Source organism: Danaus plexippus, chromosome 20 (genome assembly GCF_018135715.1).
Source record: "Danaus plexippus chromosome 20, MEX_DaPlex, whole genome shotgun sequence".
In the NCBI taxonomy this organism is placed as follows: Eukaryota; Metazoa; Arthropoda; class Insecta; order Lepidoptera; family Nymphalidae; genus Danaus; species Danaus plexippus.
Genome location: NC_083550.1, coordinates 5,686,965 through 5,747,912, shown reverse-complemented (window position 1 = coordinate 5,747,912; position 60,948 = coordinate 5,686,965). Strand labels below are relative to the sequence as shown.

Genomic DNA, 60,948 nt, shown 5'->3' with positions numbered 1-60,948 from the left:
ACAATTATCTAGGCGTATAGAGATCAAATGTCGTAGCAATGTTATTTTGCGTGAGAAACCAGAGTCGTCAAACATGGTCTTTAATGTAGTCCATAATTCTGCTGCGCTCTTGGTATTCTTAATATGCACGTATAACGATGGGTCCACAGTCAATATAAGCTTTGCCTTCGTTTTTGCATCTTCTGCTGGCTTAACCTCAAAACCTGCCGTTGGCTTGATGTAATTGTCCATTCCTTCAAGAACCAATAAATTTTCAGCCGCGAAGCTCCACTCATCATAATTTTCCCTGCCTTTTAGTTTAGGGACACTGGCAATATAGTTCGCAGTCATGTTTCCGCGATATAATTTTCACAAATTATCTATTTTCACAAAATAACTGATAATTTAGCACCGAGTTCGCCCATAACCTATAGTGAAACACGTTATTCGCAACAGACTAACCTCTTTTTTTTTTTTTTTTTTTGTCATAGACCAACACACAGTTTCTACAAAATGATAAGAGATGGCGCTACCATTCGCTAATTACATATTTTGATACACATTATTACAAAAACAATAGCCGGAATAAGACTTTCTATCTACTGAGTCTGAACCCCAATCTGCATCTACAAAGCCTTCAATATAAAAATTATCTTTTCTAAAAACAAGACCATAATTTTTTGTATTTTTTAAATACCTCAATACTCTTTTGGCATGTTTCCAGTGAGTCTCGTTGTATGAATTGTTAAATTGACTAAGATAACTTACACTATATGCTATATCCGGTCTAGTTAAAACCGCTAGATACATTAGTCCTCCAATAAGTTGCTGATAAGGATACATATTACAAACATTTTCTGATTTCTCTAATCTTAAGTTTATCTCCATTGGAGTTTCTGCAGTCTTACAGTGTGACATATTGAATCTTTTTAACAAATTCTCTACATACTGTTCCTGATCAAGAGTTATTTCATTTTCAGTTACTCTAACCCTTACACCTAAACACTGTTTTACCTGACCTAGGTTTTTAATTTTAAATTTATTACTCAATTCCTGAACTAACTGTTCTGTAGCTTTGGTACAATTTGAGAATGCAAAAAAATCGTCTACAAACAATGCTATTATTATTTTAACATTCTCTTTAAATTTTGTAAATAAACAGGGCTCATAATCTGACTTTTTATAGCCTAAATGAATTAAATAATCATTGACTCTTTGATACCAGGCTCTGGAAGACTGCTTGAGACCATATAAATAATAAATAAATAAAATAAAAAGCCTTTTTATTTCTTGTAAAAAGTAACAGAGTATTTGATTTATGCTTCCATTGTTAACTAATGAGTATCTTCTTTTTATTCTCTTCCATTTGCATTTGCCTACTATTTGATTAACAATATAATATTTTGACGAATTTAGACAAAATTCTAATTACCCTATGATTTAAATACTTAATCTAATCTACAAGAACCCCTCCACGGGTGTAGGCCTCCTCCAAAGAAGCCCAAATGTCTCTGTTTTGGGCTGTTTGTATTCAACTCTGACCAGCAATTTTGCGGATATCGTCATCCCATCTCGTGAGCGGTCTTCCCCTTTGACGTTTCCCCCACGGACCTCGCCATAAAGTTACCGTTTTTGTCCATCTTTCGTCAGTCATTCTCGCTACATGCCCTGCCCACTTCCATTTCAGTTTCTGTGAATAGTTCAGCGCATCTGTGGCATTAGTTATGCTCTTTATTTTGGTGTGACGTATTTTTTGGATTCTTTTGATTTTTAGCATGCTTCGTTCTAAACCTCTTTGACAAGCGACAATTTTCTTCTTTACTTTGGTCGTGTGCTTCCAGGTCTGGCAAGCGTAAGTTAGGCAAGGTAACAAGCAGCTAGACATTACTTTTGTCTTTATACTTACTGGCATACTGCTTTTAAAAATTTCACGCAAACTCCAATATTTGTTCCAGGTAAGTTGGATTCTCCTCTCGATTTCTAGATGGTTGCTACTACTATCAAAGCTGACTTGTTTGCCTAGATATATATATTTATTTGTATATTTCAATGTTTCCTTGTCGACTGATATTGTCTTTTCTGAACCGTTTGTCATCAACATTGTTTTTGTGAGGTTCATCTCTAAGCCCACCTTTTTGCTTGCCACATTTAAGGAATGAATCATAGCCTGTAATTGTACGCTAGATTCTGATAAGAGTACCAAATCGTCAGCGAATCGTAGGTGGTTCAGATAGTTTCCGTCTATGTTGATGCCTTTAGTTTTCCAGTCTAGCTTTCTTATTATGGACTCTAGAATGGCAATAAACAGAGTCGGGGAGGCTGGGTCGCCTTGTCTCACCCCTCTCTCTATGGGGAAGCATGGGCCTGCACTTTCCAATTTGACTCTACCTCTATTGTTTTTGTAAATATTTCTTAATATTTGAATGTACCCGTCTTGTACGCCTTGTTCGGCTAGCGCCTTCCATATACTTGAATGTGAAACTGAGTCGAAAGCTTTTTTATAGTCGATGAAGACGATGTACAGTGCTCTTTGCTTTTCTTTGTATTTTTCCATAACTAGTTCAAGGGTGTGGATATGATCAATAGTCGAATAATTCTTCCTAAATCCAGCTTGTTCTTTGGGTTGTTCGGCGTCTATTATGGTGCCTATTCTTTGGTTTATGAGAGAGGAGAATAGTTTGTAGGTACTGGGCAACAGGCTTATTGGCTTATAGTTCCCAACCTCGCATGGGTCTCCTTTTTTATAGATGAGTATAATATCTGACTCGGACCATTGTGTTGGTGTTGTTGAGGATTTCAATATTCGGTTAAAAAGGACAGTCAGCGGTTGAGCCAGTAGTAATACTGCCGATTTTAATGCTTCATTTGTAATGTTGTCGGAGCCGGGACTTTTATTTGCTTTTAGTCTATTTATTGCTTGGGTTACTTCTGTTGTAGTGAATGGTATGCATTCATTTGAATTTGCAGCTCTGAATGTGTTACTTAGATCGGGATTTTCCTGAGACCATATATGGCTCTCTTAAGTTTTAACACTTTTTTATCATTACCATTATTATTATTACACTCAAACATAATAGGTTTTTTCATGTACACAGTTTCAGTTAAAAAACCATTCAGAAAAGCAGTGGTTACATCTAAATGACTTATATCTAAGTTTGACTTAGCTGCCAAAGCAAATAACAGTCTTAATGTTGAATACCGAAGCACAGGGGAGAATGTCTCATGAAAGTCAACACCCGGTGTCTGGGAGAAACCTTTCGCCACTAATCTTGCTCGATAACGAACATTATTTACGCTGTCATATTTCTTTTTAAATACCCACTTGCACTGAATCACTGAACTGTCCTTAGGATGATCTACAAGCTCCCAAGCCTCATTTTCTTCAAGAGTCCAATTCCTCCTTCATCGCTGCCCTCCAGAATTCATTTTCTGGTCCATTGAGAGCTTCTGCGAGTGTTATTTCTTTGTCATTGCAGTCTTCACATTCGACAATACACAAATTATTAAATCCATAACGGTCTGGTGGACGTATTACTCTCTTTGGCTTGGATTGTTGTTGATTTAAGTCTACAATTGTAATCTCTGAATCTGGAGTTGTATCGAAGAAACTTTCACTAGAATCACTTACCGAAGAAGCTTCTATATCTGGCACATAAGTCTCATCTTTTCTATCTTCTTCTCCATCTTCCTCTGAGATGTAACTTTCTTCCCCATACTCATTTTCCTCCGCTGTAGCCTTGCATTCTATAGGTATTTGAATCATTTCTGGATCATTGGTAGCCTCCATGATGATAATGTCTCTGCTAGTTGTTATAGAATTAGTACTAGGATCGTACACCCTGTATCCCTTCACATTTTCTGCATATCCCACTAGAATCAGCTGTTTAGACTTTCTGTCCCATTTTAAACGTCTCTGTTTCGGGATGTGCACCATTACTTTGCTACCAAATATACGTAGATGGCTAATATCGGGTTTCTGGCCTGTCCATACTTGATATGGAGTTTCGTTATTTAGTCCCTTGACAACAGATCGATTCCTTATATAAACTGAAGTATTAACGGCTTCTGCCCAAAACTTTTTATCTAAATTGGTATCAAAGATTAAACACCTGGCCTTTTCTACTACTGACCTATTCAATCTTTCACACATGCCATTCTGTTCGGGCGTGTACGGATTTGTTTTCTGATGAACAATTCCTCTCTCCTTCAAATACTTCTCAAATTCTAGACTACAGAATTCTCCTCCGTTATCTGTCCTTAGAGTTTTGATCTTTTTACCTTTCTGTTTTTCTGTCATAGTCTGGAACTCCTTAAAATATTTGAGTACTTCACTTTTCTCTTTCATAAAATACACAAATGACATTTTGCTGTAATCATCCACAAACAAAACATAATATCTGGATTGTCCGATGGATGGCTTCTCCATAGGACCTCCAACATCTGCGTGAATTACCTCTAGTACACCCTCAGTCTTTGACGTACTATGCTGAAACGGTAGTCTGGCTTGCTTGCCTTCACAACAAATAATACATGAAGATTTACTTATGTTTGCTTTTTCTGGGAATGATATACCTTCTACAGCCCCATTTTTCATTTTGTTTAGACTGTCACTATTTATATGTCCTAAGCGTCGATGCCATATATCGCTTGATGCTACTGCTGTGGCTGCCAATGTTTGTTCTGTCCGTGACTGTGATGTTATTAACTTATACACCCCATCAACTAATTCTGCTTGGCCAACGAGTTCCTTCTGTTGATTGTATATGTAGCAAACATTTTCCTTGAAAATTACACTGTTGCCATGTGTAGGAGGTTTTGGAAATAAGGCACTGATATTAGTACTTAAGTTACTGTATTGAAAAATAATAATTGTACAAGAAGTTAATTACGAAACATATCAGTCATTTTTCCATTGCACACGATAGAGAGAAGTGGCGCCGTGAAGCGGCAATAATTGGAACTACTCCGATTGCGTTCCAATTCTACCTATATTTCTTACATCCTCCCCGGAACGCAATCCCATATTAGTGACACAATACATATGCTTTTCTACAGTAGTTCCCTTGGTTAAGATATCTGATACATTTTCACAACCCTTAACATAACAAAACTTTAAGTTATTATTTATTACATGATCTTTAATAAAGTGGTATCGAATATCTATATGCTTTGAGCGAGGTAAGTAACAATCATTCGCCGATAACTTGATGGCGCTCTGGTTGTCGCAGTATATGAGCAGGGTGTCGGAGCCGCGACCAACTTCAGCCTGCAGCTGCCGTAGCCAGAGAGCTTCCTGCGCCGCGCTCCCCATGGCCATGTATTCCGCTTCTGCTGTGGACAAGGCAATAGTCTGCTGTTTGCGGGAACACCACGATATAGCGCTTCCCTGAAACAGAAAAATATAACCGGTGCACGATTTCTGTCTCAAGCATCACTTGCCCAGTCTGCGTCACAGTAGCCCGTGATTTTTCTGTTACCACTCTTGGTATATGTAAGTTTGTAGTCTTTAGTCCCTTGCAGGTACCTCATGACTCTTTTTATTGCACTCCAGTGCTCAGACCTCGGTTCTTTATTGAATCTGCTTAGAGCATTGACAACATATGATATGTCAGGTCTGGTTCCTTGAGCAACGTAAAGAAGACTTCCAATAGCCTGTTGGTACGGGCAGTCCATTTCAACTTCAGTATTTTCATTAAATTTTTGTCCAACTTCTACAGGTGTCTTGATAGATTTGCATTCAGACATATTAAATTTTATTAATATTTCTTTGATATATTTTTCTTGATCCAGCATTATGGAATCCTTTGATCGGGTAATATTGAGACCCAAACATTGGCTCACCTCTCCTAGATCCTTCATATTTAATTTCTGCTGTAGTTTTTCCTTTATATTATTAATCGTACTTCTTTGTGAACAGAATAATAAAATATCATCAACCCAGATGGCAATGTAAACTCCAATGTTGATGTTAAAGTAAATACAAGGGTCAGTTTTAGATTGTTGAATGCCCATTTCCTTTAAGACTGTGCTTAACTTTGTATTCCACAATCTACTCGCCTGTTTCAAACCATATATTGATTTATTTAAATGACATACCTCATCACCCTTTTTATACATTTCGGGCTGTACCATGTAAATATCTGTGTCTATAGATCCTTGTAGGAATGCAGAAACTGCGTCCATCTGGTATATATACAGGTCTTGCTGTGCAGCTAGAGCAAACAAATATCTAATGGATGTCCATCTTACCACAGGAGAGTATACCTCTTGGAAGTCCACACCCTTCTTTTGTGCATAACCCTTTATGACTAATCTAGCTTTATACTGCATAACTTCACCTTGTTGGTTGGTTTTCCTTTTGAACACCCACTTGTTGGGTAAAGCAATTTTCCCAGGGGGCAGTTTCACCAGATTCCAGGTCTCATTCTCCATTAAAGAATTCATCTCAGCATCCATGGCTTGTTTCCATTCTTTAACTTCTGTGGAAGACAATGCCTCTTCTACTGTCTGAGGATCAGATAAACCAGTATATAAACAGATCATGCCTTTCTTATCTTTGTTACGTGGTCTCAATGTGATGTTACGAGTTCCTTGTTCCTGAACTGTAATATGCTTCGGTGGGTAATATGTCTCATCAGCATCAGGATCATCAGCTGTGTCAGTCTCATATTCACTACTACTGTCGTTCTCAGCTTCTTTTAAGCTATGCTTACAGTCCACAGGTTGAGAGGAAGAAGCAGCTTCTAACTCCTTTGACTGGTCATCAGGCTTTGACTCCTCTGACAATCCCAACCTGTCTTCTTCAGTTGAACGAGCTGAAATCAGAAATTCATCACACAGACCAGGTTTTTCAAAAAATATAACATCTCTACTCTTCATTATCTGATGTGTTTTAGGATGCATGACACGGTATCCCTTTGTTCTCTCACAATAACCTACAAATATCATTTTTTCCGATTTCTTGTCCCACTTTTGTCTTCTCTCCTTAGGAACATGCACCATTGTTTCTGAACCAAATATTCTCATATGAGATAATTCTGGTTTGCGACCTGTCCACATTTGGTACGGAGTGGTATTGTCAAGTGCTTTGGTGGGGGACCGATTTATATATGCAGCTGTGGCAACGGCTTCAGCCCAAACAGGTTTCTCTAAATTTGCGTTAGATATCATACATCTAGCCTTTTCCACAAGTGTCCTGTTCATTCTTTCTGACAATCCGTTCTGCTGCGGGGTATATGGTGCTGATGTCTGATGTATAATTCCACAATTAGCTAAGTATCTCTCGAAATTGCCGTTGCAGTATTCTTTTCCATTGTCTGTCCTTAACATTTTAATTTTTGAGTCAAGCTGGTTCTCTACATATCTTTTATAATCTTTAAATATTTCTAAAATACTTAGCTTATCCTTTGTGAAATATACATGCACCATCCTGGTATAATCATCTATGAAATTAATAAAGTATCGCATACCTCCATACGATGCATTCTCCATTGGTCCACACAGGTCCGAGTGTATTAATTCCAATGGTTTTGTTGATCTGCTGCCAACTTGCTTAAAAGGCAACCTTGCCTGCTTTCCCTCACAGCAGCTTGAACATTGCAACCTTACTTGTTTATTTTGATCTAGCACCACCCCGTCAGCATAATTTGGTAACTTTTGTAGATCTGAAACATTTAAATGTGCCATCCGAAGATGCCACAGTCTTATATTATTAGAACTTACAAGACTGGAAGCCAAATGAACAGTTTCCTCCTTTGACTGCATATCCAAAACATAAAGTTTATTATTCAGTGTAGCTGAGCATATGAACTTTCCATTTGCATCATTGACATTGCAACCCTTTTCATTGAAGATCACTCTGTACCCACTCTTTGTAATAGTGCTCACTGACATCAAATTGGCTGCAAGTCCAGGTACATATAACACATTTTTCAGCTGTATTCTACCTTCTTGTAAAATGTTCAGATTTATTTCACCGGTACCTTCTACGGACAGCGGCTCACTGTTAGCAACTGTTATACTCTTGACAGATGGCGCTCTTAGATTGTACATCCATTCTTTATTGCCACACATATGCATGGATGCTCCGGAATCTACATACCATTGTTTCTTAATTTCGCCGGCAGTTGCTGAAAATGCCGCAGCAAAACTGGAATTCTCTTGCTTATGTGACTCTCTTTTTCCTTTTCCTGTGCAGTATTTTGCTAAATGCCCATAGCCATTGCAGTTGTAACACCGGGGACCCTTGGTTGGCTTCGACTTATGTGCATTAAACTTTCCCTTCTTAGTATATGAGTAAAGTACATTATTTGTATCTGAAGAAACTATCTCTTGTAAAAGCTTGGTCTTAATAAGGTCTGCGCTGATTGTGACTCCTGAATTTTCGAGTCCCATGATCATAGGTTTGTACCGATCAGGTAGACCGGCCAACATTAAAGTACCCAGCCACTCGTCATTAACGTCAAAGTCAATGTTACGTAATTTATGTGCTGCGTTCATAATTTTACTCACATATTCCTCGATGCCACTGCTAGACTCTAGCGATGTGTTGATTAGTTCTTTGAGTAAACCCACTTTTCTGGTGAGTCCGTTATCATCGAATGCTTTGTGTAGATTGGTCCATACCTCTGTCGCGGTCTTACAATCCTGTATGTGTACGTAATTTTGAGAATTTACTAATAGGATCAGTTTGGACTTGGCCAAGATATCCTTTGCCGGCTCAACTACTTGTCCTTCCTTGGGTTCTACACAATTCCATAAGCCCTCGTGTTCGAGATACGTTCTTGCGGTGAACTTCCAGGTGGCAAAATTGTCGCGGCCGTTCAATTTTTCCAGATTGAACATGTGCGAATGTGAATTCATCATGACCACGTTTTTTCTGTTCAACTTAACCTCACAATATTTAACACGTTTTCTTCCGGAGAAACTTCGTACTTTCTGATATTACTTTATTTCCGAACCACGCTCTGCTACCATGTAGGAGGTTTTGGAAATAAGGCACTGATATTAGTACTTAAGTTACTGTATTGAAAAATAATAATTGTACAAGAAGTTAATTACGAAACATATCAGTCATTTTTCCATTGCACACGATAGAGAGAAGTGGCGCCGTGAAGCGGCAATAATTGGAACTACTCCGATTGCGTTCCAATTCTACCTATATTTCTTACACCATGTTCAATCAACTGACTCACAGATAGCAAGTTGGTGGTCAACTCTGGTATATACAAAATATCTCTCACGACGACGTCATATTCCACTTCGTTCACAACTGTAACGATGTTTACGTCGCCAGAACACTGCACGGGAACTTTCGTCTGGTTTGCGATAATAATTTCTTTGGTTTTGGGTAATTCCGACACATTTACGAGGTTATGTTTACATGCTGTCATGTGTTTACTTGCTCCGCTATCAATGTACCAGCTATCTCTATTGAATTTTCCGGTAAGAAAAATTGCATTAAACGCATTTGTCTGTTTTCTTTTTACTGTTTCGGCCTGCGGGCACTGATTTTTATAATGTCCGCTTTGTTTACACCGAAAACATTTTATCGCCTTCTTTGACACTGATGACATCTCTGAGCGAGTTTGTGAATGATTTTGACTATGGCCGCTTCTAGGGTTGCCATTTCTCACTCGATGCCTTCCTTTCGCAATAAATGCACTCTCGGAGCCGGAAGTAGTACCAACCTCCAAACACATGTCCATCAATTTCGTTTTTATGACGTCTGCACTAACCTCAATACCGGAGTGTTCTATGGCCATGATCATCGGCGCATATTTCTCAGGTAATCCTGCTAACATCAGAGCACCAATCCACTCATCGGTTATTTTGAAACCTGTGCCTTGAAGCCGCTGACCCGTTTCGACGATCTGAGTTACATACTGTGTCACTGTCTCGCAGTTTTCCAGCCTTATATTAATGAGATTTCGTAGTAAACTTATCTTCCTTGTGTAGCCGGAATCATCAAACATTGTTCTCAAAGTATTCCATAATTCGTACGCTGATACTGCCTGCTTGATGTGCACGTAAAGTGTTGGATCAATGGTCAATACAAGCTTCGCTTTAGCCTTCGCATCGTTAGCTAAATCTGCTGCTGAAGCCTCTGCCGATAGCTCTTGTTGTATGCACGCTGCCATGCCTTCTAATACCAACACATTTTGCGCCGCAAAACACCAATCGTCATAGTTCTCGCGTCCTTTTAACTTTGGCACATTAGCTAAATAGTTCGACGACATTATTACCACAAAAAACGATAGTGAAACTGTACTTTTTACTAAACAAAACTTAATTGGTTTGGACTGGGCCCATAACCTGTAATTAAAACAACGATTGACGTGACAAGACAATTTATTAATTTTTTTTTTTATAAGATAATTGTTGCCAGCAGGTGGCGCTACAAACTAATGATTATGTTACCATTATAAAATAATAACAAACACGACATGGGCCTGGTGAGGGTTCCGCGCCTTCCTACGGTAAACCTCTTTGACCCTAAAGTGATCCGGATCCAGGTCCCGCCACAACTTCTGATTTTGACATTTTAGTGACTCTATTATGTCAGCCTCAGAGTTGTAGCCGAACACATTCCGGATTATCACCCTCGGGTCTCGGTTCGCTGCAGGCTCGAGTTTGAGACCAGCCTGGGACTTGAGTCGACTTTCGGTCTTCTCCAATCCCGGCCGGTCCCCGCAGCTGATCACAATCTTTCCATCCCTAATTTTCCTCACTCTGTCAATTTGGATCCCCGACCTACGCGCGTCGAGGGCCTCTCTTACTTTCCCTATCACACTGTCACTCGTATCCTTGGGGTTGGTGGAGGACACGATCAGCGCATGATTCGGACGGCAAGGAGGGAGCCGGGCCTTTGGTTTCGGAGCCCTCGCTGCCTCGGCGTACGTTGACGACGAGGCTTTGAGGGTCTCGATGGCCTTTCCGGTTTCCCTAGCGGTTACTCCGTACTCCTCCAGCTTCCCCCCGACCTCCCCAACCCGCGCCCCAACCGCGTCCACCTTCACCCCCGTTTCCACAATCACCTTCCTGACATCCTGCACTTCTTCCATCAGGCCCTCTAATTTCTTCACGTTCCCGCACAGCGCTCTACCCGGGGGATACTCGTCAAATCTTCCGAGAACATCAAAGTTTATCATTTTCTTAATATCGTTTGTGTTATTGACTATTTCCCCAATTTTTTCCCCCCTGTTAAATTTTTCTAATATTTTATTAATAAATTTTTCTTTTTCTTCTAACTTACTTTTTAGGCTTTCTTCCCCTTCCAGCCGCGATCTCACCAATTGGAGTTCCAGGGAACGCAGTCGCTCATCCACCTGGAGGACCGTCCCGTACAGCTCCGAGAGGCTATCCAGGACAGCCTCCTTGATGGACGACTTAAGGTTCCCGGACTGCTCCAATTGGGACTTCGCGGTCTGGTAGAGCCTATTCGCCTTTCCCGTGGCGTTCTCCACCGGGCGAGCACTGGGCGGTGCATTAGACGGGGCAATTCGCGGCCTCTCGTCTGTGTGTGCGACTGTTATTGTTTTTACATTTTTAGCCTGCGGCGGTGCCATGTTTAAAATTTTCCAGTAAATACTAATTTAAAATGACGTCACCAAAAGGGGTGAGGGTCAAAAGACTATAATAAATAGGATTAAAACTTTAACGTCCCCAATAGGGGGTCAACACACACAAACACAAACACAGAATTAAAACTAATTTTACGCCCCAATAGGGGACTATCACAGATAATTTCAAAATTAAAATTTTAAATATTCAGATAAAATTAAAATTTAAATTTAAATTGGAATTTATGTATTTGTATAAATATAATTATTAAAATAAATAAAATATTTTAAAAGTATTAAATTAAATTAGATTTTAATGTTTTAAAATTTTAAAATAGAATAAAATGAATTAAAATAAAAATAAAATAAATACCAATTCCAATTTAAAAGAGTTTAACCCTTTCAGACCTCGCGTGCACAATTGAGGACATAAAAGTTTTGAGTCTTTTTACTACTAAATTTAAATTTTACGTAAATAAAAACTGTTGTCATCACTTGCGAACATTCTAAATTATTAAAAATGAAACAACTAGCGGCATCTATTGATACGTGTGTGCACTTCTAAGCCATTTTCGGTCAGTTACCAGCGAAACTTTGAACTGAGTAGGTAAGTCATTTTTATTTTATTGAAATTTCAAGTTTTTCTGCTAGATATGTTTTGAAATAAATATAAATGGATAAGTTATACTATATAGGCAAAGAACAAAGTATTTTACATCAAAATTTTTAGTTATTTGTACAATAAATCGCGAATATTCGTTATGTCCACAAACGTGGACAGTAGGTATTGGTTAAACATTTTTTTCAAAATAGGTACTTTGCTGCTGTTAGTAAATAAAGTTATTTTCTGGTAATAAATGTTATAATTTATTATAAAATTTGCGTGGTAAAGTCTTAAATTGTGTTTATTACAGGTAAATTTATGATCAAATTATTATCATGTTTTCGAGGGATGCTTTGAGAGCTTTGGAAAAGGATAACCAGTCGGAATTTGAGCTATCTTCGGATGATGAGGATGTGGGAAATAATAATAATGTCCCATTTGCGAGACACGTTAGGTTGGGAGCCGATGTAGTAACTCAGAATCAAAGAGAGTACACCCCACTTGACCCCCCTGACGAACAAGAAGACGAAGAAAGGTCAGCTTTCAATTACGAGTCCGAGCCTGAGGCGCCAAGAGAGCCGGATATTGTGGAGGGCGAAGAGGAGCAAGTTACGCCGAATGCTGAACTTTTCGATTACCTTACGCCAAAACCGAACATAAAGTGGAGGCATAGACAAATAAATAACACAATACCAACGGATTTCTTGCTACCAATAGCTTTAGAACCCATCGTGCAAGATCCCATTTGTTATTATAATAGATATGTTCCTGTAGAGCTTTTTGAACAAATGGCCGAAATGACAAACTTATATGCAGTACAGTCAGGAAAAACCAGGTTTAAGCCTACGTCCAGCTATGAAATTGAAATTTTATTTGGTTTGCACATGGCAACGGGAGTTTTCAACTATCCAGTTTTGAAAATGTACTGGGAAAATCATATTAGCATTCCACTTTTCACTAACAATATGGCAAGAGATAGGTTCTTTGAACTTCGTAACAATCTCCATTTAGTAGATAATATGAAAAAGCCTACTAATTGCACTGACGTGTTTTATAAAGTAAGACCAATCTATAATGCGATCCGAAGCCGATGCTTAGAAATACCGCTAGAAAAAGAATTGTGTGTCGATGAACAAATAGTTCCTTTTACAGGGAAACATTCTGCTAAGCAGTACATCAAAGGAAACCTTGTCCATGGGGAATGAAGCTTTTCTTTTTGTGTGGGAAAAATGGCCGTGCCTATGACTTTATTATTTATCAAAATTCTATTCCAGAATTTGACAGGTCACTGATAAAGAAAGTAGGCTTTGGAGCTGCGGTAGTATTACATCTAATGAAAAGAGTCGGTGACAGTAGAGGTCATGAGTTATATTGCGATAATTACTTCTCGTCTTATTACATGCTCCAAATTTTGAAACACAAAGGCATAATGGCTACCTGCACTGCGCGTGTCAATAGATTTACAAGGCCACCGTTGCTTAGTGACAAAGATATAAAAAAGAAACCAAGGGGTTTTGCCGAAGAGATTTGTAGTACGGATGGAGATGTCACCATGGTGAAATGGCTTGATAACAAACCAGCCAACTTAGCTTCCAATTTCGTTGGTATAGGAGAAAAAGATATGGTGAAAAGATGGTCCAAAACAGAGAATAGATTTATAGAAGTCGAGAGGCCTGAAATTGTAAAAAAGTACAATCACGCCATGGGAGGGGTAGATCTCCTTGATCAACTTATGAGTTATTATAGAACGTTTATAAAGTCAAAGAAGTGGCCTTTGCGTATGATATTCCACGCATCAGATTTGGCAGTTGTTCAAGCCTACCGCGAGTATGATATGGATTGTGACTTGCTTGGGATACCAAAAGCAAAACGGCTCGCACTTCTTCACTTTCGTCGACGCTTAGCTGAAAGTTTAGTTCTTCGAAACAAAATATCAGGTGCTAAAAGGGGTCGTCCAAGTAGTTTGAGCAGTCCTTTACCAGTAGTTGTTCCTAGAAGACCAGGAGAAGTACGTCCGTCAACTGAAATTGCTCGAGATGGTATTAGTCACTTTCCAGCTCATGACGATGGTTGTGGAACGCGCTGTAAGTTAACGGGGTGTAAAGGGAAATCCCGCATCAAATGCATAAAGTGCAAAGTGCACTTATGTCTGACTAAAGACAAAAATTGCTTCCTAAGTTTTCATACCTAAGTAACTAAAGTTCCTATTATTTTGTTGTCTTTTTAGAAGATTTTTTATGTTGTTTTATTTTGTAAGAAGATTTATTTTTGTTTTGAAGATGTTTAATTATTTTTAGTTTGAATTTCATACTTTTGTAATAATAAAAATGGCCAAAATCAAGCTATTTGTTATTTGTTCAATTATACCCATACATCAGTTATTATAATCACTTAGGCCGAATGTCCACATTTGATCACATAAAGAAAACATCAATTTTCTCGGAAAATAATCTAATAATCAATTTTTTTTTGTTTTTCCATGCTCAATAGGCGAATATCTAACTGAAATAAAATCGGCTCAAACAAATTCTAAAAAATAAAAAATCAGGTCTGAAAGGGTTAACGTCCCCAATAGGGGGGACGGTCGACAATACAAACACAAACTTAACTAAGGATAGGCCAACTACTTCGGGAGAATCGAGGATTTCGAATTCGGGAATTATTATCCACAATAAATGTGAATAACTCCTCGATCCCGGGTCCAAAAATTTTGTGGGGGGTATCAGGGTAATCAGGAGATCCTCCCGGATCCTTCTATAGTCCTTTCCCGGAAATCGGAAAAACTTTTTTCAAAAAAAATTTTGAATTTTGAATGACCCGCTGAGTAGTCTTCCGCAGGATCAACCTCGAAACCAAGTTTCAGAGGGATCGGACTGCGGGAACAATTTTTAATTGAGGCGTCAAGTTTTTTGTCGTAATTTGAAACCGAAAATTGGTGTCCTAAATCTTTGATAATTTGGAAAAATTTTTGTTCCAACCGAAAGGGGGGCTCGAAAAAATAATACCTATGGTGTTTCGAACAGGCTAGGACCCCAGGAACCTGCCGAAATTAGGCGACAAAGTTATTTTGTAGTTGACCTATATTTGACATAAAATTAAAAATTTAATAAAAATGGTTGCGTTGCTCGCGCGGAAACGGGCATGCTGGAGGGTGGCTTGTAAGACCACAAAGCTTTCCTTACACTCCAATACAGCTGCGATGCCCTTAGCAGTAGCTCACCAAAGAACGCGCGATACCATCCCACTTCCGCCGGATAGGACAGTCTCCGCTGAATGCATTGTGGCCCGTCTCCTGGGACCCAGCCGGGTCGCAGTCTCCAAAGCAGCGTGTCGGGAACGCCAAACACGCCGCTCGCTACCCGGGCCTATGTTGCCCGGACGCCGGTTCCCCACCGACGCCCGGAGGCTCCGCTCACTGGGGAGGCATTTCGCGGGCGTAGGCCCGCTGCCTTCGACCCAGCCTTCGTCGGCGCATGGGCGCCGAGGAGGGATTGTCCTCCCTCACTCGTTCGGCGGCCTCCTTCTGCGAGATGACCACCTCACAGAAACAGACCACCGCCGCCCAGGCCCTCTCGCTACCGACCATAGCCTGAACTACTGCCGGCAACGAGAGATCCGCGCCAACCACGGTGGTGAGTTGACGACGGTCCGTCGCCCACGCTGGACACTCCACCAAAGTATGGTCGGGCGTATCATCCATGCAACTGCAATGATGACACGCCGCCGTCGGCTCTCTCCCGGCTATGTGGCACAGATACCGCCCGAAGCTGCCATGCCCCGAGAGGATCTGCACCAACCGGAAGGTCAAGGAACCGTGTCGGCGGTCCACCCACTCCTTGAGGAGCGGACGAATCGCCTCCACGGTGCGCAACCCGGCCACTGGCTCAGAGAGCCGCCGCCTCCATCGACGGAAAACCAACGCGAGCGCGGAGCGCCGCCAACCCTCCACCACCACCGCCCGATCCCGGTCCGGACTCGTACCTCGGGATCGAGCTCGAGCGCGCTGCTGGTAAACCTCCGCCAGGGGCGGTTTGTTTGGCCTTCAGCGGCGACAGAGACCTCTCAAGCTCCTCCAGAGAGACGGCCGGAATGACCTCCGACCGGGCCGGCTCGCGTGAAGTGTCCGCTGGCATCGTATGTGCGGCCTCCATGGGGAACAAGGCGCACCCGACGCTTCGCAGAAACTCCGGCTCTAGACTCTCCGTGACCGGGGCCGTCTGGGCTCGGATCTTGTTCCGAGCACCGAGATACGGACGCCCCCACGGATCTCCATCTAGACGCGCGAGTAACTCCTCGCGGGCCGACTCTTTGGACCTGCAAATAGCGTGCCGAAGCTCGCTCTTCGCTTCCTTGTAGGCGTCGCGAAGCGGACTTTCATCGGCCTCGTTGCGAGGATGCTGCCTCCGTTGTCGGGTGTACCGGCGTCTCGCCACCACGCAGACTGAGCGTAGCTGCGCGATTTCCGGCGTCCACCAATACACCTGGCGTCTGGGAGGGCGTTGCGTGACGCGGGGCATCGACGCATCGCAGATCCGCCATAGGGACCGGCGGAACTTGCGCGCCTCCTCATCCACCTCAACGGGCTGATCGACTCGCATGCTCCAGGCCTGGACGATCGACGCCTCCACCGCCATGTCTCTGTCCAGCTTGGTCAGAGACCACCGCGGGAACGCAGACGTGCTCCCGGCGGCGCGACGGCGAAACGAAGAGCCCCCTTGTGGAGCCAACTCGAACCTGATAAAGGAGTGGTCCGACAGCGTCTCCTCCTCAACTAGGACTCGCCAGTTACGAACTCGCGTTGCGACCGCGGGAGAAGCGAACGATAAGTCCACTACGGACTCACCCTGCGGTCGTACGCACGTAAACGCTGTGGCCCACTCCTCTACCACCTCTCCGCGAGAGTCCGTGACGCGCGACTGCCACGCCGTACTGTGGGCATTGAAGTCGCCGAGAACAATGACTTGCCTCGGCGACGCACGTCTCACTTCCGCCCCGACCTCGTCGAGAAGTTTTTCCCCCCTACCGACAACAGCAAGAGGAGAGGAGCGCACACCCGATGAGACGACCACCGCCACAGACCGATCCGTATCCGTCACCCAATTCGGACGATCGGGGACGAAGTACGGCTCGCAAAGCACTGCCGCCTCGATGGACCACTCCGCCATGGCCTGCAGGCAAAGATCTTGCGGACCAGGGGAGTGATTCAGGTTCGCCTGGAGGAAATGGATGGGCGTGTAGGCCATTACACGTCCATTATAACTACCTCAGGCACGGCAGATTTCTTGGGCGGGGCCGAGGATTTGGAGGGCCCCATGCCCTTGCGACTCTTGGGTGGGTGGCATTGCTTGCCCCCCACCATATGGTTGGCGGCTACTCCCGCCTCCGCACACACCGGACACCGCGGGTCCGAAGTGCACGCCTCGGCCATATGCCCCTCACCGCCGCAGCGGAAGCACAAACGGCTGCGGTCGGTGGTTGACGGGCACCTTAGGCCGGCATGACCCACCTCGAGGCACCGGAAGCAATGCATGGGGCGCGGCTCCAGCGGCACTACTCTCGCCGAGCTCCAGCCGACCAAAAGGCGGCCGGCTTCGGCAAGGCACTTCGCCGCCTCAACCGGGCATCGCACCCACGCTGCCCCCGTGCCGAAAACTCCGCGGAAGCGGATCGGGCCCACTCGCACATGCTCGGCGGAGCGTTTGCCGTGCCGGACAATTGCCGCGAGGACATCCTCCTTGGACACTGAGTCGTCCAGCCCGGAGACTCGCAATTCTGCGCTCTTCACGTCAGACGTCTCGCCGGCAAGAGCCTGTCCTGTATGGTCTGGAGCTTCGCGTCCATCATACTACCTAAGTCGAGCATCATTTTGGCGCGAAGCTCCTCCAGCAGCTGTTCTCTCTGCAATCGAGGGAGGGGGGGCATGGCCAGCTGGTCCATATCGGCCCTTAAACAGGCTTGCCCCTCCCTCAGCGCTCCAGTTCCCTCTGGAGACGGGAGTTCTTCTCCTGCTCCTCCTTTAGGCGAGTACGCAGGATCTGAACCTCCTCGTTTGCGCCTCTCTCCAGAAGGACGTTCTTGGCGCTCCGCAACAGCTCAGCTGACGTCTTCAGGGCTCGAATACAGCCGCCCTTTAAGTTCCCGGATTTCCGGGCGACTTCGAGGATGGCTTCGAGCGCCTGATCCATCTCTTTATCGAGGGATGAGGCCGGCAGGGACACGAGGGAAGGTCAATACCTTCCCTCGATTCCATGTAGCAATCTACCTCAACCCTTTTCGCCCGCCTCATCACCTCCTCCTCCGACTCGAGTAAAAACGCCTCTCGCTTCTGGCGGTTCAGCTCCTCTTTTGCTTTGGCGAGTCCGACGTACATCCCCGTAGTTGGGGGTCGTCCTCTGCCACGCTTGGCCGAAGTGGTGGCCGCCACTTTCGGGCTTTGGCCCGACGAGCTGCCTCCCGACGAAAGCCTCAACGGCCGCTTACGGGCCGGAGCGGGGATATCAAGCTCGGAACACGTCTCCATGGATTCCGGATCCGTGTCCGAGCCTCCCTGGCCGCTCGTCGAGCGAGCGCTGCGTGCCACACTCCTCACGCTCGTCTCGCTCCTGGGTACGGAGGACTCTCGCGCACTGGACCGCGTCGTCCTCGACGTACCCACTACGTCTCGCTCCAACCGTACAACTAAAACCTTATCGCAAGGCAAATCAAGTCCGTTGTTCGTTCCATTGTCGTCCGTGCCCACTGCACCTCGTCTCGGAGGGTCCTTAGAGGAAGGACCCCCGTGGCGTTTGTTGCCCCCCCCAGAATACGCGGGGCAGACCGGCGAGCCGGTGAGGGATTCCCCAGCCTCATCAAGGCTGGGACCCTCCTGGGGTAGTTTCTTTTTAACATTCGCCATCATTATTATGGCCCTTTAAGGTAGGGCCGAACCTAGTGCCCTCGGGACGAGCCACCCGCTCGCCATCCATCCCAAGGACGGGCACCACACTCCGGGGATTAGGGGCCGTAGAAGCCTGCCCATCCACATACATACTTCACGCATTAGAAAAATATATAAAAGAAAGATAGTGAAGAAAAGACGGTGAAAGATAGAATAAATAAAATAAACAAAACAAAACAAGAGTAAACTATATAAAGAAAGAAAGACAGAGAAAGACCGGTGTTCAGCCGTCTGAGTACCTCACCCCGTGTAAAGAGCGGGGCGGCGCACCCAGACGTTGCCCAGGGGCACCAACGTGGAGGAACCGGTATCGCCCCCATATGGTTCTCGCCTCGGTCAGCTTGCGCCAAACCTGAGGGGAGACCTATAACACGACATGGGCCTGGTGAGGGTTCCGCGCCTTCCTTTTTTTTTTTTTTTTATGACGCAGGGAAACTCTTTTTACGAGCCGTCTCACCGGCCTTGGTGGGGCCGCAGAGGATGTGTGAGACTCGACCTGGGCAGGTCCCTACTCACTAAAACCACTGCGAAAGCCATCGGCTGCTATGTTGGTGTACCCCGGATCTGTCAGCGACAGGGCACATCAGCGACTGGCCGGTCCTGGCAAAGACCGGACTGTGGTATCTATCTAGATATACACATGTTTAGTGCCATCATAATATAAAACCCACACCAGTAACGTTAATAAAGTAGTCTTATATCAACATTCGGGCGTTTCATTTCCCTCGTCCTTATATGGCGACCCTGCCAGCGCATTATGCGCATCGGTAACGCGAGATCCTTTAATTTAAATTACCGACACGTGTACATTCAAACTCGCCAAAGTTCAAAAGTTAATAATGGTCACTGTAGTTTAAAATATGTGTAATTCGAAAGTAGAAAAGGAGGACATTTTTATAAACCAAAATTCTGCAGCTGCCGAAAATAATGCATATATAAAAGAATTGAAATTCCATGCGTCCACCACAAACATTCTTTTACTTATAATATTACTGTTGATGAGTCTGTTTATCATCTACGTTGTATGGAGAGTATACCGAAAAATGCATCATCGCTGGGTCCAGCAGGGTATATATCAATATGTACTTCGTGGATCGATCAGACGTCAACGGGCTACCCTACACGGTTCTCCAGCTGTTGCTGAACAAGAAACATAAATTGAAGTGATTTTAGATTGGAGCCGCGTCTAAAAATTGTTAATATTCAAGAAAGAAAAGCTTGTGATTTGTCCAAACAGTGCGCGAGTAACGTGACTCCGGAATGCAGAACATGCCTATATAAGGGATGCAACGTAGAGACGGACTTTGATAGTTTTATATAATTATAATAATACATATTATGTAGCGATATATTTGTAATAACTAGATAATTAGTGTTAAGGTATTCATATTATTTTTGTATAACTTCAAAATACGTAATTAGTAATAATGAATTTTAGTAATATGTATAATTTTTATATTTGATATGGCAGATGATTTAAAAATATTGTGCCAAGAGTTAAAATTTATTAAAGAATACTTAAGGAAAATTGGTCCTGAGCGTAGAAAGGGTAACATTTACATTGTTAAGTTAAGCGAAGCAAATAGTTTGTATAGCCAATATTTAACATTAAATTCTTATTTGCAAAAAGAAGTAAATTGTGGTAATGTTAGTGCTAGCGATAGTGAATTGATTGTCGATTACTCACAGCAATTTCTTTCATTGTATAAAGATATTGTTAGATACTCTTCAACGTCATCCGATTCGAAAGAATTTATTAGTAATTCAGGTCAGACTATAGAAACTATAAACATGGAAAAATTTGATTTTAAGGTTGCTCTGAGTTTGTTACCGGTTATGAATGACGACTTATCTGTAACTAAACAATTAATAGATTCCGTTGAATATTATGAAACCACCCTTACTGCCGATTCTAAGCCCCAATTAATAAATTTTGTGTTAAAAAATCGTTTATCGCAATCAGCAAAACTTAAATTACATCCAAGCTATTCTAGTATTTCAGACTTAATTCATGATATGAAAAAAGAGCTTTTGCCGAAAAAATCTGCTACGGCCATCCAAACACGATTGCTGAATTTTAAGCAGAATGAGTTGACCATCGAAGAATACGGTAAGCAAATCACTGAAATGTTTGTTGACTTAACTATTTCACAGGCAGATAACGACCCAGAGACTTATAAGGTGCTTAAGCCCTTAAATGAAAAGCAAGCAATCAAACGATTTGCTGATGGACTGCGAAATCATAGAACCGGGACTATTATTACAGCACGTAACTTTACATCTTTAAAAGACGCTATTCAATCTGCATTAGATGAGGAGTTGCCATCCACTTCTAATTCCAATTTAATGAGCATAAATAAAAAAGTTTCCTGTTTTCGAAATTCCAGGGGACGTTATAATTACCGAGGTAATCAATATCGAGGGTACCGTGCCCATCCACAGCACGGCGGTGGTATGCGCAGAGGCCAACAACCAACGTGGCGTGGCACACAACGAGGTAGATCATGGCGTGGTAATTCCCGCCCGTACCAGAATAGAGGTATGAAAAATAAAAACAATAGCTTAAACGCTGGGCAAAATCAAAGTTATGTAAACATCATCGATCGAAATAATTCACAGTCCCAACCCACCCCATCTGTTGATAATAATAATCAGTTTTTTCGTGAGTAAAGGTCATATATTTTCATGTAACAATCATTCGCGTTTAGTTCAATTTACTTTTAACAATTGTTTTGCATCACATTGTTTAATTGACACCGGCGCATCAATTTCTGCGCTAGAATCGAAACTTGTTTATAATTATAACATTCCATTCCATAAAGAGAAATGTGAGTTTAGCGGAATTGGAGGTAGTGTTGAAGCAATTGGATATGTCTTTCTTAATTTGGAAGTGCCCCAAGGATCTTTTAAACATAAATTCTTTGTATTTGATACTCTACCTACTAAAGTTTCTGCTATAATTGGCGATGACTTTTGCAAAAAGTATGCGGCGGTAATTGATTATGAAAACAATTATTTTTCATTGATTAATTCAAATAATGATCGAATTTATTTACCTACTTTTAGTAATATTAATAATGAGGTTTTGTATATTCCGTCGCGATCGGAATCTATACATTTTATAAATACTGATATGAAAGATGATTGTGTGGTATGTTCGAAAGAGTTATCGGAAGGTGTTTACTTAGCCAGTATGTTAGTAAGTCCAATTAGAGGGAAAATACCGATTCGAATAATAAATACAACCGACAGAGATTTTTGTTTGAGTGACGTAAGCCCTAACATTTATAGTACGAGTGAGTATAATATATGTATGTTTGGAAAATCGAATAAGAATTCGGAACGCGTAAAAAAAATTTTCTGTTTTAAAATTACACGAATATCTTAAGGGGGAAGAACAGGTATCAATCGAAAACATATGTGCGAAATACTGTGATATCTTTTATTTACCCGGAGACAGCTTGACTGTGACTGATATCTATAAACATACAATTACATTAAAACCCAATGTAGATCCAGTTTATGTAAAACCATACAGATTACCCCATTCTCAAAAAGTAGAAATAAAAAGGCAATTAGATAAAATGTTAAATCAAGGAATAATTGAACCTTGTAAGAGCGAATGGTCAAGTCCCATTCTACTAGTGCCTAAAAAATCGGAAAGGAACGATAAAAAATGGAGATTAGTAATCGATTATCGTAAATTAAATAATTCCATAGTTGATGATAAGTTTCCTTTGCCGAATATTACAGAAATACTCGACTCTCTTTCAGGTTGTATATATTATACACATTTAGACTTAAATCAAGGTTTCTATAATGTAGAATTAGATCCAAATAGCCGTAGGTATACAGCATTCTGTTCTGGTCAATACCAGATGACCAGAATGCCAATGGGTCTTAAAACCAGTCCCAGCTCTTTCTCTAGAATGATGAATATGGCTATGGCAGGCTTAACATTTGAAAAATGTTTTATTTACCTTGATGACATCATAATTTTTGGTAGAAATTTAGCAGATCACAATAAAAATTTAACGGAAGTATTTGAACGATTAAAACAAGTTAATTTAAAGCTAAACCCCGATAAGTGTACATTTTTAAAAAAGGAATTACTGTATTTGGGTCATGTTGTATCTGGAGATGGTGTTTTACCGGATCCTGATAAAATCAAAGTCTTACAAAATTATCCTATTCCTACTAATACAGGCGAGGTAAAACGCTTTGTAGCATTCGCGAACTTTTATCGTAAATTTATTCGAAATTTTGCAGAGAAAGCTTTTTATTTAAATAAATTATGCCGTAAAAATGTACAATTTCATTGGAGTGACGAGTGTCAACATTCATTTAATTCATTAAAGCAAGATATGATGTCACCTCCGTTACTGCAATACCCAGATTTTTCTGAAAGTAACCAATTTGTAGTTCAAACGGATGCATCAGGTTACGCTATAGGAGCCGTACTGTCCAATAAAAATGGTAAACCTATAGCATATGCTAGCCGAACTTTAAATAGAGCGGAGAAAAAACTACCCAACAATCGAAAAAGAATTATTAGCGATTGTATGGGCTGTTAAACACTTCCGGCCTTATTTATACGGACGTTCTTTCAAAATTTATACGGACCACAAACCTCTCATTTATCTTTTTAACATGAAAGATCCTTCGAGTAGGTTATTGAAATTTAGACTTGCTCTCGAAGAATACGATTATATAGTAGAGTATGTAAGAGGAAGTGAAAATTCCGCCGCAGATGCTTTATCTAGAATACGTATTACATCGAAAGACTTAAAAGATATGAGTGAGTGTAGTTTGAATGTGTTGACTAGAGCTCAGAAGAAAAGGATGGAAGAGGAGCATAGTATGTCAGGGATGAACAATGATTCTTTGTGTGATAGTGTGAATACTGACGATTGGCTTGATCACCCAAGAGTCGTAGAGATACACAACAAACCGAAGATATCGATAGAATTAAGATTTATCAACAAAAGTAATTTACAAAAATTACGAAAGGACAATGAAATCGCATGCGAATCTAGAACTTTTATATACGTTTTAAAGAAAATGACAATTTATATAAATCCAGCTATTCGATCACAATTATCGCGAGGCGAATTTGTGAGGGAGCTGTCTGATTTTTGTAAAAAAATAAATATTAACGAAGTATACTTCATGAAATGTAAAGAAAAAAATAAATTTATAGAGCAAGTAATAAATGAAATTAATAGTATTGAAAATTGGCCCGGTCCAAGAATTATTGTGTTAAATGAAATTGAAAGAATTGACAACAAAGACGACCAAAGAGTAATATTAAATGATTTTCATCTCCTCCCCACTAGTGGCCACGCGGGTATTAAGAGGATGTTGAATAACATTAAAAAATATTACTTTTGGCCAGGTATCGAACGAGATATAACAGCATTTGTGAGACGCTGTGACAAATGCCAGAAACAAAAGTATTCTATACCCGTTAGGGAGCCTATGACTGTAACTTCTACAGCTCAATCTCCCTTCGAAAAAATTTTCTTAGATATTGTAGGACCTTTAGATAGAGATAGTAATAATTATTCATATATATTAACACTCCAATGTGAGTTATCTAAATACGTAGAAGCATATCCGTTAGTTTCTAAGAGTTCAGTTGAAGTTGCACAGGCATTCGTAAATAACTTCATTCTTCGACATGGAATACCCAAGGAAATAGCCACAGATCGAGGTACCGAGTTTATGTCTACAGTAATGAAAGAGGTATGTAGTTTATTAAAAATTAAAAAATTAAATTCCACAGCATACCATCATGAGAGCATCGGCGCTTTAGAAAATTCCCATAAGAGTTTAGGAGCATTTTTACGCATACAGACTGACAACCACTCCGAGTCTTGGAGTTCCTGGCTACCCTTTTGGTGTTTCTCGTATAATACTTCCGTTCACCGTGAAACAAAATATACCCCATTCGAGTTAGTTTATGGCAAAAAATGTACTTTACCTAGTAACTTAACAAAAACCGTAGAACCCCTCTATAATTACGATGATTATCCATTAGAATTAAAATATCGCCTACAAACCTCACAAAAAGAAGCAAGAGAAAATCTTATAAATAGTAAAATTGTTCGAAAATCAAAATATGATACTAAAATGAACCCTATAACTTTTAAAATCAATGATTTGATATTAGTTAAAGAAGAAACAGGCAACAAACTCAGCGCAATTTATTCCGGTCCATATTTAGTTATTAAGGATTGTTCACCAAATGTTGAAATATTGAAAGATGGAAAAAATTATGTGATTCACAAAAATCGAACGAAATTGTATTACCCTTAAAATATACGTAAAAAATTATAATATGATATGTATACACATTGTAGTTCATTTTTTTTGTAATTATAATAATAGTCTTAAGTTTTTATTATGATTTCTTTAATTTTGTACCTATGTCAATAATATGATGATTTAAATACTGTTTTAACATAAAAAAAAAGAAATATATGCAATTCTTTTTTTTTCTTTGAGAGGGAAGGTGTGGTATCTATCTAGATATACACATGTTTAGTGCCATCATAATATAAAACCCACACCAGTAACGTTAATAAAGTAGTCTTATATCAACATTCGGGCGTTTCATTTCCCTCGTCCATATAGGACTTACTCCCTCGGAGAAAGGGGGGCGATCCCGGTAATTAGGACCGCCCCGACGACGCCGGGCTTTCACAGGAGCCGGGTAACCAGCCCAACCCCAGCCCGGGGCGCAGGGGCGCTATTGGAGGAGGCGTTGATATCGCCCCCGGCGCGCCCCCGTCCGTCGTCTGCGGAGGGAGGGTGCATCGACCGCAACCTCCCGTTCCCGCTCAGATGCCTCCTTCGTGGACATGTCCGTGTCACAGAAGGAGGACACCGCCATCCAGGACCTGTCACTCTCGAGCATCTTCTCCGCGACACTCGAAAGCGACAAGCCCACTCCGCCGAGCGCCGCCATAAGGTCTTGGCGCTGCGCAGCCCATCTCGGGCACACCTCGAGGGTGTGCTGGGCCGAGTCCACCGCAGCGCCGCACTCATGGCAGCCTACTCCCGGCTCTCTCCTGGCCGTCCGACACAAGTAGTCCCCGAAGCAGCCGTGCCCGGTGAAAACCTGCGTCAGACGGAAAGTGAGGGGTTTGCGTTTCCGCCTCATCCAACGCTCTAGGACCGGACGGAGCGCAGCCGTTGTACGTTTACCGTACGGCTGGCCCGCCAGGTCCTCCCCCCACTCCCGCATAAGGCGCGACTCCCCCTGCCGGCGGACCGCCCGGATCTCCTCAGACGAAGGGTTCTCTCCGAGAGCCCTCCTACCCGAGACGTAAGAGAACACCTCGGCGAGAACCGACGCCACAAGATCCCAAGGTGGATCGCCGGCAAGAGCCGTCGCTGCGGCCCAGGAGACCGTACGGTACCCCCTAACCACCCTCACCGCGGGCGCCCTTTGCGCCGAGCGCAGAAGGGCCTTGACCCCGCGGCTCATCGGGCGATCAGCCCAAACGAGAGCACCGTACGTGGCTATACTCCGACAGACCCCAGAGTATAGCCGCCTGCAAGCTGCGCTGGGACCTCCGAGGTTCGGGAGGAATTTCCCCAGCGCACCTGCCGTCCTCATGACCTTCGGCCCCAACTCTCTGAAATGGGGCACGAAGGTCCACCCTCCGTCAAGGGTGAGTCCCAGATATTTCATGGTCGGGCTCACCCTGACCCTCCCTCCTCCTATGAGGAGGGTGGCACCCGGCGGGGATCCTTTCCGCCCAATCCCGCGGAAGAGGAGGGCTTCGGTCTTGTCGATTCTGACCCGAAGCCCCAACCTCTCTATGCGGCTGACCACGAGATCAGTACCGACCTCGGCCAGCCGCGCCGCCTCCTTGTAGCTCCGTCCCCGGGATAAGTCGAGGGTGTCATCTGCATAACAAATGACACCCATCCCGGGGAGGAGGCGACTCCGCAGGACCCAGTCATACCCGACGTTCCACAGGAAAGGTCCAATACGGAACCCTGTGGAACGCCGTTCTCGACTGTCCACCACTCTATTGAACCCCTCCGGTTCTCGACTGCCACCCTCCTCTGGGAGAGGTAGTCGCCTATCAGCCTCCTCAGATACAGGGGCACTCCGAAGTACTCGAGTGCCACCTGTATCGAGCTGTGTGGGAGGCTGTTGAAGGCGTTGGCGATGTCCAGCGACACCGCCAACACTACCTCTCCTCTGCGTTCCGCCTCTTCCGTCACCGCCCTCAGGCGTTTGAAAGCATCGACGGTTGACCGGCGGGCTCGGAACCCGAACTGGGACTCTGAAAGCCCCGGTCCCGAGCCTTCCTCCAGGTGCCGAACGAGACGGGTGGCTATAATCTTCTCAAAAGCCTTCCCCGCCTCGTTCAGCACAATCACCGGTCGCACCGCCGAAGCTGAGTCCGGAGGCCGGCTGCCTTTCGGAAGTAGGCATAGCCGGCCTTCCTTCTAATAAGTTTCTTCTAGTTTTCGCGTCCTTTTAGCTTAGGCACATTCACTATGTAACTGCCCGCCATTTTTCATACGCCATACGCCACACACACGATAGTCAACAGTTAATCAGAATATAAATTCACAAAAAGGCGATTTCCACCGTGATTTTATATTAAAATATCAAACGGCACACAGATAGTCCACGAAAAGAAAAAAAATCCAATCTAAAACTTTAATTTATCGCGAGTTTAAGCTCTGGGCCCATAACCTAATAAAACACATGGATAGTAGTTGGAAACAGACTAAATATATTATTTTTATATTGTACAGAGTAACAATTATAATAAGCAGGTAGGTACACATACTTCTAACTAGATGGCGCCACTTCTGGCACATATATCATTTAGTTATAATCTATGGTTACATTAAAACAATACCACCACTTAACTAAATAATTCAGACTCAAAACAGTGTTATATAAAGTAATTACTCTATTGTCTTATGTCTAATGCTACAACTCCCATCCTATTCATAAAATAACAATGTTTAATTTTAGACAGACTCTTGGTCAATAAGTCAGCTGGCATTTCAGAACTTCTTAAATATTCTAATTTAACAAATTTATTACACACTGCTTCCCGTATAAAATGAAATTTAACATCAATATGTTTACTACGTCTATGATATACAGAGTTTTCAGTAAGTTTTAAAGCACTTTGGCTGTCGCTATACATTAGAATAGGTATATTAATTTGTCTATTAGTTAATTCGTACAATAGGTTTTTCAAGAAAATTGCCTCTTTGCTAGCTTCACATACAGCCATTTATTCTGCCTCAGTGCTTGACAAGGCTACTGTCTGTTGCTTCTTACTTTCATGAGATACTAAACAACCTGAGAATATAAAACAATATCCTGTATAGGATCTTCTATCTGTATTGTCAGACGCCCAATCAGCATCAGCAAAACCAATTAGATCAAAGTTATTTTTAACATATTTTAAACCAAATGACTTTGTACAACTTAAATATTTTAAAACTCTTTTAGCGTGTTTCCAATGTGTTTCTGTATTACAGTTATTAAACTGACTCAAATAACTTATGCAATAAGAGATGTCAGGTCTAGTCAAAACTGAGAGGTACATCAAGCTCCCTATCAGCTGTTGATAAGGGAATTTGGAATTTACATTTTCTCCCTTTTCCAATTTCAAATTAATTTCCATAGGAGTTTCTATATTTTTACAGTTTATCAGACCAAATTTATATAATAATTTATCAATAAACCTTTCTTGACTAATACAAATACAATCCTTTTGAATCTTAATATCCATACCTAGACACTGTCTTAACTGACCTAGGTCTTTTAATTTAAATCTTTTACTCAATTGACACTTTAAATTTTCTACTTCTTTATTACAGTTAGAAAATAAGAAAAAATCGTCTACAAATAAAGCTACAAATGTTTTAACATTTTCAGATGATTTTACAAACAAACAATGTTCATACAATGACTTTTTATAGCCCAACTGTTGTAAACAATCATCAACCTGCTTGTACCAGGCTCTAGCAGACTGCTTTAGCCCGTATATGGCCCTTTTTAATTTTAAAACTCTATTCTGCTTCATGTCACACTTGAAATTTTGAGGAAACATCATATAGACAGTTTCATCTAAGTGGCCATTTAAGAAAGCTGTAATTACATCTAAGTGACTTATTTTAAGATCTAATTTAACACTCAATGCAAATAACAATTTCAGAGTGGAATACTTAAGCACTGGTGAAAATGTTTCTTTATAATCTAAACCTTCTCTTTGTGTAAAACCTTTTGCAACTAATCTTGCCCTATATCGCACAGTGTGATCAACATTATATTTCTTTTTATACACCCACTTGCACTGCACTACTTTAGCATCAATTGGTTTAGTCACTAGTTGTTTGGTGCACTATTCCATTTTGCTTTAAATAGTAATCAAATTCCACAGAACAAAACTCCCCACCATTATCTGTTCTTAGAGCTTTCAGTTTCTTTCCTGTTTGTGTTTCAACAAGGACTTTATACTCCTTGAAATACCTAAAAGTCTGATTTTTGTTTTTAAGGAAGTATACAAAAGCTAATCTACTGAAGTCGTCAACAAAAAGCAAAAAATATCTTGCCTGACCCAGAGAGACCTGTTCCATTGGCCCACAAAGGTCTGCATGAACAATTTCAAGAACATTTTCACATCTCTTGCCTTTGTGTGAAAAAGGTAATCTTGCCTGCTTACCTTCACAACATGTGATGCAGTTAGATCTGTCGATTTCCGCTTTACCAATGTATGATATTCCATCTACAGCGCCATTCCTCATAGCATTCAGGTCCCTGCTATTAATGTGTCCTAGTCTACGGTGCCAAATCTCACTTGTTATTGTTGTAGCTGAGCACGCCACCAAACTTTCTAACTTTACATTTAGTTTGTACACTCCATTCACCAAATTTGCTTTTCCAATCAGTATATTCTGTCTATTGCGTATATAGCAAACTTCTTCAAAACTGACTTTGTTTCCATTTTGAATAAGCTGACTCACTGATAACAAATTTGCTGATAGGTTAGGAACACATAATACGTCCTTGACTGTAATGTCGAACTCTGAATTATCAACTATGGTTCTAATAATTGTATTTCCTGAGCATATAACTGGTACTGTTTCCATGTTTGCAACTACTATGTCCTTTACTTTGTGTCCGAGTGTGACATTTTGTAAACAACTTTTATCTGTGATCATATGCGAGCTTGCCCCTGAATCTATGTACCAATCAGATTTTTTAAAAGTACTGTTCATAAATATCGCACTAAAAGCATTGGTTTCACTTTTATTTTGATTATTATTAGATTATTATTAGGGATTGAATTATTCATATAATGACCAAGCTGCTTACATTTGTAACAGCGTATCGTTTTGTTGACAGATTTTGAAGCCGATTCTTTTGTTTTTTGTGTATTCGCAATGTTGGTCTTCTTGGTACGGTATTGCCAACCTTTCGACAAGAAAGCATTGTCCGTTCTACTGCTGACAACATCCGAACTCATGTCTAATAATTTCGACTTGATAATGTCCGTACTGATGACCATGCCAGAGTGTTCTATGGCCATTATCATAGGAGCGAATTTTTCTGTTAGCCCCGCCAATAGCAGTGAACCAATCCACTCTTCAGTGATCTGGAAACCAGAACCTTTTAGTTTCTGTGCTGTATCCACCATTTGTGTAACGCATGTCCCCATCGATTCGCAATCTTCCAATCGAATAGAAATTAGCTGACGAAGTAGGCTGATGCGACGTGTAAATCCAGAGTCGTCATAAAGAGACTTCAAGCGTTTCCACACACCTTGTACTGTTTGCTCATTTTTAATGTGAACATAAATAGTTGAATCGATTGTCATCACGAGTCTCGCCTTAGCCTTTTTTGCATCAATGGAAATTTTATCAATCGATTCTTCTTGATGAATATTATGAATATCCACACCTTCTAACATTAAAAAATTTTCTGCTGCAAACGCCCATTCGTCGTAGTTTTCGCGTCCTTTTAGCTTAGGCACATTCACTATGTAACTGCCCGCCATTTTTCATACGCCATACGCCATACGCCACACACACGATAGTCAACAGTTAATCAGAATATAAGTTCACAAAAAGGCGATTTCCACCGTGATTTTATATTATAATATCAAACGGCACACTGATAGTCCACGAAAAGTAAATAATCCAATCTAAAACTTTAATTTATCGCGAGTTTAAGCTCTGGGCCCATAACATAACAAAACACATGGATAGTAGTTGGAAACAGACTAAATATATTATTTTTATATTGTACAGAGTAACAATTATAATAAGCAGGTAGGTACACATACTTCTAACTAGATGGCGACACTTCTGGCACATATATCATTTAGTTATAATCTATGGTTACATTAAAACAATACCTTCCAGGCCCTCGGGAACTGCCCGGACCCCAGACAGAGGTCGAACAGCTCCCTGAGGGCTCCTCCGAGGTGCACCAGGGAGAGGGCCAGAACCCTCCCGTGCACCCCGTCCGGACCCGGTGCGCTCTTCTTACTCTGGAGGCGAGCCAGAATCGCCTCCATTTCAGACTCCGTGACGGTGGGCGGAACACGGTCGCCCTCTTCCAGCGTCTGCCGAGCCATTCTGGGGGGAGTGAATCCCGCCGGGGCGTCGGGGAAGAGTTCCTCGACGATCCCCCTCAGAACAGCCGGCTGGAGCACCTCCGTGATGGGGGCCGACTGGGCGCAGATTTTATTCCGCGCCCTCTTGTACGGTCGGCCCCAGGGGTCTCGATCGAGCCCCTCCACCAGCTCCAGCCAGGCTGCCTCCTTGGCTCGGCAGATGGCCTGCTGCAGGATCAACTTCTTCGCCACGTAGACCCTGTACAGCCGGCCATCACGCTCCTCGTCCTGGGGACGGCGTCGCCTGCTCCGGGTGTATGCTCTCCTGGCCCCGTTGCAGGCGACCCGGAGGTCGGAGATGTGGTCCGACCACCAGTACACCGCACCCCGCGGGGGTGGACGTCCAACGGGGGGCATCGCCGCCCTGCAGACGTTACGGAGAACGTCCCCAAAGCGACTAGCCCCCTCTTCCACCCCCAACTCTGAACTTCCCGGGAGACTCCAGGGGCCGACAACGGCCGCTTCCTCAGCCAGTTCCCGGTTGAGCTTTGACAATGCCCAACGCGGAAACCGGCTTCTCTCCCGGGACGACGAGGAACTTGACGCTGGACTCCGTCGACCGGCAGGAGTGGCAGACACTTCGAACCGTATGTAGCGGTGGTCCGAAAGCGTCTCCACTCCTGCCTCAACCGTCCATCCCTCCACTCTGCGTGCGATGGTCGGAGTGGCGAACGAGACGTCCACCACTGAACCTGCCGGGCTGTCCCCGTGTTGAGTAGGGACAGCCCGGCAGTTAGCGCCCATTCCTCCAGCTCCCTCCCTCTGGGTGTTGTGAGGGGGTTTCCCCACGCCGTGGACTTGGCGTTGAGGTCCCCCATCACAACCACTTGGAGAGGCGCTAACTGCCTTACCACTGGCCCGAGAGTGTCGAGAAAACTCTCGAAGGCCGGCAGGTCGCGGTTTGGGGAGAAATATACCCGTTCCGCGCCTTCCTGCGGTAAACCTCCCTGACCCTAAAGTGAGCCGGATCCAGGTCCCGCCACAACTTCTGATTCTGACATTTCAAGGACTCTATTATGTCAGCCTCAGTGTTGTAGCAGAACACATTACGGATGATCACTCTCGGATCTCGGTTTACTGCAGGCTCGAGTTTGAGACCAGCCTGGGACTTGAGTCGACTTTCGGTCTCCTCCAGCCCCCGGCCGGTCCCCGCAGCTGATCACTCTTCCCAGTATTCATGATACATTTTGGTTCTATTTTTATGAATAATTTTTTCTTTTCCTTCTATCAAGACAATAAAATTTGGAGATACATCTTCAACAACTGAAAATGGCCCTATATACAATGGATCAAGTTTGTTACAATTTTCATTTTTAATTAATATTAAATCTCCAGTTTTATAAGTTTTTGGATTTATACTGCTATCATATCTATTTTTCCTGGCAATTTTACAATTGATTAAATTGTTTTTAGCATCCATTTGGGATTTTTGTAAACGATATTTTAATTCAACTGCAAAATTATCAAAATTATAGATTGGGTCCAGTGTTGTAGAGAGGTTGGAAGGTATATTATTACATTGTTTTCCGAACACAAGTTCATAAGGCGTAAATTTTGTACTCCAATGTACTGAAGTGTTATATGAGAAACACCAGTAGGATATCCATGAACTCCATTCCTGAGTATGACTATTAACTTGCTTTCTCAAGTAACAAGTTAAATGTTTATGGCTATTTTCTAGCGAAACTAAAGTTTGATGATGGTAAGCTGTAGACTGTAAATGATTTATCTGTAAAATTGTACATACCTCTTGCATTATGGTGTTAATAAACTCAGTGCCTCTATCGCTTATAATGGCTCGGGGAATGCCATATCTAAGAATAAAATTACACTGGTCTGTAAAAAAAACTTTTTTTTTTCTCCTGATTGGTTTTTTGCATGAATTTACGGTATTTTGTGCTCTAAGCAAGAAATGAATCATGCAAATAAGTATAGCACATAGATTTTTTTTATATCAAGTCCATTTAATCCAAAAATGATATTATTAAAATAACAAAAATGATAAAAAGTGAAAAATAATTACGGTCCAAGTTATACAGTGAAAAATTATAATTTTACAGTCACAAATACTAGAAATATCAGTAAGTTATCGTATCATGGTGAAAAGATTGAATTTATTTGGTAGTTTTTTTTATTTTCATTGTTTGCATTGAAGTTTCTCGGCGAATCGACCAACAGAAATCAGCAAGCATTGCTGCTGACCATTTCCCATTGTAGCATCTTTCAATTTGCATAATATCCTGATAAAACCTTTCACCATGCTCATCTGATACGGCACCAAGATTTTCAGGAAAGAAATCTACGTGCGAGTCCAAAAAATGAATTTTGAGTGACATATTGCATCCTACAGCTTTATAAGCAGAAAGAAGCTCTCGAATGATTTGTCGGTAGTTTTCAGCTTCGTGTTCCCGAGAAAATTATGACACACTTTTACAAAAGCCACCCAAGCTCTTTTCTGCTTTGTTTAACTTTGAATTAAATGCTTCATCAGTCATAAGCACGCGTATCTGCGGACTTACAAAAATCCCTTCTTTTAATTTCGCGTCACTGATTCGAGGAAATTTTGTTTTGAGATATTGAAAGCCTGCACTTTCCTTATCCATAGCTTTCACAAAATTTTTCATCAGTCCCAACTTTATGTGAAGTGGTGGCAGAAAAATTTTATCACTTGGCACTAAAGGTTTTTGAGATACATTTTTAAGCCCAGGAGTCAAGCTCTTTCTTAGTGGCCAAGTTTTTACTTTGTAATATTTTTCTCTTGTGCGACTGTCCCATTCGCATAAAAAACAGTCACAGTTTGTTTTTCGTGGGTACTGAGAAGCTGTAGGAATTGTTCACTGGCCATTATTTTCTTTATTTGTGGACCGATGAAAATACCAGCTTTAATTTTAGCCTCTGACAATTTCGGGAAAAATGATTTTAAATATTGAAAGGCCTCAGAGTCTTGACGCAGTGCCTTTACGAACTGCTTCATCAGACCTAATTTAATGTGCAATGGAGGCATTAAAATATGATCGGGCTTCACAATTGGTTCATTTTTGACATTATGTTGTCCTATTTGAAACTCGCTCCGTTGTGTCCATGAGTGCTGCTGGTAGTGAAGTGCATCAGCTCTACTGTCCCATAAGCAAATGTCAAATGTCCCATAAGCAAATGTCAAATGTCCCATAAGCAAACCTGTACCTTTTAACTTTTGAGCCGTATCCACAACCTGGGTCACGTTCGCAGTCATTGATTCCGAGCTGTCTAGGCGGATGGAAATCAAAGTTCTGAGTAGGCTGATGTGACGCGTGAATCCGGAATCGACAAATATCGACTTTAACTTTGCCCACAAGTTATGCACGGTGGTTTCATTCTTGATGTGAACATAGAGTGATGGGTCGATAGTCATCTCCACCTTTGCTTTAGCCTTCCGATCATCTTGCTCACTGAGAGTAGCACTGTTCGCGAGGTCGATACCTTCGAGAATCAAAAAAGTTTTCGACGGCGAATGCCCAATCGTCGTAATTATCTCTTCCCTTTAGCTTCGGGACGTTCAACGAATAATTTCCTGCCATTGTAACTGCACTATTATAAAAAAGACTTTTTAATTAATTTGGACGGGGCCCATAACCTGGTAAAACCCGAGTATGATTCGTAACGTACTGACGCTTTTTTTGAATTCAGAGAAGGGTTTACACTTAAACTCACAGGTGGCGCTAGTTGTACATAGACAATATTTTGGTACCATAGATAAAATATACAATAGTTTTTACAAATAATGTGGTTTACAAAATCGTAGTACATTATTATGCTCCATCATCAATAGTTATTGCAGCTCACGCAATTTAAGGTATTTCAATAGTGATTTTTATCGACGGTGGTTTATGTTATTGAAGTTTTCGCAAGGATCCCTAATTTTTTTCAAAATAAAATATAGCTTGTGTTACTTTGGAAAGATGTACATTCATAATGGTGAAAGAATTTTTAAGATCTTAAGTTATTGAGCCTATTCATTATAAACCAAAAACAAAAAAATGTTACCTCTTTATAATATTAAAGTATCTCCCTCCGACACATTTAAAATCAAATACACAAAACACTAACAACTAGCACACTCACGCTCACAGTCATAACACAAACCCTGACTTACCTGATAATGCGGAAAGCATTGCTCCCCCTAACTCCCTTATTCCAATCCAATCCAATCCCCTTACTCCAATGCGGCCAGCCGTCCATCCACCAGGTTGCCCACCAACCTGGCGATGTTGACCTCCAGCGCCTGGGGCTGGTCTGACCGAGAGGGCCGTCCGAAGTCGCCCTGACCGCCGCCGCTCATTCCCTTGTCATCTCCTCGAACTGGGTCCGGTGAGCGCGCACCTCCTCTTTCAGACCCGCGTTCTGCCTTTGGAGCCGACCGATGTAGGCTCTGAGACGGCGGGTCTCCTTCGCTTCTGTAGCGTCTCCAGGACGTCCAGCATCTCCCTTAGGAAGACGGAGGCCTTCATGATCTTGGAAGAGTACCCACCCTTCAAATTCGTACTATTCCCCACCAGATCTTTAATCACGGTGAGGCTCTTCTCCGCCTCAACCATGATTGCCTAAGCCCTCAACATCTTCAATTCAGGAGGGACCTCCATTTCCTTCGCTTTTGCTCTTCCTGCCCTGTCCCTCTCCTTCTCCAGGCTCTTCTCCAGGCAGGAGTCGAAGGCGGCCTTCGACTCCTTGTCCTCCCGTTGTCGCAAGAAGTTCCGGGCTCTCGCCAGGTTCCTGCCCCGACCTCGCCTTCCCATCAGGTCCAGTCCTCGAACCATCACGCCCCCGGTCTCGGTATCGGAGCCAGACACCTCCGAAAAGAGGCGTTTGGCTGCTAACTCCTACTCAGGGCGACATCGAGTCGTCCACACTAAAACACTCGTTGGTTAAAATGCCCGACTTTCCCCCCCCAGCAAACCCCCCACCATCATCCTCCCTATCACTCATCCTAGCACACACCTCAAACAACCTAAACACACCTCAGCACAATTAAAACACAACGAAATAGCAAGCGAAAGCGAAAGAAACGAATGTAAACCAAGCTCAACCTCTTTTTTTTTTTATAAAGGGGAAAATCATCATATGACCCCTCTTGTCCTGGGTGGGGCAAGAGGGAGTGTCAGACTCTTACTAACTAAAAACCCTCCCGTACCTTCTCCTGCTCCGAGCCAGGCCACTGCACATAATTTCGCTTGCACCCGCAATCCGGCTTGGTAACGGCTCTAGGGCCCCATCTGTGGTGGTCAGATGTCTCTTTGAGGCCCGCGCGGTACGCTACGCGCCGTACGCTTAGGTCCCTCATGCGCTCCGCATCCTCCCTAGCTAGTATGACTGCTTCGCAGAAGGAGGAGACGGCTTCCCAGGGCCTCTTGCTCCGCACCATGGCCTGAACTAAAGCCGAAAGCGAGAGGTCGCCACCGCCGATGGCTACCCTGACGACACGACGGTGCTCAGCCTAAGCTGGGCACTCCGCCACCGTATGCTCGATCGTGTCCACTGGTTGGTCGTCGCAATGTCGACACCCGGGCGTTTCCTCCCTCCGTATCCGAAACAGGTACCTCCCAAAACATCCGTGCCCGGAAAGCACCTGCGTCAGGCGGAAGGTGAGCACGCCGTATCGTTTCTCCAGCCACTCCTCAAAGATTGGTCTTACCGCTGCGATAGTAGCGGGCCCGGCCTTTGGCTGAGACAATCGTTCCTTCCACTTCGTCATGAGATCACGCTGGAGTTCATCTTGCCACGCTCTGATCTGGCACGGCAGCGGAGCTTGGCCCTGGCGACAAGCTTCAGCGCGCAAAATGAAGACCTGTGCAAGCGCCTTCGCCTCTAGATCCCATGGCGGTGATCCGGCAAGGAGGTTCCCTCCCTCTGGCCACTGCAGACCCCGTCGTGAGGTCCCTCACGCGCATGATTGCATCTACCGTGGAACGTCCTCTGCGAAAACCGAACTGGCTGTCTGCTAGATCCGGCCCTCTGCCTGTCAGGTGCGCGACGAGGCGGTTCGAAAGAATTCTTTCGAAAAGCTTTCCCACCTCATCCAGCAGCACGATAGGCCGGTACGCGGACGGAGAGTCCGCAGGGCGGTCCGGCTTCCTTACGAGGACCAGTTTACCTGTCTTCCAAGACAGCGGGAACTGGCCCCTCTCCAAACATGCACTGAAGAGACCAACTAGTCGAGGCTTCAAAGGCTCCGTCGACGACGTCACGTTCAACGACGTGTGATGACAGAGTTGGACTGGCGAACGAGATGTCCACCACCGACTCACCCTGCATCCGCACGCACGTAGCCATAGAACCCTGGTTTAGAATTACGAGGCCTGTCTCTAGAGCCCAGTCTTCCACCATCCTACCCCGTACGTCGGTGAGCCGAGAACCCCAAGCCAAGTTCTTAGCATTGAAGTGCCCTAGGATAAGCACGGTGAGGAAACGGAACTCGTTAACGACGTTAAGCAAATCCCTTAGGGAGTTGTGAAACTCGGCGAGAGTTCGGTTCGGAGAGAAGTAAACGCCCACCACAGCGATATCTCCAAACCGAGCAGCAACGCAGCCCCTGCTTCTCTGAGGCCTCTCTAGGGTCGGGTGCCATTCAGAGCTTACACTTTTGTTCTGCTCTCTCTGCTATTTGACCCTCTCCACTTGGTGCGCGGTAACGCAGTGGCCAGTGGGAGGTGACTATTGCGCGGCTCTCCGTATTAACTGTTTTCTGTATTCGATCCCTTACTGACTTGGCTTGCCTACTGGACTTTGTAGCTATTGTGGTGTGGATCTGTTGAATTGTGTGTTAGTTCTTTTATTTGTTTGTGTTGTTTGTTTGTTTCATTTAATCTGTTTGGGGAAAACATTTTTTCCCCAACAGAATCAGTCTTGGGCAGGGCCCTTGACTGGACAATGTCTGAGAACTCAGAGTCGTCGGACAGGAGAGGGGAGGCTCCTCGGAAAGTCTCCCCAGTCCCTCGGCATACCAGAAGCAGGGCGGCTACTATTTCGAGCGGTTTGGATTCCGAAGCTAACCCGAGGAAGAGGAAGGACTCGGACTCTCAGTCGGACTTCGCTTTTAAGTTCCCGAACGTTGTCCTTCCGAAAGTCCTCAGAAGTTTGAACGGCAGAGGGACCTACCACAATGCTGGTTCGTCCCAAGCCAAGCGTGAGAGGAGGGAAGCAGTGATGGTGGCCACCGACTCCGATTCTACCGTGACCGAAGTGGAGACGGACCAGATGCGTTCCCCCAGAAAGGTGCAGGGTAGGAGGTCGCCAGACACCTCAATAGAGGACTTATTAAACAAAACCAAGGAGAGTTCCGAAAGGATTTGTAAGCTGGCGTCCATGTCCAAAAACCTAAAAGGAACTGTAAAGAAGGAGATCATGGACACCTCTATGGCCATGTCCCAGATGGTCCTGGCAATTGCGGGAAGGTCCACAAGCGAGGAGCTCAAGAGGGTGCTGGCAGACAACAAGCGCCTAAAGGGCCAGCTGTCCGCACTAGAGGGCGAGGTGGTCGCGCTTAGGCGAGCATTTGCTGAGCGCGGCAATCAAAGGAAGAGCCTTTCGGCCGGGGGGGAAGACACCGCAGAAGAGACGCAGGTCAGCAAGCCTAGTGAAGGCATCACTAGGACGGAGCTGGCCAGCATAATGGATCGCTTCCAGCGAGAGCTGAGCGAGCAATTCGGGCGCATCCTAAGTGCCCGCTTGGAGGGGCTCGAGGTGGATGGCCGACTCCTTCCAGCCGTCTCACACCGTCCAGCATTGGCATCTGAGACCCAGAAAAGGAGCCACAAGCAAGTAGATAAGCCCACCACTCTTGCCCCACCGGCGAACATGCCTAAGGAGGCGAGAGCCAAAAAGGGGGCTAAAACGAAGGCCGTGGCAACGGACTCAGGACGAGCTGCAGAGCAGGCGGCGGGTCCCTCCCAACAGGAACCACCTGTGGTTTTGGAAGGCTGGACGACAGTGGTGAAGCGGACAAAATCCAAGAAGTCCGCGCCAGCCCCCGCTGCCCCTAAGGCACCAAAGAAGAAGCCTTCTCTACCGAAGCAGCCGAAAACCCTAGCGGTGGTCGTGACCCTTAAGCCAGAGGCCGTGGCTGAGGGCATCACGTACAAGGATGCCATTGCTAAGGCCAAACAGTCCGTCAACTTGGAAGAGCTGGGAATTGGCTCGACCAAATTCCGGACGGGGATAACAGGGGCTCGAATTATCGAGCTCCCTAAGGAGGTCTCTGCCGCCCAGGCGGACAGCCTTGCGTCCAGGATTGGCCAAGCTTTAGGGGATGCCGCCAAGGTGACACGCCCCAGGAAAATAGCCAACGTCCGAATTTCTGGCCTGGACGACTCGGTGACCCCGGAGGAAATCCGCAAGGCCCTGGCGGAAAAAACTGGAGTCTCCCCGGACGACTTTAAGGTAGGGCTAATTACCCACGGGTACACTGGGATAGGCTCTACTATAACTGCCTGCCCCATTGAAACCGTTCCTAAGTTGGCGGAAGCGGGTCGGCTCTGTGTGGGCTGGAGCGCTGCCTCCATCAGGGTTCTGGAGCAGCGTCCAATGAGGTGTCACAGGTGCTACGGTATTGGACACCCGCAGTAACTATGCCCCTCTAACAAGGACCGCAGCGGATTATGTTTCCGCTGCGGAGAAGAGGGGCATATATCTAAAGACTGTTCAGCCCCACTTTGCTGCGCGGTGTGCAAAGACCGGGGCCTGGCATCGGGTCACCGAATGGGGGGAGCCCACTGTAACCCCCCTCCGGTCAAAGGCCGCTCCCTACAATGGGGATCAGCCCTCCACTCTCCGGCCACGTCGGCTGCCCCTGTAGAGATGCCTATGGAAATCAACAATGCCAGTTAGGCCCATAGGTAAAGTTCTTCAGGGGAACTTAAACCACGCGGTCGCAGCACAGGACCTCTTGTACCAGACTGTGGCCGAGTGCAACATAAATGTAGCTATCGTTGCGGAGCTATACTCTATTCCCCGAACCCATAAATGGGCCGGGTCCGTGGATGGTTCCGCGGCTATTTTCTTTCCCGGCGTGGCCTGCACTCACTCCGTTGTGGAGAGAGGAGTGGGCTTTGTGGCAGCTCGATGGGGAGAAGTAGTGGTGGTCTCTACATACTTCTCCCCAAACCGCAGCCGGGCCGACATTGAGTCGTTCCTGGCTACGGTTGAAGGAGTCATCCTTCGGGTGGCCCCCAGTCCGGTGCTGGTGGCTGGGGACCTCAATGCGTGGTCTCGCGCTTGGGGCTCTACCAGACCTAACGCCCGCGGTCGTGTCCTGGAGTCCTGGGTTCTGTCATTGGGACTCCAGATTCTCAATAGAGGCAACACTCCAACCTGCGTCCGGTGGCAAGGCACATCCATAGTGGACGTGACCTTTGCCACCCCATCACTTGCGGCTCGCATCAGCGACTGGCGGGTGATGGAGGAAGTGGTGACCCTATCGGACCATCGGTACGTTCGATACGATATCTCCCCAGCATTCCCCGGGACCCCTATCCAGCTGGGTGGCAGACCACCTTTCCTAAGGTGGTCACTCGTTCGCCTCCAGCCCGATGTGGCTGAGGAGGCAGCGATGGTGAGAGCATGGGCCGCAGTGCCCGACACCATGGCTGGGGATGCCGACTGCATGGCGGACCTTTTCGCAGACGACATTAAGGTTGTCTGCGATGCCGCTATGCCGAGGACGCAGGCCTGCCCCCGAAACAGAGGGCAGGTATACTGGTGGACGCAGGAACTGTCCAGCCTACGTACCGCCAGTATGGGGGCTAGGCGCGCCTACCAGCGTTACCGTAGGCGCGCCCGAGGAACGCTCGGTGTAGAAGAAAGTCTATACCGGGCCTACCAGGATGCCAACAAGGCATTGCGGACGGCCATTCGCAAGGCCAAAGAGGATGCCTGGGACCAGTTCCTGGGCATACTCAATAACGACCCCTGGGGTAGGCCCTACAGGACGATTAGGGGGAAATTCTCTACTCCAGCTTCTCCTACCTCCTGTATGGAGCCTGGGTTGCTGCGGAGGGTACTTGGGACGTTGTTCCCTGATCCTGGACCGTTCGCACCTCCGCGCATGACTACTGCAGATCTCGCTCAAGGGGAGCGGGTCGACGGCCCTCCCGTGTCGGATGCTGAATTCAGCACGATCCGTTTGAGGCTCCGGTGCAAACGCAAGGCGCCGGGGCCGGATGGGGCCCACTCCAAGGTATTGGCTATCGCCTTAGGGCCCCTGGAGGACCGGTACCGCGCAGTGCTCAACACCTGCATTGCGGCGGCCCACTTCCCCAGGCGATGGAGAGTAGGGCGGCTCTGTCTACTCCGTAAGGAGAACCGTCCGGCGGATGCCCCAGAGGGCTACCGGCCTGTGGTGTTGCTGGATGAGGTGGGGAAGACTTTCGAGAAGATCCTCGCCTCCCGCATCATTCAGCATCTAGAAGGCAGTGGGCCAGATCTGGCGGAATGCCAGTACGGTTTCCGCACTGGACGGTCCACGATCGACGCGGTGAAGCACCTCAAAAGGTGGACTGAGGGGGCTATCGACAGAAGGGAGGTGGTGATCGCGGTGTCCCTGGACATCGCGAACGCGTTCAACACCATCCCTCATGAGTGTATCACGGAGGCACTCAAGTATCACCGAGTGCCTTCGTACCTTCGCGCCATTGTCGGGGACTACCTGCAGGACAGGATGATTCTCTATGAGAGCGCGGAGGGCCGGGTCGAGTCGTGGAGAGTGGCGGCAGGAGTACCCCAAGGTTCCGTATTAGGCCCTCTATTATGGAACCTGGGATACAATTGGATTCTGCGGGGAGTGATGCCGCCGCGCATGGATGTCATCTGCTTTGCGGATGACACGATGGTCGTGGCGGCAGCGAAAGATTGGGACGAAGCGGTACACCTTGCGTCGTTCGGCACCTCCCTGGTAGTTCGGCGAATCCGCCTCCTGGGTCTGGAAGTGGCACTAAATAAGACGAGAGCCATCTCCTTCCATGCCCCTCGCCGCAAAGCCCATCTGGAGCTTAAAGTGATGGTAGAGGGCGTCCAAATTCCAGTCGAGGTGCATGCGAAGTACCTCGGCCTTACTTTGGACTCCCGGTGGAGCTTCAAGGAGCATTTTAAGCTCCTCGCTCCACGGCTGTGCGCTGCCGCAGCCGGCCTCGGACGGCTCCTCCCCAACGTGGGAGGGCCTGGTGCAAAGTGCCGTCGGTTGTTTCACGGGGTGATACGGTCGATGGCACTATACGGAGCACCGGTGTGGGCTGAGTGCCTCACACCCTGCACGCAAGCCCTTTTGCGCAGGCCGCAAAGGATAATCGCAACCAGAGCCGTGCGGGCATATCGCACGGTTAGCCACGGGGCGGCCTGCGTACTAGCGGCCACGCCTCCTTTTGACATCGATGCACTTGTGCTTGCGGAGGTGTATCGGCACAGAGTCGAGGCGAGGCAGCGGGGTGAAGAGCCTGCTCTAGAAGACATAGAGCAGGCCCGAACCGAAGCGCGGATTGAGGCTCTACACCGTTGGAAGGAGGCACTTGCCAACCCTATCGCAGGTCACCGGACGATTGCCGCGTTTCGTCCGGTGTTAGAGGAGTGGGTGAGGCACCATCGGGGCAACCTCACTTTCCGCCTGGTGCAGATTCTAACAGGACATGGTTGTTTCGGCCACTACCTGCACCGGGTCGCCAGAAGGGAAGAAACGCCACAGTGTCACCACTGCGGCGATCCCGACGACACTGCCGACCACACCATGGTAGAGTGTCCGGCGTGGCAAAATGAGCGCCGTGCACTCACTTCGGCGCTCGGCGGGAGGATTCTCTCGCTTCCAAGTTTGGTCGAGGCCATGATTGGTAGCGATGAGGCTTGGGAGGCTGCCGCTTGCTTCGCCGAAGCAGTAATGTCGGCCAAGGAAGCCGCGGAGAGGGAGCGGGAGGTAAATGCTCTAGCCGCTTCCATCCGGCGTAGACGTACGGGTCGGAGGAGACGGGTGAACCCGTAAACGCCTTTCTTCGACGACCTGGAGGTTCGACCAGCCTGCGTCAAATGGCACTGACGCAGGCATTGCACCTGGTCACCACGTTTGGGGATTATCTCGGCTTTCCCGGGTAGTTCCCCATCGGCGCGGTAGTCCGGCACAGTAGCCGGGCGGCCCGGGGGTGAATTGGTGAATTGCTACAGCAGGTCCCAAATCACCCTAAATACGGGCAGGAAGGGAAGCCGGGGAGTTTTAGTGGGTATTCCCAGTGCCAATACCATCAGGCGCTGGGCGACCCCCACACAAAACTCACTGTCGAGCCAGGGCAGTGAGCAGTCTGTAAGAGGATTTCTCCCCGAAAAAAAAAAAAAAAAAAAAAAGGGTCGGGTGCCATTAGCAGCCGACGAGATGATAGTCACTGAGTCATCCAGGTCCACCACCCAGTGATCGTTGGGTGGAACGAAGTACGGCTCTGAGACTACAGCGACATTTATCGACCACTGTGCCAGCGCTGGAGCAGAAGATCCTGAGCAGCAGCGCAGTGGTTAATATTCGCCTGAAGTATGCGTAATGGAGCCATTATTAACAGTCCATCACGGCCTCCTCCGTGGTGGCAGCGGCGATAGCAGCAGTATCGGGAGTGGTGGCGACTGCAGCAACGGCGGCGGGAACAACAGCAGAGTCAACGTTGGTGGCAGAGAACTTGATTGACCTGCCCCTTGATTTGGCGGGAGGGGAGCAGGCCTTGCCCCCCACCCGATGGTCAGCCGGCTTGCCGGCGGCTGCACATGCATCACAGTTCACAGCGGAAGCAGAGATCGCTGCGGTCCACCTCCGAGGTGCATTTAGCGATCACATGGTCACCAATGTGGCGTCGGAAGCTCCTTAGAGGTCGGGGTTCCAGTCTACATTTTGTTCTCGAATTGAGCGGTTCTCCTAAAATAAGTTAATAAATAATCAATTTCTTTTTAAAAATTTATTTTTATTCCCTGGGCTAACATTTTGGTGGCAGCGGTGGGATACGGAATTTCCCAGTGCTAAACATCGCACAGTAGACTCAACCGTATAGTATAGTTCGACGTGCATCGATCTACATTCGTTGAAAATCAAGCCTTAAGAATATTCCTGCCGAGAGTCGTCGCGTTCTTATCGGTCGCCCACGCGTTTATGCAGTAAGTATTTGGTCATTGTTTTGTCTTATGAATTAGGGTTCCTAACATTACATTAAATATAATGTTTCATTGTGGTTTCGTGCATATATATATATATATATATATATATATATATATATATATATATATATTTAGTTTTTTAACAAAATCATTAAAACATATAGTTGTCTTATAGTTGTCAGTACTTTAAAGTAACAAAACAAGCCTTAACGTTAACAGACTTATCTTAGAGAGTAACGTACTTACAGAATAATACGAACACCTTAAACAACTTAAATTTAATTTACAAAAACACTCACAAATCGCGTCGAGAATTACTTTTCCGCGTCGCAGTTAGAAAAAAGTGAACAAACCAAATGTCATCTTTTTAACATCATATTGGATGCGTTCAGAAATTTAAAGGTTCGGTTCTAATAAAATGTGTGTTCCCTGAATCGGCCTATCCTGATGAAGCGTCGTCCTCGACGCGGTTTTGATTGTCAGTTGGTAGAGAAGCCTGGACTACAACTGAAGAGTCACCACTACATACACCTGTGTTGGCACTTGGTTGGGGGGACATTAATGATGACTCCATTCTGTCAGTTAGTTCGTCATCTGAAATGTGCACATCTTTTAGAATGTGATAATTTTATTGGATAGATACATGAAGAATGACAACACGAATAAAAGAAAAGTAAAATCTGTGAGGGTGCCATAACTAGTGCCTGAACTTTATGTGGGCTTGGCCTGACCTGGCCTCGACCAACTACGCGTCCCAAGTATTCGATTTCAGTAGATAGGAATGAGCTTATCCGCAAGTTTATAGAAAAACCGGATCCAGTTAATGTTTCTAGTACATTTCGTAAATAGTAAATGCCATCATCTATACTGTTACTCATACAGAGCACGTCATCGACATAGACTAAGACATCGCCAGACTCGATGTGATCACGAAAAGTGTCGTTTATGATTCTCTGATACACTATGGGGGAATTCTTTAAACCATGAGGCATCCGGAGGTACTCATAGTGCCCTTCAGGAGTGACGAATGCTGTTTTGTGGATTGAACAATCTTCAATTGCGATTTGGTGGAAACCAGTAGCCATATCAACACTTGTAAAGTATTTAAAGTTGCCTAGTCTGTCTATGTGGTCGTCAATAAGTAGTAGAGGGTATCTGTCTCTTACAGTCCTACGATTTAGAGCTCTATAATCGACGCACATCCTATCGCTTCCGTCTTTCTTTTTTACTAATATTATAGGGCTCGCATACTCAGAGTTAGATTCGCGAATGATACCCTTTTCTTTTAAATCGCGTATAATTTCTCGAACTTTAAGCTTTTCTGAATGTGACAGTCTGTAAGCAACTGGTGTATTGTCCGTTAGTTTGATAGACATCTTGCCAGTGGTTACTGTAGTCGATGCAGTATCCGAGATGAAATAACTCGAAAAACGTTTTATTAAATTAGTGAAATTTTCAAGTTCTCTTCCCTTAAGGGCAGTATTTATCTGGATGAGTTCATCTAAGGATACCAAGTGGAGGTCTCTTTTAACGGCTCGGGTTAAGTACTGTTTATCTTTGGTTCGCACGTATGTGATACCATCGTGGTTCAGAATGTCATGGTTCCTATTATTACAGAAGTGGTCATACAAAACCCTGGTACTACCACGAAATCAGCTTCTATAGAGATATTGTCAAATTCAACAGTTAAGGTAACAAAAAATTCAGTATGTATGACAACGTCACTAATTTCTTTTAAAATAAAATGTTTAGGTTTCCGCTCCAATATAAAATACTTCAGGGCTTCGGAAGAAACTAATGAAATGTTCAGAGCCCCACTGTCAATTAAAACATCTACGGGGATGCCCTGTATCACAGCAGTTGTAAGATCATTGATATGTTGAGCACCAATTATTTCTGCTTTACATAAATTAATATTTTTTGTGTTACGATCTCCCGATCTTTCCTTGGCAAAACAAGTAGCTTCACCGTGTCCTGGTTTTTTACAAAAATTACAAATTATCTTATTAGAATTGTTAGCAGAGACAAACGTGTTAGAATTTTGATCAGATCTGAATTTTTTGGGACAGAATTTAGATTTATGTCCAAATTGTCGGCCAACAAAAAATTTTATATCGTCCTAGTACTGCCTCGATTTTCATGTTTAGTACGGGTAGGTTTCACATAAATAGATAAGAACGAAACTAAGTCATGAATTTCTAAATAAGCATAAGTAGCTGCAGCTCTTACATGAGGATCCGTAATACCGCAGATAATAATCAGATCTCTTAACTCATCACTTAACCCTTTAACAATTTTAAGACGCAACAATATTCTTCTTGCATATTCGGCAAAGGATCTGTATTTATCCGATGTGGTATGCAACACCTTGTATAAAATATTTGCGTAGTCAAGTTTTCGTTGACACAGAGCTTTAAATTCTATAACAAAATTGCTCCATGTTCGGTCACTGGTTACCCATTCGTTTAGCCAAGAACGGGAGTCACCTTTGAGGCACAGTGATACACGCGATAATCACTCTGAATCATTCCAATTATTAAAAGATTTAGCCCGTTCAACCTCTTCGCACCACACATCTACATCATGAATGGTTGGGTCAAAATTGGATACAAAATATTTTTGTGCTCTATCTGGGTTTACAGATCTAATGGCTTCTGCCAGTATACGTGCTGATTCTGTTACCACTTGTACTTCACGACAGTTTGTGTTGTTGTTGGATTCTTCGGATATGGTTACGGTCTCAAGCACGGGTTGATTTAATGCGGTTGTAGAACCGGGTAGTAACATTTTCGATAACGGTGTCGTAATATGAATGGATTGTTCGTTCCGTAAATTTCGCAGTGAAGGAGTATATGAGCTTACAGTTTCGTTATTTTGGACTTCCTTACTATTAGTCGCTTTACTCAAGGGAGATCGTTCAGTTTCTAACGTATTTAAACGTGTTAGTATTGATTTTAACGTTTGCTTCATAGTCCTACCATCATCACGGACACGATGGTTTGATAAAGAACGCGTCCTACTTCTCGATCTTGATCTATACTGGGAATACATAATACTTCTAGATCGAGTTCTGTTTCGAGAACTACTGTCCCTAGCGTGTCGACGCGACTTGTTGCGAGACTCACGTCTGTCAGCCATATTTACAAACAAATAAAATTTAAAAGTAGAAATTAATTTATAATTGGTGTTTTATTTTACTTATAAATTCTGTTCTTATGAAATCAAGAGAATATTACATAAATATAATTGTGAGCGTTATATTATGAAGGGTATCCCACTTCTGAATTTAGGTTTTTAACAAAATCATTTAAACATATTGTTGTCTTATAGTTATCAGTACTTTTAAGTAACATAACAAACCTTAACGTTAACAGACTTATCTTAGAGAGTTTTAACTATTTGTTATTTAAAAAGAAAACCAATCACCAATCACTTATTTAAACAAAACGAACGTACTTACAGAATAATACGAACACCTTAAACAACTTAAATTTAATTTACAAAAACACTCACAAATCGCGTCGACAATTACTTTTCCGCGTCGCAGTTAGAAAAAAATGAACAAACCAAATGTCATCGCTTTAACATCATATTGGATGCGTTCAGAAATTTAAAGGTTCGGTTCTAATAAAATGTGTGTTCCCTGAATATATATATATATATATATATATTTAAGCGTGATTATTAATTTCGTGTCGAAACTAAATTATGCCAAAAGTACTGAAATTAGGGGACGGCAAACTTAACGTAGGCGTTCCCGACTTACTAGATCAAGTAACTAGTGATATTTCCGGTAAATCACCTTTAACTTCGCCCCGCGTTACAAGGCTGCCTGCCACTACCATCGCTACGGCTGAATTAGACCTCAACATCCTATTTAAATTCGTCAAATCCTATGATGATAACAGAGAGACTCTGAACTCATTTCTAGTAAATTGCGATAATGCTTTTGAACTCGCTTCCGATGTTCAGAAGCCCATTTTATTTAAGTTCATACTTTCACAGTTTAGTGGCAAAGCGGAAGTTGCTTGTTCTATTAAAGATTTCACAAACTGGGAACAACTTTAAGAATTCATTAAGACCCCGTTCCACGAGAGGAAATATTACTCTCACCTGTTAATGGGATTGCAGGAGAGCAGGCAGGGTCCGCAAGAAAATGTTAATCAATATGCATTACGAATGGAAACTTACCTTTCACAATTACTCACCGAAATATCGTTTTCCACTTCTAAGTTAAAAGAGCTTCCTGGCCGAACAGCGGCCATGGTGGACCTCGTCCTGCATCATTTTCTCATGGGTCTTCAACCCCGTATTTCTAATATAGTTAGATGTAAATCACCGAAAACGTTAAACGAGGCAATTAACTTCGCCGTTTCTGAAGAAAGAATTCAACAAACTCTTTATAGGCGACCGCAAGTTGAACAAATGCCTCACAATAATAATAGATTTAGGCCTAACTCAGGACCGAATCCAAATTCTTCTCATACTCCGTCAGTACGACCAAATTCAAGGTCCGTCCCTTTCCAAAGAGCTCTACCCAATACACCTCCACGAAGGCCATTTAATAATAATAATTCGAGCCTTTTCTGTCGTTATTGCAAAATGAATGGCCATAAAATCTCCACGTGTAAGAAGCGCGAGTGTAATAACAGTAAGAGCCCAAGGGTTTCAAAATTCCTCACGAGTCAATTTCATTGAAACGCGTCAAGAAGGAGCCGGTTACAATGAAGTCGTTGAATTAGAACAATCTCAAGATAATTTAAACGCGTAAAAGTCTCGCCCGGTGCCTATATTGCGATAGGCACCGAATCTAATTCTAAGGTCATGAACAGGGTAATCAGCCCCAAACTCGCACCCTCTCTACTTCACTGAGCCACGAACAGGGTAACCAGCCCCAAACTCTCGCTCACTTTAAAGAGGTATATGAAATTCATAAAGATACAACTAAGCGGCTTTTACCGCATGTGCTACTAGAGTCTCAAGCCTCGGATATTCCTCTATCTCTGCTAGTCGACTCAGGCTCCGCCATTTACCTCATAAAGAAATCAAGTGTCCGATCTAATCAAAAACTAATTAAAGAACCTATCAAACTCAAGGGAATAGATCTTGGCGACGAGCCAACACCTACCATAGGACACTTCCAACTGAAACTAAAACTAGGAAACAATAAATATCTTTTTCATACATTTCTCGACAGGTACATGAAAAAATCCGTTCTTTAAATCGAGTACCGTAAAGTATACACCTTCTGCGTCTATCTGATCTTCGATGAGTGGCAACGGGGACAAAGCTCTTAAAATTAGTTGATTTAATTTTCTATAATCGACACATACTCGAATTGTACCGTCTTTTTTCTTTACGAGAACAATAGGACTCGCGTAATCAGAGTTCGATGGTCGGATAATACCTTCGTTCGCCCATACCTGCATTAAGTCACTCACTTCTTTGCGCTCTGAAGGAGCTAATCTACGAGGTCGTGATGCTACTACTTGGTCTGATTTTAAAATAATTTTTGCTCGTATACCAATATCGCGAGTTGCTACCGGTTTATAAGTCTCGACCATTTTATTAATTTCTATTCGACATTATTCGTTTTCAATGTGAGATAAGTCTACTTCGGGTCCCTCATTAACTGCATTAATTCTAAAAATATAGGGTTGCTTTGATCCGTCAGCGTTAGTGTCGTCGTGGTCATCTAACTTAACAAATGTTACCTCTCCTCGTCTTACGCGCAATTCAACTTCGTCCAGAAAGTCTGTACCGAGCAGGACAGAGTATTTAAGTATGGTGTCAGGTACGACATGAAAATCGGCAGTGAACTCATCATTTTCTACCCGCATGTTAGCGGTAAACATGCCTATTGTTTCATTCATTTCAGACCCAAGACCCTCAAAACATACCTGCTTCTTCTGCAACCGAGGCGATCCCAAACTCTCATCCACACTCTCACGCATCAGGGTTAAATCACTGCCAGTGTCAACTAAAACTAATATCTTAGGGTTCTTAATCTCCACCAGTTTCCGATATTTTTCCTTTTTCGGCCGTGTCACTGTATACACATCTTTAGGTTTAGCCTGGCATTCAGATGAAATGTGTCCGAACTCACCACACTTAAAGCACTTTTTGCTCTTTTCCTTAGCAGGACACGCCGCACTCATATGATCTTCAGCGCCGCAATTATAGCAACGCTTCGTAGTTTTCGACGCTGGTCCTCCGAACTTCTTCTTGTCATGCACTGCTTTGTCATCTCTCTTGTCTGCTGAACGTATCTTCGACTTCGGCATCGCGTCCTTCATCTCCTCGTACTCCTCCAGCTTTTCTTTTAGTTGCCGCATACTTCTCGCACCGTACAACATCTGTTTGTTCGATGCGTCATCAGGAATACCCTCTATAATATACCGAATGGTGGTTCGCGCATCGAAACTTGCCTGATCGGCTATCTTCATCATTTTATAGGCGTATTCCTGATATGTTTCGTCGGGCTTTTTCTTTCTTCTAGTTAGTTCTCGGTGGACTTTTAAAGTATCCACCGTTTTCTCGAACTCGTCTGTCAATGCCTCCTTTAGCTTAGTCCAGGTCTTCGCACAACGCTCATATTCTACGAACAACCTAGCTGAGCCATCCAACAGTCGTTTGGCATATGTATGCAATTTTTTGGATCTCGTTCCACTGGCACAATGAGGCCATCTCCTCAAAGTTTTCCAGCCATCGTCGAACGTTTTCCTGTTTGTCTCCGTTGAATTTTCTCAACGAACCCTCCACGTCTCTAAAAGTTAAAAGCACACGTGATACGTTTTCTCGTCTACAAATCACGGGTGTCGCGTCACGAATGCTCTCATCATCAGCATCGTCGTCGTTAACGTCGTAATTAATTCTTCGGCGGCCAGCGGCAGGATTTCGGTGACGTTCATCGTTGTGTCTGCCTCCTGCACGCTCATCTCTACGTCGAATAGCGTTGGCCTCTTCAGCGTCGTTCCCTTCATGACCTCCGTCGGCTTCGGCGTCGGCCTCGTCTTCCTCATCTGCTTCATCTTCCTCTTCTTCATCGTCAGCCATTTGTTCTCTTTCGACCAGCAACGCTGCTCTTAACTTAGCTATCAACTCAGCTTTTCGACCCGTCACCCGGAGACGCCGCCGCCTGAGCTCCTCTTTGAGCTGAACGACCGTCATTTGCGCCAGTTGGTTCTCATCCAACTGTATTGCGCCTACGCCTCTTGCGACCTGGTCAATCACGTCTTCCATTGCCTCACTATGTTTATGCACTTCACTGAATCGAAACAAACTTCGCTAACTGGTTTGCACTCACACAATGATAATGTTCCTGATCGCTGTGATCCCGGACGAGCCCCCAAAATGTAGTATCGGATTAATGTTGGTATGAAAATAATAAGGTTTTATTATTATATAGATACTGTTGATTAAATGAAATCACAGGAAAGGAACTAAGTTATAATAATATGAGCTGCATTTATTGAAAACAGAAAGAAAGAAATACATGGAAGAGAGTACCGACGTTGGTCAGCTCTCCTCAAAGACTAAAAACTAAGTACACCCTCAAGGTACGCCTAAACTCATACCTGGGTTTATTACCCTGCTCGCACACTTACAATCTTTTTCTTATATTCTAGATGGCTACAGTAAATTGTAATTTCACCACTTACAACTACGTTGCCTACATCTGGTGACCATCTGTCCGGCACATTTTGACAGTATTGCTTATCTTAATCCTTAAATTTATGACACTCAACAATAAAATAAAAATGAAATACAACATACTAAAACTAGTTCTAAAGACTATTTTTCCCGATCTCACATTTTTATTAAGTTTTACTATCAAATTAGCTTACAGAAAAGTGGAAAATAACTTAAAAGTGCACACTTTACTTTTTCTTTTATGTTCATAGCTACTTTCTCTCAATAAACCCCAAATATAGTCGCCCATCATGTTTTCATTGTATTGGCCTTGATAGCGTTGTTCAAAATTCATGATGTCATGATGGAAACGTTCTCCTTGCTCTTCGGAATAGGCTCCCATATTGTTTTTAAATTTATCCAAATGAGCATGCAGCATATGTACTGTTAATGACATCCTGCAGCCCATGGCCTTAAAATTTGTAAGCATATCCTCAACCAACTTTTCGTAGTTTTCAGCTTTATTATTTCCTAAAAATCCAGAAACTACTGCTTTAAAACTGTTCCAACTTGCTTTTTGAGTACGATTCAGCAACGTTGGAAATTTTTCATCGGCGAAAATCTGTCATATTTGCGGACCAACAAAATCCCCAGCTTTAACCTTTGCTTCCGATAACTTCGGAAAATTTTTTTTTAAGTATCCAAAAACTTCTGAAGTTTCATCCAGTTTTTTAACAAATTGTTTCATCAACCCTAACTTAATGTGCAAAGGCGGCATTAACACTTTTCCGCTTCAACATTCGGCTCAAATTTGACGTTCTGTTTTCCGACACACAATTCTGTTCTTACAGGCCATGACCGTTGAATATAGTGTTTAGAATTCGCTCTGCTGTCCCACAAGCACAAATAACACGGATACTTTGTATATCCACCCTGTAACCCCATTAAAAATCCCACCATTTTAAAATCTCCAATCAGCTCCCAGTTATACTCACGATACTTTACAGATTCAAGCAAAATTTTGACACTCATAATTTTCTTTAAGATGTACTGAGTGAGCAATTGGAAGAGACGGAAATTTATTTCCGTTGTGAAATAGAACTGCTTTTAAACTTTTTGTAGAGCTGTCAATGAATAAACGCCATTCGCTAGGGACACAGGGTATGCCAATTGCTTCAAACATACCTTTAATGTCATTACAAAAACAAAGTCTATCTTCCTTCGTGAAAAACGTTGCAAACATTTCATGCCTAGTCCGCTGATCCGTGATCTTAACATCATCAAGCAAATTCCACTGTTTTAACCGAGAGCCTAGAAGCTCTGCTTTATTTTTTGGCAAATTTAAATCTATAATTAGATCGTTAAAATCTTCTGAAGTAATGAGATAGTGTTTTGGTTGTTCAGGTGTAGGCAAAAACTCCTTATGGGAATTACTTTTATAAGAACTAAAAGATGAGCTACTTTTCTGCGATAATTTTTTTGGTGGCTCAGGTACTGGTCGTGTCAGGTCGTGAGCAATTGGAGCAGAAGATTCGAGGTCAGGATATTCAATAGGTTTTGCATTTTTACCACTACGTCTTTTACTCGGATTCACCATACAAAAGTAGCAGTCAGTAATATGGTCTTTTGGTTCTCGCCAAATCCTTGGTATTGCAAATTTCATAGACCTTTTCTCACCTCGATACCAACCTAAAAATATAAAAATAAAAATTAATATGTCTATTATTTTGGATTCATCGCTTAATTAAATAAAAATTGCTTACCTTCCAAACACCTTTTACAATAACTACAAGCAACATGTGGAGCCCAGGGCTTATCTTGATTCCGTACAGGACAGTCAAAATATGCTTCATAGGCTTCACAGAGAACGTGAGATGTCTTTAGTTCATATTTCAGGTCTCGAACTTTAATAAATTGACCACATATAAAACAAAATGCATCAGCATCGTATTTGCACTTTCGTGACGACATTTTAAGTTATTCTGGGCTTGTAAATAACACCTGATGGTTGTTTATCACTCGGGTGCCATCTAGCGGCACAGTGTAAACGTTAATACCCCACTCTCACCGCGCGATCTTTTTAAAAATATTAAAATCAATTAAAATTTAAGAAAAAATTGAAAAATGAGTATTATTATTATAACTATCACAAAAGCAAACTTTATACCGAAAAAAGGTATTTTCTTTTTGTTTTTGTGCATAACTAACTGGAAAATAATAGTATAAACTTTAGGACAAAGAACGACATTTTTTTTGTAGAGTCGTGTAATTAATTGATTCATCATCATCTTCATCAGTAGAATCATCTTCCTCTTCTGGCTCTATTTTATCCTCAGATTGCGTATCTGTAACAAAAAATCATTAAAATATTTAATTTTTTTTTTTGTGAACAACGTGTTTTTTTAATTATTGGAGAAAAGAAATACCTGATACTGGAGTATCTTCAAGAATATCAGGTGTTATGGCTACATCTTCGTACGCTTTCGGCAATTGGTCACCTGCAAACCAGATCATTTTATATTTCCCGTCGACAATTTTCGATCCATAGTCCGTTGGTAAAAGATCAGTAATTTTTGCATTATGGGCATTACTCCATGAGCATGCAATGAATCTTGTGCGTAACACTTGCTGGAGTAACTCCGATTCACAGGGTGGCAAGTTGCACGCATCCTAATTCCGGACACTCAAGGAGAAGGGTTGCGATTTGTCTTTTACTTTGTATATCCTATTGAAGATGACAATCCTGGCTTGATTGACATCGTCTAACTTTTTCAACCCATACAAGTGGCAAGTAAAAGACTGTATAATGTTAAAAGAATCCTGCACATTATGCTCATTTGATCCAAAATCCAGAAATGCTTCTTGGGAAATTTCTAAATTCATTAATAATTGTAATGGTTTCTTTTTCCCTCGTCGGTATAATGCTGGGTTGAAATCACAACCAGTGAATGCATGTAAAGCTGGAAGCGCTTTCGAAACTTTTGAACCTAATTTTTTGTAGAGAGCGGATACGTCGATGCATCGGCGAGCATTGCCAACTCCAAGATCCATCCAAGCTTCTACTCTTGCTTGCAGGTGTTCCATATTTGCTAACATGATGACCACTATATCAGTATCAGAAGTTCTGACAGTAATGGTAGAATCTTCATTTTGTTGGCAAGCAACAAATGCTATCTTCGTATCGGCTTCTTCGTGATCAGGGCATGACAACTCATTATTAATGATGCGTGTTACTTTATTATCAGTAACAGAATATTCATAACACAAATCATGTATTATGTAAATTACCTTACTACCGATAATCGGTGCCATCTTCTGATCAGCCCAAGGATCGATCAAAAACTTGACAATAGCTTCTTTAAACTTTATAATTTTTAAGTCCTTCGTAAATTCTGTTGTTCGTGTTTGTTGAGAACCGGAAATGTGGAATTCCTTGTCATCTACAGTATCTCGAAGAGAATGCTCATAATCCTTGATATTTATTTATTTATGTACCAAGAGTTAAAAAATTTGTTACAAAAGGAGAGTGATGTACAAAGGATAACTTATCTCTTAAAAGAGATCTCTACCAGAAACCCTATTGATAAAGGAAACTGGATGAGAAAGCGTGGAGTAGGTACAATAGAAATAGAGAAGGAAAAATAAAAAAAAAATAAAGAGATTTATATATAAGTAAACAAAAATATATATATATGACGGCGTAATCAGAAAATATTGTATAAACTACCTTATTTTAAGAAAATTATTTGATGTTTTGATTATATTTCTTTTAGGTTTATATTTATATATATGATTATATTTAGTTGATAAATATTACAAAAGTAATTTTAAAAAAGAAACTCAATTTATTTTTATTTTGCAAAGAGCCGACGCTAACGTCAGTTAGATTGTCGAGTGGGGTTGCGAGTGGCGCCAACGTCGTAGCAGTCACCAAGGTATATAAGTGGGAGCAGTCACATTTAAAGGTGTAAAAGTAACGAAAAAAAAACGGTACCCGTATGTATTCGTTACTATACAATCAATACTCGTTACTATCGTATCGTTACTCGTTACTCCTGATATCTCATAACATACAAATCAAGTCGTATTGCGTACGCGTACAGTATACATCCCTGCACGTTCATACTGTCAGCTGTGTAAGAATCAGTTGAAGTTACGCACGCATGCGCGCGATTGTATTATTTTTTTTTTTTGGAATCTAAACTACAGTGAAACAATTTCAGAATTTCATGAGAAACTAAAACTTTGACTTTCTTTTATTTCATACTATTACATATAAGTTATTAAATTTTTGTGACGCGATTTTATGAAAACAATTTCTCAAGTATATACCTACTTTTTACTGCATAGGTACTCTGTTAAAGAAAACTTTATTTAAAATATTTGAAATTTTGGCGACATAATGCGTGCCCATCGGTATAAATATATTTGAAGTATATCTTTATTAACAATAAAAATTAAATAACATTACAACCATAAATCAACATAAAAATAATTTTTGTTTAGAATGAAATTAAATATAAAAAGTTTTAATGAATTAAAATGACAATATAATTATTTTGTTTTTGGGATACAATTAAACATAATAATAAAATAATATTTTAAACAAAACTAAAACAACATAAAATAATTCTTTCTTAGAATCAAATTAAACCTACAGCACCGACATAGCTCGGGTAATCGATAACATTTCAGATGTAAGACGTTGCGCCAGTTTATGATAAAAATCTCTGGTTAATATGTAAAAATAAAATCTTTTCCATTCGCTTTGGTCGAATGGAGCTGCGCCTCTCACTTAATATTTGGCCTGACTTGGAAAAAATCCTCTCAGATGGTACCGAGGTAGCCATCACTGATAAATATTTCGCAGCCAAGTTTGAGAGTTCCGGGTATAGAAGTGCCCTCGCCTGCCACCATTTCAAAGGGCACTCATTTCGAGGTATAAAACGTTCTTGAGATATTGCCTCACGGTAAGTATGCTGCTGCTAACTAAAGAACTCGAAGCAGACGCTGACGTTGCCAAAGTATCAAATTCTTTCCATATTCGTTATTAGTGTCGGTGTCGCCTGTAGATGTAGCTAATATTAAAAATTCGTTTTCGGTTGCTTCTATTGCCTGATTATTTAGGCTAATTTCATTTTGCAACTCAGTTTTCAGTACATCTTTTGCGAACTCATAACTTGACGCATCAAACCTAAACGCCAGCTTTTTAAATCGTGGGTCTAACAATGCTGCTTTAGACAACACTGGATGCCTTAACAATTTTTAAACCTAACTTTAAATTCCATTACAATTTTATTTATCAGTTTCTTGCCATTATCTGTAACAATATTTGTTTCCAAATTGTACAAAATAGTAAGCATGCTTTCTGTCGAAGCTAAAATCATAGAAACAGTCTCTTTTTTTTGTGACGACATTTCCTCAGTAAGTTGCTTGAATGGTTTTAGAATTTTTATTATTTCTGGCAGTGCCTGCCATTCACCTTCCAATAGATTTTCTACTGGATTATGTAGGATTCCAAGTGCCGCTTCTAAAGATTCTTGAAGTAAACAAATCCTCTCAATCATATCCAGGGTACTGTTCCATCTGGTCTCTACGTCCATTAGTAGCTTCAATGGTTTTTGATGAGGCCTCAGCTGCTCCTGCATTGCAATTGCAATATTATCTTAGTTGCTTCATGTTTTTAGTTTCTCGAATATTTTTAAATTAAAATTAACCACTAATATATTTATTTATTCCAACTGCAATAAATTAAATAATTGAATTACATTCATGAACTTGCGAATTGTCGACGATAATCCGGTGAGTTCAACAGTTTTTCTTCGAAGGCATCTACCTCTGCCCTCGATTCCAGTGGCAGATCTTTTTTCATTTGTGAAGCAGTTTCATTATCAACTTCACACGCATTCCCAAAATTAATAACTGCCGTTCGTTGCTTTAGATCTTTCACGTCTACTGTTATTGCGCCCAGAAGTCTTAAACACTTACTCAATTTATCTAAAACCAATGAAATTCATAAATTATAACTAATTTTTAAGTAATATACAAAAGGTGGAAACATTTTAAGAAAATAATCATATCATTCAGTACATTGAAGCGATTGTCGTCATCTTCTTCAATTTCCAAGTCGGATGGAACATTATTTTCACTATCCTTGTCGTTTTTAAAACCAGTGGTTCTTGACTTGTCTTCATAATGTTTTTGCATTGATTGATCATCATTAGTATCATTCATTTTATGCACAGACGACAATGTTTTTGCAGCAAACGGAATCTTCGTCTGATTTTCAATTGCAGAGGTCACAGACATCAGAGGCATCTGAGGAGCTGTAAAGCGAGACCGAGATGTGATATTGCACAATTTTATCGTTAAATAAAGGTACACCAAATATAATTTCTTTTTACCTGATTTATTTGTCCTATCATCGTTGTCATCATCAGAACTGTCAAATACTACGTCGTTTTTTGATTTAAGAGAAGCCGCAGCAACAGCAGTAAGTCGCTTCGATCTCAATCCTCTTCCCAACGCTTGTTCGGTCGTTGACTCATATTCCGAATCTTCGGCAGCTTTTTTTGCTGCAGCCAGAGTATCTAAATAGAAATAATTATAATAATTATGCAATTATCCATTATTACGTAATTATTTTGTAATTTTTAATTAGCAGGTCTAAAAATTTAATTATATACCACAATATCTTAAAATCTCAACTTCATGAGAAGGCCAATCATCAGTTGGTTCAACTCTCTGTTTTAACAATTTCTGTAGATTTTTAGCAAATGAGGGTGGCCATTGACACTTAGTCTTTGTTCCTTCAGGATCATTGGAATTTTGAAGCCAATTGCTCGGAATTTCAGAATACGAGTCTTGTCCAACAAAAAAAACTGCTGAATACTGTTTTGCCATAGTCTTGGTCACTATAAAAACGTAAATATTTTTTTAAAAATCACTTTGCATTACTCAGAGCATCAGAAATTTATTTAAAATTGATATATCTTTAATATTACAGCCTGTATTATTTGTAATAATACAGACATAATTGACAGTGGGATTATTTTTCAACTTTAAATAATAAGATAATATAAAAAAATATGTTTTTACTGGATGAAAATTGCGTATGTTATGTCTATTTAATTTATATTAACATTTATTCATTAAAAAATTCTAATATTGAACTGATGCAACATGCTTATTTAAACAAATGTTAGGTTAAAATCTCAAGTAATATTTTTATGATTGTTATACACGTAAAAAAGTACTTACACTTAGTTTACCATAAAAACAATAATAAATAATTGATGAATTATTTATTTTTTATTTATTTATTCTAAATAAATAAAGTTATTTTCTTTATCAAGCAACACGAGACTAGACTAGTATTGGAGGAATGTTTTGAGAAGAGTAGTCGCTGCTACTAAAGCCTTGGCTTCTCGAGGGCTTCCATTCCGAGGAAGTGACGAAAAATTTGGTTCTCCGAATAATGGCAATTTTTTGATGCTGATTGAATTCCTTGCTTCTTTCGACCCATTTCTCGAAGAACATATCAGAAAATTTGGAAATAAAGGATCTGGCAGTACAAGATACCTATCAAAAACTATCTACGAAGAATTTATTCAGCTTTTGGCACAAAAAGTTTCTTCTATTATTGTTCAAGAAGTCAAATCAGCGAAATATTATGCCATTATTGTCGATTCCACACCTGATATATCTCACGTCGATCAACTTTCGTTTGTTCTCAGATATGTGAAAAAAGATGGAACGCCTGTTGAACGTTTTTTGATGTTTATTGAAAACTCCGGACATAAAGCTGAAGATTTACTAGTTGCTGTATTATCTTTTCTTGAGTTTTTTGATCTTAATCTTGCAGACTGTCGAAGACAGTCATATGACAACGCGAACAATGTATCAGGAATTTATTCAGGTTTACAGGCGAGAATTCATGAAATGAATGATCTTGCAGAACACGCTCCTTGTGCTGCTCATTCTATGAATTTAGTTGGAGTTCACGGAGTAGAATGTACGTCAGAAGCTGCTTCGTTTTTTCATACAGTACAAGCTTTATACAACTTCTTTACTGCATCGACGCACCGTTGGGAAGTTTTACAATCACATACTGAAAAAAAGATTACGTTATAATCGTTATCTGCAACTAGATGGCCAGCTCGATATGAAGCAGTTCAAGTACTCAATCAATGTTTCAACGAAATAATTGAGACTTTGATTATTCTTGAAGAAGATACCGAACAAAATGCGATTACAAGACAAGAAGCTAAAGGGATTCGAATTCAATTAGAGCAACTTGAGACAGCATTTATGCAGATACTTTGGTATTTTTTACTCTCAAGATTTAATGCTGTTAGCCAAAGATTGCAAAAAGGTTGATTGTAACATTGCTGAAGTGATCGATGATTATCATGGTTTGAT

General features: G+C 42.7%; 4 protein-coding genes across 4 annotated transcripts; 3 read left to right on the top strand and 1 right to left on the bottom strand.

The window, feature by feature from the left end:
* Positions 1–12,479: 12,479 nt before the first annotated feature.
* Positions 12,480–13,349, top strand: LOC133319460 (piggyBac transposable element-derived protein 3-like). Its single transcript, XM_061523936.1, has one exon. It carries the CDS (start codon positions 12,480–12,482, stop codon positions 13,347–13,349), a length of 870 nt encoding a protein of 289 aa, XP_061379920.1.
* Positions 13,350–13,573: 224 nt separating this feature from the next.
* LOC133319459 (piggyBac transposable element-derived protein 3-like) lies at positions 13,574–14,335 on the top strand. Its single transcript, XM_061523935.1, has one exon. The coding sequence runs from the start codon at positions 13,574–13,576 to the stop codon at positions 14,333–14,335; it is 762 nt and encodes a 253-aa protein (XP_061379919.1).
* A 3,051-nt stretch (positions 14,336–17,386) lies between these two features.
* Positions 17,387–18,081, bottom strand: LOC133319458 (uncharacterized). Its single transcript, XM_061523934.1, has 2 exons — positions 17,937–18,081; positions 17,387–17,886 (listed from the first exon to the last, which is right to left on the bottom strand). Exons 1-2 carry the CDS (start codon positions 18,079–18,081, stop codon positions 17,387–17,389), a joined length of 645 nt encoding a protein of 214 aa, XP_061379918.1.
* Positions 18,082–20,545: 2,464 nt separating this feature from the next.
* LOC133319442 (uncharacterized) lies at positions 20,546–22,425 on the top strand. The gene is made up of 2 exons (XM_061523879.1): positions 20,546–21,191; positions 21,469–22,425. Exons 1-2 carry the CDS (start codon positions 20,546–20,548, stop codon positions 21,624–21,626), a joined length of 804 nt encoding a protein of 267 aa, XP_061379863.1. The 3' UTR covers positions 21,627–22,425.
* The last annotated feature ends 38,523 nt before the right edge of the window (positions 22,426–60,948 follow it).

Bases quoted from the DNA above. Each gene is read 5' to 3' on its own strand.
- LOC133319460 (XM_061523936.1), top strand. From the start codon at position 12,480: ATGTTTTCGAGGGATGCTTTGAGAGCTTTGGAAAAGGATAACCAGTCG.
- LOC133319459 (XM_061523935.1), top strand. From the start codon at position 13,574: ATGGCTACCTGCACTGCGCGTGTCAATAGATTTACAAGGCCACCGTTG.
- LOC133319458 (XM_061523934.1), bottom strand. From the start codon at position 18,081: ATGGACCAGCTGGCCATGCCCCCCCTCCCTCGATTGCAGAGAGAACAG. The intron at 17,887-17,936 runs GTCTGACGTGAA...TGGACGACTCAG, and splicing joins CAGGCTCTTGCCGGCGAGAC to TGTCCAAGGAGGATGTCCTC.
- LOC133319442 (XM_061523879.1), top strand. From the start codon at position 20,546: ATGGCAGATGATTTAAAAATATTGTGCCAAGAGTTAAAATTTATTAAA. The intron at 21,192-21,468 runs GTAAGCAAATCA...TCGAAATTCCAG, and splicing joins GTTGACCATCGAAGAATACG to GGGACGTTATAATTACCGAG.